At 38.0% G+C, this 71,895-nt stretch overlaps 7 protein-coding genes, 1 long non-coding RNA gene and 1 other non-coding gene across 13 annotated transcripts in view; 7 read left to right on the top strand and 2 right to left on the bottom strand.

Annotated features, from left to right (window-relative positions):
- The window catches only part of LOC111885525 (uncharacterized), a 3,554-nt gene extending 3,305 nt beyond the window's left edge, over nt 1-249 (bottom strand). For 3 of the 4 annotated variants that reach the window (XM_042898027.2, XM_042898026.2, XM_042898025.2), the window contains exon 1: nt 1-178. This exon is cut by the window's left edge and continues 103 nt beyond it. In XM_042898027.2, the coding sequence (XP_042753961.1) occupies nt 1-4 (4 nt within the window). In that variant the 5' untranslated portion in view covers nt 5-178. The other variant, XM_023881775.2, reaches the window with a different exon arrangement.
- Nucleotides 250-8,013: 7,764 nt separating this feature from the next.
- On the top strand, nt 8,014-8,805 carry LOC111885597 (uncharacterized). Its single transcript, XR_002848152.3, has 2 exons — nt 8,014-8,218; nt 8,385-8,805. It is a non-coding gene; the product is annotated as an uncharacterized LOC111885597 (long non-coding RNA).
- Nucleotides 8,806-12,871: 4,066 nt separating this feature from the next.
- LOC111885539 (UDP-glycosyltransferase 79A2) lies at nt 12,872-14,651 on the top strand. Its single transcript, XM_023881790.3, has one exon. The coding sequence runs from the start codon at nt 13,116-13,118 to the stop codon at nt 14,502-14,504; it is 1,389 nt and encodes a 462-aa protein (XP_023737558.1). The 5' UTR covers nt 12,872-13,115; the 3' UTR covers nt 14,505-14,651.
- On the bottom strand, nt 14,465-17,490 carry LOC111885537 (pentatricopeptide repeat-containing protein At3g07290, mitochondrial). The gene has a single exon (XM_023881789.3). It carries the CDS (start codon nt 17,299-17,301, stop codon nt 14,686-14,688), a length of 2,616 nt encoding a protein of 871 aa, XP_023737557.1. The 5' UTR covers nt 17,302-17,490; the 3' UTR covers nt 14,465-14,685.
- A 2,060-nt stretch (nt 17,491-19,550) lies between these two features.
- Nucleotides 19,551-20,294, top strand: LOC111885556 (uncharacterized). Its single transcript, XM_023881804.1, has one exon. The coding sequence runs from the start codon at nt 19,551-19,553 to the stop codon at nt 20,292-20,294; it is 744 nt and encodes a 247-aa protein (XP_023737572.1).
- A 1,972-nt stretch (nt 20,295-22,266) lies between these two features.
- LOC111885540 (peptidyl-prolyl cis-trans isomerase FKBP15-1) lies at nt 22,267-24,147 on the top strand. Its single transcript, XM_023881791.3, has 6 exons — nt 22,267-22,411; nt 22,546-22,595; nt 23,186-23,248; nt 23,419-23,509; nt 23,604-23,708; nt 23,811-24,147. The coding sequence occupies exons 1-6, from the start codon at nt 22,339-22,341 to the stop codon at nt 23,900-23,902; spliced, it is 474 nt and encodes a 157-aa protein (XP_023737559.1). The 5' UTR covers nt 22,267-22,338; the 3' UTR covers nt 23,903-24,147.
- Nucleotides 24,148-44,342: 20,195 nt separating this feature from the next.
- LOC111885520 (peptidyl-prolyl cis-trans isomerase FKBP62) lies at nt 44,343-47,867 on the top strand. Of its 2 annotated transcripts, none has more exons than XM_023881763.2 (13): nt 44,343-44,822; nt 44,916-45,002; nt 45,257-45,517; nt 45,614-45,688; nt 45,769-45,849; nt 45,932-46,114; nt 46,209-46,298; nt 46,394-46,569; nt 46,643-46,768; nt 46,859-47,005; nt 47,125-47,252; nt 47,346-47,457; nt 47,555-47,867. In XM_023881763.2, the coding sequence occupies exons 1-13, from the start codon at nt 44,639-44,641 to the stop codon at nt 47,609-47,611; spliced, it is 1,707 nt and encodes a 568-aa protein (XP_023737531.1). In that variant the 5' UTR covers nt 44,343-44,638; the 3' UTR covers nt 47,612-47,867. The 2 variants fall into 2 exon arrangements, with proteins under 2 accessions (XP_023737531.1, XP_023737532.1); XM_023881764.2 differs by having other exon boundaries at nt 47,558-47,867.
- Nucleotides 47,868-50,014: 2,147 nt separating this feature from the next.
- LOC111885602 (small nucleolar RNA U3) lies at nt 50,015-50,232 on the top strand. Its single transcript, XR_002848153.1, has one exon. It is a non-coding gene; the product is annotated as a small nucleolar RNA U3 (small nucleolar RNA).
- A 517-nt stretch (nt 50,233-50,749) lies between these two features.
- On the top strand, nt 50,750-71,115 carry LOC111885554 (glutamate receptor 1.4). The gene is given in 6 exon segments (XM_052767626.1): nt 50,750-51,260; nt 51,470-52,585; nt 52,587-52,732; nt 52,831-53,134; nt 70,116-70,506; nt 70,609-71,115. Coding segments are annotated over 6 exon segments (2,565 nt in total). The 5' UTR covers nt 50,750-50,965; the 3' UTR covers nt 70,922-71,115.
- The last annotated feature ends 780 nt before the right edge of the window (nt 71,116-71,895 follow it).

Below are 71,895 nucleotides of genomic sequence, written 5' to 3' on the forward strand. Positions count from 1 at the left end.
CCATTACTGCTTGGAAATTGGAACGGCGGTGGGTGAAAGTCGACGGATAAGGGTTACAATTCCTGCGCAGGCTTACGGTGGAGGAGGTGGCGTTTTTTGGAGTGTGCAACTGGTTATTAGTTATTACTACACTTTGACTTTTGCCTCTTTCTTTATGTTTGTCTGTATTGCAGAACTCTCCCCAAGGTTTTGCAATGAAACAAGTTGAGCCTCTTAATCGGTTAATCTTTTGATGATGATAGTTTTTCTCTTTTGTTAATTAATCTGGTATGTAATAACAGAAGGGTTTTCTTGGTTGATACTAGAGTTGTAAACGTATCAAACATATACTAATATCTTTGTTTGTTTAAGTTTAACTAAACTAAAAGATTAAATTATTCCTTACACCTAAACAAACACATTTTTTTGTTCGTGTTTGTTTGCTTAAAAATATTTTTTTTGTGTGTTTATTTGTTCTTGTTTATTAATGTGTTAAATGAACAAAAACAAACATAAACATAAATAACAGAAAAATTCAAAATATAAAGTCTAATCTATTGGAAATGATGTTCTAAGGTTATTAACTATTTTATAGTAATATTTTTAATGATAGTAGGGTTTGGATTGGCCTATGACACAAATAAGATTAATGATATAGATAAAATAAGTTGTTATTTATTAAAAATTTATGAGTTAATTATAAATTATTTTGGTAATTAATTAAATTGTTTTAATTAATTAAAGACTTGAATATTAATTAATTCAATATATTAATTGCAATATTATAGAAGCTCCTAGAGAGCTTGATATGGACGGTTTTGATTGCATTCTGTCATGGATAAGGTAACTTTCAAATAAGATAAGGATAAACCCTAAGAGTTTGTATCCATTAGAGATTTATCTACAGTCTATATATAGACTGGTAGGTAGAGATGAGTTATAAAACCGGAAAAATCATTAAACGGTCTGGGTATTGGGTTCCAAAATTAATCTTATCCGGGTACAGGTCCAACGGGACCAATTATTTCGGGTTTTTGAACCGGATATCTAAAAAAAACGAAACCGGGTTTAATGGACCAGAACCGGACACTAAAGGGTTATCAAAAAGAATACGCCTAATTCATCTGTTTAATCTACTCGACGACAAAGGCTTCTAAAAAAATCTTCTGTGATCAACATCGACTACAAGATTCATCAATCTCGTTTGCCCTTTTATGTGATCGACGACAAGAGACCATAAAACCAGAATGTTACAAATATTTGTCTTATAGGGGAAGGGCATTAGAGGTATTTAATGTTCTTCGAGAGTATATGTCGTTAAAGTTTATGAAAATTCTTTTGGGTTTTTCGTGAAGTTATATCCGATGTGGGTTTATAATTTGGTGCCGTTAAATTTACCATATAACACTCCAATTAGGTGCATCATGATCTGATTATGGAAATGCAATGATTTTGGTGTTGTTTTTAATTTCAGGGCACAAACATTTTGTTCGACCTCTCTAGTGATTTATATAAAATGTTTGATGTAAAAAACCATAACAATTTAATTAATGTACATAACTTGAAAAAAAAAACTGAAATATACTGTTTTGCAAAATAGGTTTTTGATTTGAAGTGGTTATCGGCACGGAGTTTTTATTAAAAAGTATTCCAGGTTACCAGTGACGAATCTAAAATAGAAAACCACATTGTTCCCTAACCGAGTTCAATCATGTTGATTCAAAAAGAAAATTAGGTTAGATTGGGTCGGTTCAACCAGAAAATAACTAGTTTAAAATATATAAAAATTGGTGTTGAAAGGACCAAGCCCAAATCGGTATTTCTTTTTAAAAAAATAACTAAAACAAACTTATACATGGAGTAAATCAGTCAAAAACATGCCTAAACAAGTTTTTGGTGTCAAAATGTGAAAGAGAAAACATATATTCATAAAGGAAACATATTCACTACTTTGTTCTTGGATTCGATGTGAGACTTTTTTATGTCATTGAATATGATATTTCTTATATCGTGTATAGTTTATATATTTTTTTTCTTCCTTTTTTACCAAACACATTTAGGTAGGTCATACAAAATATTTAAGGTAGGTCCTAAATATATTTTATATATAACTTATTGTAAAAAAATTAAATTTAGGTGGGTCAAGTGACCCACCTTGGCACACTATAGCCTCGCCACTGTGGGTTACAATAGATATTTTTTGTGTAAAAATTCCGGGTTCCGATTTCATTTACGAGTTTTCGGTTATTTCTGGGTCTAATACACGAATCTGGTTCCAATTATCATTTTCCGGTTCCAACCGGTTCTATATCCACTATACCCGATTTGATACACGGAACCGGTTACCGTATACCAGTCCAGTTCTTGGTTCTTATTATCCTTTAATTCCGGGTTTCGGGTTTTCCGGTGTAACGTCCGTGTTTCCAGGCTAGGCATTATCATTGATGTAATAGTCTAGGTTAACCCTTGTAACTCTTTTTGAAGTATTAATGATGAAATATTTGAGTATTATGTGAATTATGTGAATTATGTGTTTATTTTCTTAATTATTATAATTTAATGAATTAAGAATAAAATAAGCGTCAAAATTAAAGTGTGAGATAATCCTGATATCTTTACATAAAGTTGTAGTGTTCGAAACAAGGATTTCGAAGATATAAAGAATGCCGAAATCCGAGTTATAACGAACAAGTTATGACCTGTCGATGTTTCGCGACAGAACCGGCAACGCTGAATGACATAAAAAGTGAAATTTACGTTAGAGCGATATTTATCCCTAGTGATCTAAACGAAAGTCGTAGAGTTCGTTAAATCGAGAGCGTGCATAAAAAGAACGCCCAAATCTGATTTTGTATGAGGAAGTTATGATTTTCCGAAGTTTCGACTTAGCGGTATGCAGCCCGAATACTCGATTTGAGATCGAGCATTTTTCAGCCAAAACAATCTAAACGAGAATCGAAGATCTCGTTAATAGTAGTGAAACGATAAAAAGACAGGCGAAAACAGACGTCAGATGAAGAAGTTATGAATTTATAACGGAGTTTTCCTGTCCCGGCCTACTAAAAATAAATAATAAAAATAAATTCAAAATTAGCCGACGGAGTCTAAACAAAAGTTGTAGAGCTTAGTCTCACCTACGCATGGATATAAAGAACGTCGAAAATAGAGCTCGTATGCGAAAGTTATGAATTTTTGAAGATCGTGGCACGAATACCAAAGCTTATCCGAAGAGAGCTTGGGGATGTGTGGTACGCCCAGCGTATGAAATGGGTACGTGCAGCGTACTGCTGTTTTCCTCGGTCTAGACGAGGCCACGTTCCCCCACCTGAAGTTCGCCATGTGGAAGCCTTATCTGGAGTAAGCCCAACGTAGGGCCTCGGTACGCCCAGCGTAGTCCGAGGTCTCGCTGCTATAAAAGGGCATGCGAGGCTGCCGATTTCTTTTGCCAAAATCCTTTCTTTCTCTCCCCAATTTTCCTCGTTTTGCGTGAAACTTATACCCCGAAGCCCCGGTATCATTCCCGAGTCCCGAAGCAAGTCCCGAAACCCCGAAGATCCCTAAAAATGTAAGATTTCCGAGCTGAAGCTCTGCCCGCGAGAAGCCCGGTTTTTTTTGTGAAGATCTTCCAGATCTACCGAAGAATACTACTTCTACAAGCCGTAGTGTTGTCCGATCATCTACTCATCAAGTGAGTGTGTAGTCACTTTCTTCTAACGCATAATTATGAAGTATTTTAAACGAATTACATGTTATGTGTATATTTTGTTGTTATATGTGTGAATGTATATTCACTTTCTTCTATCTCATAGATATGATTTATTTTATATGAAATACATGTTTTGTGTATGTGTCTCATCTGTTGTTTGGAATATGTATTGAATGAGAATGCTATACAGGTTTTAAACTATGTATAAATATATATATTTTTATATACTAATATGTTGGGTAGAACATGGGTAGATAGTTGATGTGTGATAAACAGATGAGAGGCCTCGATGTTGTTTTTGATTTAGTCATCTAGCTGAGTTTAGATGACGACCACATACTTTTCTAGACAGTCATGTGGAACGCTAGCAGGCTCGCCACCTGTAGGTGTTAATGAACTTGGGTGTTCATTCGCTGTACTCCATCCCCCTCATGGTTGCCTTATTTGACATATATTACTGGGAAACCCCCGAATGCATGTGTTGTCGCCCCGATGAAATATTCCTAGACTAGGTCCCTTGTGTCAGTTGTTTTAGGGACATAAAGTGAGAATAACGGGAATGGGTAATGGGGTTATTGTTGGTTAATGAAAATAAATTTAATTACTTATTGTGGGTTGAAAACCTTATATGCTCACCAGGCTCCCAAACCTGACCCACTCAGGTAGTGGCGCCAGGGCATAAGTTGGATGACTTGTCAAGTTATTTTTGAATTATAGACTTGTTGTCGTAAATAATTTTTGTAAGGTCTGTATTGAAATGTTTATGCTTTTGGTCTGTTTATCGGAACATGACATCCCGAGTATTGTAATATAATTAAAAAAAAAATACATTTCTTTAAGAAATGCTTTAGTAAATCTTATTTTTATCATATTTTGTTTTGGGAACAAATTCCGCAACTCTTTTAATCAAAGGATTACTTTGAAATTAGTTTAAAAGCATAAATTAAACCGGTCTTTTCTGGCCGTGATTTTGGAGATGTCACATCCGGGTTCGGGTAAAAACCAATTTTCATCCCTACTGGTAGGGGTCACACCCTGAAGTTGTTATTCACTTTAGAATAGTCTCGCTCTCTCCTTCATACAAAATTCAGAACCCCTCTCCCAGGATTAGTGGATTTCGCATAAACCCTACTCTAAGGTTCTTCCAATTTGCTTTTAGTGTTTGTAGACCTGACTTTGTTAGAGAGGTTCTACGTTGGATCCTTCATCCACTACAACAATTAACATCCACGATATCTCAATAAAGGAACCAAATGGTTAGTATGTTCTTCTTTCTTGTAGTTTTAAAAGTATGTCGTTATAGCTAGTAAAACCTATATCTAAAGTATATATACACTTAGGTAAATCTCTAGATTTTTTCACTGCCTTCTTGATGTGTATTGATGCTAATAAAACCCCACAATGGTATCACAACTGTAACATCCCAAAAATACGAGCCAAAAGTTTCATTTTTAAAACATATACTTAGCAAAACATTTGAAATAAAACGTTCACCGATCATAACATTCTATAAAGATATCGCATGTCTGGAAAAACATTTCATAAAACATAATAATGTCAGAGTACAAATCCCCAGGAAGATCTCATAGTGCGGAATACAGGGCATGTGTGTGATGGGCCGCTACCGCGCCAGCTCTTTCCCCTTCGAAGAAGAGGTACCTGAAACCAAAACTGAAAACTGTAAGCACGAAGCTTAGTGAGTTCCCCCAACATACCACATACCATACAATCACATAACATACATACATTGTCAGGCATATCTGGGTGCCCGACCTACCCCTTTGGTCCTCTCAACCGGATACTGTCTAGTATATCTGGGAGTTGGCCTCCCCTTCGGTCCTCTCGACCGGATACTGACCAATATATCTGGGAGCTTGCCTCCCCTTCGGTCCTCTCGACCGGATACTGACTAGCATATTTGGGTGCTGGTCTCCCCTTCGGTCCTCTCGACTGGATACTGGGGACTATTTCACCCCCTATTACTACCACATAACACATATATCTCATAATCTATCTAGCATGGCTGGGCATGACCGCCCCTTCGGCCCTATCGACCGGTATATTGGGGACTATCTCCCCCTACTGTCACTAGCACATAGCATCATATCATACTAGCACAATAACATATCACAGGTAGTAGCAACCCTAGATGAATATCACAGAGACAAACATCTATCATACAATCCTACTGGTGGGCCGGCATTGTGGCCATAGACCCACCGCTACTGGAAGGTAACTCACCTCAAAGTAGCTGCTGATTTGCGTGAGAACTGACTGTCTTCTGCTGATGCCGCTCCGGAAATCCTCCGACTATAATTCCCACAAAACCCTTAGTCAAATACTGCTAACTGACCTCAGGGTAAAATGACCATTTACCCCTAACCAACCACGAGTCCAAGTCAAAGTCAACTGCCAGTTGGCCCGACTCGCCGAGTTGACTTGCCAACTCGCCGAGTCCCTATCCCTTTGTCCGACCATAAACCCGTCTCTACTCGTCGAGTTAAGCATTGACTCGACGAGTTCTCCTTCTAAACTAAAGGCCAAAAGTCCTTCATCCTACTCGCCGAGTTCATCTTCATCCGAAGAACACTCTATGCTGAGACTCGCCGAGCTATATGAACAACTCGCCGAGTCTATTCTTGAGGCAAGAATATTGCCTTGAACTCGCCGAGTCATGGCATTGACTCGCTGAGTTACTTCATGAGTGAGTCTGGCTTCCGACCCACTGAGTCACACCCCATGACTCACTACTCCAACCTACAACACGAAAAGAGGGAAAACTCGGGGACTCGCGACTCGACTCAACGAGTCGGCCACATGCAAATACTATACATGCGATTCTGCTTGAATCCAGCTCATGCATGCCATTCATAGATCTGGGTTTCTAGGGCCTGATTAACACGTAAAGTTTCCAACTTTACGTGTAAATAAACACCTATGAGGGTTTTAGGGCTCAAAATGCACCAAAAGAGTAGATCTAGGGCTTTCATGCAATATGGCTCCATAAAGGCAGTAGATCCAAGCTCCTGGAGCTCAATCATGCCTATATCTAGAGGCTAAATAACTTATTACCAACCCTAATACACAAACAAGCTTGGGGAAAGGCTCAAGAAGGACTTTCATGGAGCTACAAGGGACAATAAGCATGAAAACAGAGGGAAACTGAGTTATACCTCAAGGAAATCACTGAGATAACCCAAATATGCCTGGCATCTTTCTTCTCTTCTTGATCTATTCTCCTTCCCTCTCCAAATCTTCAAGAAAACACACCAAAATGCTTCAAACTCACAAGGAACAAGGCTTGAACGAAGTATAGAGCTCTGAGGGTGAAAGGGACGAGCTTGGGGGCGGATAAGAGGGTTTAAATATGGTGCAAACCCTTGAAATTTAGGGTTTCATCAGATAGCTAGGACTCGTTGAGTCCAGAATGTGGACTCGCCGAGTCGCCAACTTAAACGTGCTCCCAAACCCGTCTCTACTCGGCGAGTCGGGCCTACAACTCGCCGAGTCCAAGGCTAAAAATGAAAATACTTAGATAGATTTTACGTACCAGGAACCAGGTGCTACAACAACCTAATAGGTTTTGGTTGTATTATACAAACTTTGTAAAATTTGAAGAAAACAAAGAAACATGCTCGGCATAGGCGTGACACACCCCTTGCTGGATACGGCGCGTGTGACGATTTTCTAGGTTTTCAGATTTATCTGTTTTTCAATAAAAATTGGAGTGATGGAGATTAGTGCCCATAACCATAACAAGCTTGGTAATATTACTATAAATAACAATGTCATTTTAGGTTACACGTAAGAACAAAATGAAGCAGATCCGAAAATATATTTATTTGAGGGATTTGTTATTAATTAATTAATAGTAAATAAATGGAATATGAAATATTTCAGGATGATTTGAAAACATTAGATATTTATTATTATATTTGACAATTATCTCTAGAATTTCAAATCATCTCCCTAGATGGCTCCAAATCCCATCATCCCTAATAAATGAAAATAGTTTTGCCACATGTCACTCTCTCGTTAACTTGGACACATGTCATTTTTTGGTATTTTTAAATAAATGTTTTTTCTATGTGTCATTTTCTCATTGTTTATCTTTTTTTAATTAACACATCATATTTACGCCTCAATTAATAATTGTCTTATTTAAAACTAACCATTAAATTACAATATTACAACTCATATACTATTAAATATGTTTCCTTTTAAATTCAAATTTTAAATTTTAAATTTTAAATTTAAATAAATTTTTGTTTAAACCTTCATATTTAATTTCTTTTTGTTTTATCCAACCCTATCACATACCGGTCAAACGACTAGTTTTTAATACGTGCGAAATATACCTCTAACTTGTCAAATTTTGGAATCTAAAACCCCTAAGGGGATGTTTGGTATAGGGAAATGGAATTGTTTCCATTTCTCTTGTTTGTATAACATGATTATGACCTAAACAATTTTTCTACTAGTCGAATATTGGCAACCCATCGAAGACTGGCAACGAACAATTATGCAAATAAGGTAATATTTTTCCGTATCATCGATTTAATTGATGTTGTTTTGTTGTAATTTATTAGTTTTTGTGAATCATAGTTTGTTTTCTGCACCGTTTAACCTCTTGATCTTGACTTCTTCCACCTCTTGAATAGAGGATGTAAGTAATCCGTAGCTGGTTTGTTTTCTGCAGGGTTTAACCACTTGAGGGTGTTTGAAAGTTGTGGCCTGTTTATCTCATTCTTTTTTCTTTTATGTTGCGCATTAGTATACGGGCTTTCAGAGGAGTTGTTGACCTTCAAAACATTCAGAGATGTTGCACACACCACCTGCTCGATGAAATGTCACAGTTAGTCTTCAAACACAAATACAAAATCATAGTTAGTATATCGAGTTCTTACCTTAGACATGGTTGCAAAAGGGCTTCCTTTGGGTACCCTCCTTCTCTCCAAGTGGGAGATCAATATTGTAAGTAGTTATTACCCATGTTTATGAGTTTATCTTTTGTTATGGTGCTTTTGAAATGACGACCTGGTTTGATAGTTTGTAAAACAATGGCTACGTTATGGTATGTTTTAAGCAATACATATGTTATGGTCCATGCTAGTTTTTCATGGGGTATTGTAGTAGCATAAAGGCATAAAATTATCAATTAATTTTATTGTTATTCTTGGTCAGCTTGCTCCACTTTGGCGATTTGAGAATATAAAGTTGGAGTATATTGTAAAATCTTTGGTCATAGTAGAGCTAACTATACTTTGTATAATCAAAATTGAAAATTGAAAATTTATAAACATAAAAGATGACAAATTTACAAATTAAGATGTACATCATATGATCATAACAACATTATTGTAAAAAAAAATATTGTTTGAAAATGAATAAACTTGGTAAAAAAAATTTATTTCCATATCCTTGCTTAATGCAACCAGGAGAAATGATTCTCAAGAACAGTTTAATTCTCTTTTTCTTCTTTGTATTTCCATTCTCTATTCCAATTCCATTTCTTTGTATCAAAGGACCCTAAGTTCTAACTGTACCAAAAGTAGGCAAGACCTCGTAGCCCATATTTTGAATCAAGATTCAACATCCCTGAAACCCCACCCCGACTATTTCTATTTTCTAATCTCTAATGCAATCGAAGTGGATGGAAAAGAACAAAAGAAGCATAAAAGCTTACACATGGAAAAGCTTAAAAGCGAAGAGTTTAGTTGTGGGTTGTGTGATTGTGTGTGAAACACGTAAACAAAACAATAGCCACTTCATGTATCTACTTGAAACCACCACGACCCTACACACACAGAGTATCCTTTTCTTGTATGTTTCTACTTTTCTTTTTAATCTTGCATTTGGTGCAATGTTACTGATTCACCTTAGCCTTTACCCCACTAGACGAAACAATGTGTTTATAAACATAGCGGCTTTTTAATTGCAAATCGACGGAGCAGCCGGAGAAGATTAGTGGTAGGGATTTTAACAATTAAAAAACTAATAGTTAAACTTTTTCAATATTAGATTATTAGTAAACTTTTTCAATATAAACCTAGTAATGGAACATGAAAACCTATATATTTACATTTTTTAATAGAAATATAGCAACTTCATTTATAAGTGTCGGAAATGTAACCACAGTGATATTGTTATGACTTAAGAACAACCACGGACGCAGATTATAAGGTTAAACACTATTTTAAACAATATATATATATATATATATATATATATATATATATATATATATATATATCCATATTTGGACAAGATAATTATATTGACTTGGTTAATATAAGTTAGAACAAGGTGCATATAACATGCATATGATATGAGAGAAAAGAAGTAGATATATAATTAGAGAAATTAAATATCCCTCTACCTTTTGTTCCTACAAATCCTCCTACACATTTAAATAATGACATATGTCATATTAGTTTCCTAAAATATCTTTAAATTTCATTAAATGTTATACATGTCACCATTTCGTTTTGCACTTTGACGAATTTGGGACTTTTGCTAGAGGTTGCAATTCGACTTTCATATCACTGGTTCCTAAGGTCAAAGATCCCATCTCTCTCACAGATTACCGGCCCATCAGCCTTATGGGATGTATGTCTAAAATCATTTCGAAAATCCTTGCCACCCGAATTAAATCTGTTATCGGGGATCTTATTGGAGATGTACAGTCAACGTATGTAGAAGGCAGGAGTATCTTAGACGGCCCACTAATGATAAATAAACTAATTTCTTGGTCAAAAGTGGCTAAAAGGAAGATTTTAATGTTCAAAGTTGATTTCGACAAAGCCTTCGATTCCATCAACTGGGAATATCTTGATTCGGTACTCTCACAGATGAGTTTTGGTAGTAAATGGAGACAATGGGTCCGTGGCTGCCTCCACTCATCCCGGGCCTCAGTGTTAATCAATGGTTCACCAACTTGTGAGTTTGGAATATCTAAAGGAGTTCGACAAGGAGACCCTTTATCCCCTTTCCTCTTCGTCATTTCCATGGAAGGCCTCAATGTAGCGCTCGAAGCTGCAAAGGTAAACGGTACCTTCAAAGGCATCCAAATCCCAAATCACGGCCCCACCCTATCACACCTGTTTTACGCGGATGATGCCTTATTCGTGGGTGAGTGGTCCAGATCCAACCTAAAAAACTTAGCCAGCATTCTAAAATGTTTTAACGCATCCTCGGGCCTCAAAGTCAATTTCCATAAATCAAAGGTTTTTGGAATTGGAACCTCAATTAGAGAAACTGAGAACTGGGCTAGCATTTTTGGGTGTGAAGCGGGTTCATTCCCCTTTAACTATCTCGGAATTCCGATTGGAGCAAATATGAATTTGTGCAAAAACTGGAAACCTATCATCGATAAATTCCAATCCAAGCTATCTACATGGAAATCAAAGACACTCTCATTCGGGGGTAGATTGACACTAATCACCTCGGTCCTGGGGAATCTTCCCACTTACTTCTTCTCTATGTTCAAAGCCCCGAAGGCTGTCACGGATAAACTTGATCAAATTAGACGGAGATTCTTATGGGGCGGAGATGACAGCAAAAGGAAAATCCATTGGGTGTCTTGGGACAAAGTTGTTGCTCCCAAATCGGAAGGCGGACTAGGAGTGGGAACTATTCGTACCTTGAATACTAGCTTGCTAGTAAAATGGTGGTGGCGACTTAAAACTGAGAAAAACTCCCTTTGGGTTAAAGTTGTAAAAGGTATTCATAATCTTCACAGCAAACCTCATGATTATCTTTCAAATCTAAAAATAAGTGGCGTATTGAACAACATTGCAGCATGCAAGAATGATCTCAAAAAAGTTGGGTTGGACACTATGGATGTTTTTCAATTAAACATCATATCCAGTGATAATTCATTTTTTTGGTATGACAAATGGTTAGGTCTGGTTACACTTGAAGAAAAATACCCATCTCTGTTTGAGTTGGAATCCAGGAAGAAATGTTTGGTGTCTGACAGATTTATAGACAATCAATTTGAAGCTCATTGGAAATCCAACGTGATTGATAACATCGAAATTAGGTGCATCAATAATCTCAAAAACGAGTTATCAAGGGTACATTTGGAACCGGGAGAAGATCAATGGGCTTGTGCACTAGATAATGGCAGCCAGTTCACTGTAAGCTTGCTAAGGAAAAAATTGGAACATTTACAATACCCTGATTGTGTTTTACCAACTTTTAAATGGAGTAAGGTAACTCCGATCAAAGTCAACTGTTTTATATGGAGAGCGATGCAAAGGAAGATTCCATCCGCAGTGGCATTGAAATGCAAAGGGGTTGATATAGAAAATGATAACTGTGGCGCTTGTGTTAACAGATTGGAATGCTCTGATCATATTCTGGTATAATGTCCATTCGCATGTGAAGCCAGGAAGATTATTTTCAATTGGTGTGGTTTACAACAGGTTGAGTTCTCATCAGTTGGAGAATTAATCATTTTTGCAGAATTGGGGAAGCAACTCAAGGAAGGCGATAAGATTCCTCAACATATGTCATGGCCTAATCTGGATCCTATGGAAACTTAAGAATGAGCGGGTGTTCAATGGAGTATTTCATACTCTCATTTATGGTGCAAGGGCAATTAAGTCGATGGTGTACTTCTGGACAAAGAACAGAGACAATGAAGGAATAGGTGATTGGGATAACTGGACCGTGTCTCCATTTATACTTTAAGTTCATAATAATGTATATCATTCCATGTATGTTTCTGCTTCGACCTTGTACTTCCGTTCCCCTGCTAGTTACTTGCTAGTAGTGGTTCGTTTTTATTAATATTATTCGCCGTTTCAAAAAAAATAATAATAAATAAAAATAGGAGGATATTTAATTTCTCATATAATTATATCAATAACTTGGTTAATGCTTAATACTCTGTATAATTAATGCTTCAAAAATAAATGTTTGGTATTTATTAACAGTTTTAGTTGGCTTTTGTGGTTCTTGTATTAATTAGTTTCTTTGGGTGTTCTTCTTTTAATTCACTCTTTATTGTATTGTACATTGTCGGCTCGTAGGTTCTTGTATTATTTTGTTTCTTTGGGTGTCCTTTTAATTCGCTCTTTATTGTATCTGTACATTGTCGGTTCATAGGTGGTTGTTTTGTGTTTTTTATTAATATATATATTGCATTACCTTTCTAAGAAAAACATATGTTTTAAATTTAAAGGTTTAACAACCATGATTTTGACACCTCGACTCGAGTGACATGTGTCGGAGTTACAATCCGGTACGATAACGCATTCATGCTCTTCCCCAAGGACGTGGCTTTCTTTCTTCTTTCTACACAGTTGCGTTGATTATATGTAGTATATAGAGTCATAAAGTCATGCAGAGGTATCGAAGCTCTAAAGGAACCTTTAAAGTTTAAACAAACAGATCAAAAAACCACTTCTTGATACAAAGGAAGATGTCAACTGATGAAAACAGTACTAATGAGCTCCACTTAGTGATGTTTCCTTTTCTGGCTTATGGTCACATAAGTCCCTTTGTACAGCTCTCCAATAAGTTATCCTCTTATTCTGGTATCAGGATTTCCTTCTTGGCTGCTTCCGCCAATGTCCGGCGTATAGAAACCATGCTCAACCGCACCGCCGCCACTCAAATCATCCCTCTCACTCTCCCTCATGTCGACGGCCTCCCTGAAGGGGTGGAGAACACCGCGGACACCTCCCCAGCCACCGTTGAACTCCTCAAAGTCGCCTTAGACCTCATGCAACCCCAGATCAAGAACTTACTTACACATCTCAAACCTCATATCGTAATCTTCGACTTTGCGCAATCGTGGCTGCCACCAATAGCGACTGAGCTCGGCATCAAATCCGTCTGTTTCTCGGTTTTTTTGGGGATCGCCATCGCGTTTGTCACCGCCTGTATCGGCCGGAATATACCACCGACTATAGAAGAAGTCAAGAATCGTCCACCGGGGTTCCCGGGAACCATCGGTCTCAGAACTTTTGAGGCTTCGGATTTTCTTTACATCTTCACGAGCTTCCATGGCACACCAAGCGTATTTGACCGTTTGATAAAATGCTTTAATGGATGCGACGCTATACTCATGAAGTCATGTACAGAAATGGAAGGACCATACCTAGATTATATAACCAAACAGGTCAACAAACCACTTCTTCTAATCGGTCCGGTGGTTCCCGAGCCACATTCCGGCGAACTGGACCGGACGTGGACCAACTGGTTGACCCACTTCCCGGCCAGATCCGTAATCTACTGCTCTTTCGGCAGTGAAACTTTTCTAACAGATGATCAGATAACAGAATTAGCTTTAGGGTTAGAACTCACCGGTCTTCCATTCTTCCTGGTGTTGAATTTTCCGGCGAATCTCGACAGCTCTGTGGAACTGAGAAGAACCCTACCTCTTGGGTTCATGGAGAGGGTGAAGGGTAAAGGGGTGGTGCATTCAGGGTGGGTGCAACAACGACATATTCTTGCTCACGAAAGTGTTGGGTGCTATGTCTGTCATGCTGGTTTCAGCTCTGTTATCGAAGCTCTGGTAAACGACTGTCAGTTGGTGATGCTGCCATTGAAGGGTGACCAGTTCATGAACTCTAAGTTAATGGCGATGGATTGGAAGGTAGGAGTTGAGGTAAATAGGAGAGACGAAGATGGGTATTTTGAGAAAGAAGATGTGTTGGAAGCTGTGAAGAGTGTTATGATAGAGACTGAAAAAGAACCAGCGATATCGATAAGAGAAAATCACAAGAAATGGAAGTGTTTTTTGCAGAATGATGAGATACAAAATAAGTATATCACAGATTTGGTTAGGGATTTGAAGACGCTTTAGCAATAGCACGACTATATAGTTTATAGTCTGAATTTAACCTCGTCTATATGCATCTAAATAATGTTCTATGCTTTTAGATTATGTAAATAAATGCATAAAGGTTTCTAACATGAGAGCAATCAAATAAAATGTTCTATTCATATTATCGATTACATCAGGTGGGCCCTGTTTTTCTACCTAGTTAGATTATTGGTCTCTCTTGATGGTTAAGTTCTTCAACAACTTTTAGAAGCTCAAGACATGCATCATGTTCATCACAATTTAACAAAGATTCCATGTATGATAAAACTCCATCTTTCTCCTCAACACCAGCTTTCCACAAAAGATCAGACATCAAATCTTGCATTTCACGAATCTTTCCTTCCTTTCGAAGACCATGAAATAAAGAACAACATGATTCAAAAGATGGCATAGGCCCATGATCAAACATCATCTTCATCCACACTACACAATCATCATATTTCCCTTGGTGACACAAGTGTTCAAGAATCTGAGAACATGAAGTAATGTCAGGAAAGTAGCCATTTTTCACCATTTCTTGAGCCAATTCATAGCCTTCAACTATTCGTCCCACTTTATACAACCCCATGATCAAGAAACTATTAACATCCGATTCACCAACACCATGTTTCTTGGCCTTTTGTAAAAACTCAACACTATGAGTAGCATTCATTTCTTTAAACACAGTAAAAGAAGCATTTTTATTTTTAGTTTTACCACTGTTGGAGATAACTAATCCTTCAAGCAATGAAGAAAAAGTCTCAAAGTTTGGTGGACACTTGTCTTTTACCATATCATTCAAGATTCCAAATGCATGATCCAACTCACCCGATTTAACATAAGCTTTAATCAATATAGTATAAGTAACGACATTTGGAGATACACCCGTATCACACATAGTTTCAAGAAGCTTCAATCCTTCATCCATTCTACCATTTTGACATAATGAATCGATGAAAATCGTGAATGTGTAGACATTTGGAGGACAATTACAAAGTTTCATTGATTCAAAAACTTTTAAAGATTGATCAAAATTACCTTCCCTTAAATACCCATCAATTAGAATTGTGTAAGTCACCACAGAAGGAGTCACACCACATTTCAACATCTTCCCAAAAATTGCATTCGAATAGCCCACCTTTGTATCTTTATTAAAAGCATCAATCAGTGAGTTGAAGATATGAGGGCTGGTCAAAGTAAGATGTTTGACCATTCGATTAAAAAGCAAAACTGCATTTTCTGTTTTACCATTCTTGCAATACCCATCGATAAGAACAGTAAATGTGACTTCATCAAGAATTACACCCTTTTTCATCATTAAACCCAAGATCCCATTTGCTTGATCCACTTTTCCTTCTTTGGAAAGCTGATCTATGAGTGTTGTATATGCAAATCCATCAGATTCAAGGTGAAGTGAATCCATGGAGTTTAGAATCCTAAAAGCCATACCAAGTTGGCCTTCTTTACAAAACCCATCAACCAATATGTTATAAGTTAGTGTCTCGGGTCTTAAATCATTCTCAACTATCTTTCTCAATAATGCCATGGCTTTGTAAGGCTTACCAATTCTACATAAACCTTCCATAAGTTCATTAAAGGTGCGAATATTTGGCCTACTGTTTCTTTTTTCCATCATGGCAAGAAGCTCAAAAGCAGAAACAACTCTTTCTTGTTTACAATAACCATTGATGAGTGCATTGTAAGTAATCGTGCCTGGAATTAATCCATCTTTGATCATTTTTCTAAACATTGAATTTGCCTCTTCAATTTTACCTTCCATGCATAATCCATTGATCAATATTGTGTAAGTATGAGCATTAGAGTTACTTCCTTTCTTGAGCATCTCATCAAGTAAATACATAGCTTTATCAGTAGAACCTAAGTCACAAATTGCTTTAATGAGAACAGTATATGTACGCGTAGTTGGATGGCATCCATTCATGACCATTTTTTCCTTTAATGCAAATGCTTCTGTGAGCTTACCTGCTTCACATAGACCATGAATCAGTATCGTGAAAGTTACCTCATTTGCCCCACATCCATCTCTTTTTGACATTACATCAAACACTTGGAAGGCCTCTTTAAGATCGCCTATCCTGCAATAGCCTAATACTAAAGAAGTTGAAATATGAACATCTATATTAAACCCAAGTTTCACAATTCTTGAAACAAACATTTCCGCACCTCGTACAAACCCATTCTTGCACAAAGCGTTTATCAGTGTGTTGTAATCTATGGAACCTAAAATGAACCCATCATTCACCATTCTTTTATAAACTGAAAAGGCTGATAAGCCCATTTGTAGCTTACTTAAACACATCAAAAGAGTACTATAACAAGGGTAACTAATCCTGAAACCAAATTTCCTCATATCATCAAGAACTCTAATTAATCTAAAAGCCTCATTTACAGTATTACTACAATCTTTGATCAAGACAACGATCACCTTGTGTAAAACCCCAAAATAATTACCACGCATAATTAAATTCGAAAGATGGATTCTACTATCCATACTGTAACAATAAGTTGACTGTTTACACACCCATTTGAAAAATCGGACGCAGAGTGCGACGTTCTCGTTGTGAAAGGAGATGACCTTACACGCTGATTCAGGACTCATGTGGGAAGCAAGTGATTTAAGATATATGTTATGTTCCCAATTCGGTTGTTTCAGAAGATTTGCTATGTGATCAAGGTTGTCATTGTTTGCGGGTTTCTGGGTGAACTGAAAAACATGGCAAAGCGTTCGATTGTGTTTGACGGAGAGGCTTCGAAGTTTGCTTGTAGAAATCAACATGCATTTGACTAAAGAATTTCAGGCAGCGAGGTCTGAACTCTGTAGATTCGAAAAGAGTCGGCGCGAGACCGATTAGTAGGAGAGGGTGGAGGCCTATGCAAACAGAGAAATGGTGGCGAACTGAAATTTAGAGCACGCCATGATATAGTCAAAATTTAGAAAGGACTAAAATAAAAAAAATAAAAAAAATAAAAAGGTTTATAAAACGGCATTGTGTTGCAGGGGCGAGAGAAAGGAGAGAGGAAAGATTTTTTTTTATTTTTTTTATTTTTAAGGAGTGAGAGTCCGGGGTTTAAGTTATTTTTTTTTATAGATTGGTTAAACAAAATTGCAAAATTTTTGTGGTATGTATTTTTTTTTTAGTCCAAATCATGACTTTTTTGGATTGATGGTCCTTTTGAAATAGTTTATTTGTGATTTTGGTCTTTCAATAAATTGAAAAGACTAAATTACCCTTACCATATTTCCTTTTTTCTTATAAGTATTTATATATATAAAATAAAAATAGGGGTCCACATCTCTGTGTGTATGTGTGTGAAAAAACAAAGCAGTGTCCTCCATTCCAGTCCTACTTCTTCCTTCTTTCTCGACAATACACAAACCTAAATACCCCTTGGAGAGCATCATTTCCAGCTGCACCCACTATATGTCGAAAACGACTCGTCGACACCCCTAATTGCTGAGTGAATCTCGTGAAAAACCCACCGGAAGTTTCCCCCATTTCGCGACTATTTTCAACCTCCAACAAGATCCCTCATTGACCCATTTACTTCAATTAGTGATCCACAAGTTATCTTTCCCGTTTTTTTGTCGAAATCGAGCCAAAACGACCAAGAACAACTGCCACACGCCACCGTGGTCGGCGGTACGTGGAGCAAAGGCACAACTGCTCCGGTGGAATTTTTCAATTGAAATCAGATTTCCTAAGTTCTTAACATGTTGGTTTTCCATTATGTATGTGTAGATTGTCTCCAAATCATCCCGTTTAAAAAGTTGAGTTTGTAATCGGTTTCCGATTTCTCGATCATTCTGAGTTTTCATCTACTAGTTTTTCACAGAGGTTTTTTCTTTTATGTGATGTAGGTCTTGTATCTGATTTCTTGTTCATCCAATCACAATACTGTACATATTTAATATCAATGGAATTGTTATCAGGTTCCACCATGTAGATTGGAAAAGAGCACATGAAGCTACTTCAGAAACATCTTCTGTTCTTGTAGATGGATGAGCCACGTCAAAGGAGAAATACGTAGGAGGATGGTGCTCCGTTATTATTCCTGTTACAGAGCTGATGAGTTCCCCACCGACATCAGGAGGGTGCGACGATGGAGGTTGTGGAGAGATGTTAGGGGTGGTGAGGTTTTGAAGACCGAATACAAAAAGAAGGGGAAGCTGGTGAAGAAAGAGCATTTTGGTTCCAATGATCGACGGCGTAGCAGTGGAGAAGGCAAAGCATGAATTCGACGGTATTTTAGGGGTTGTGTGTGTTTAGAGAGAGAGAGAGAGAGAAAGAGAGAGAGAGGTGGGTCTCATATTTTTTATTAATAAAACTTTAAATTAAATAGAAATAAACATATAAAATATATCAGAAGGGTATTTTAGTCTTTTTAGTTTAGCGAAATACCAAAATCACAAGCAAACTACCTCAAAAGGACCATCAGTTCAACAAAGTCATGATTTGGACTAAAACCCCAAAAAAATGCATACCACAGGGACCATTTTTGCAATTTTGTCGATTGGTTATAATGATTTATGTTTTATAAATTTGTATAATATAATATTTTAATGCATAAATTATTTTGTATAGAGAAAATTTGTTGTGTACGAATAACTCTTTTTCTTTTATTTATTTTATTTTTACATTTTACCAAATTGACTAACCTATTAGTGTATATGTATTATTATATGTAGCCCATTTGTAATAGTTTAGCCCATGTTGTTGTTGTAGCCCAATACTTGTATTTGTATTTATTCTTTTGAGTAATGAAAATCACGTAAGGGAAAAGACCAATCTGTCATGGTATCAGAGACTAGTTCCCAGAAAACCTACTTTCCTTCTTCTCCATCTTCCTCTCGATCTTACTGTTTTCGGGCCTAAACCTAGCCGCCGACCAACCCACCCTCCATCTTCTTCTCAATCTTAACAATGGTTGGTGAAACCTCCAATCCCAAAAATCAGAAAACCTATGGTGCTCTCAATATCAAGACTTATGTTCCTATAATTCTTGATCTCAATGAACTCAATTATAATGCATGGCGGGAATTATTTGAAACCCATTGTCGTGGCTTTGGTGTTCGTGATTTTCTCACAGGTGATTCCAAACCCACTTCTGACAAAAGATGAAGAATGGTTCACTCTTGATTCTGTGGTTAAAACGTGGCTCTATGGCACCCTCACACAATCCCTTCTCAACATGATTCTCACAAAGAACTCCACATCCCATACGGTTTGGCTAAGTCTTGAAAATCTCTTCCGAGATAACAAGGACGCCAGAGCAATTGAACTTGACAGTGAACTAAGAAGCATGACACTAGGCGATCTTTCCATTGCTCAATATTGCCAACGAATGAAGTCCATATCAGATCTCTTGGTGAATATTGACAACCCTATACCCGAGAAAACACTCGTTGCTCATCTTCTCAATGGTCTCTCTCCTCAATATGAACACATTGCCACCCTCCTACGCCACCGAGATCCTCTACCCACTTTTCTTCAAGCTCGCTCAAAACTTTTGGTTGAAGAACAAATGTTCAAGAATTCTCGCCCTCCTCAAGCATCCCACTCGGACTACCCATCATCCTCATATGTTCTACTTGCTGGTAACAACAACCGCAACAGCTCCACCTCATCCAGTGGAAATCGCCGCCCCAACCAGCAGCGACGCCATGGCAGCCACAACACCGAGCAGCAGCAACGCCGCCAGCCTCCTGTTGCGTCTTCTGCAAGTCATCAGTCACAACAGCTGCCTTGGCATATTTATTCTTTTGAGTAATGAAAATCACGTAAGGGAAAAAGACCAATCTATCATAACCTTCTCCCTTCAAATGGCATGTCATGCATCTCTTGTATAAAAATGACGTGTCACTGATGTGGTTGCCAAAAAACTAATTTGGCATTTGTGACATGCTATGCACCACTTCATTCGCCCTGAAGGGAAATGAAATGTCTCTGTAGGTTTTTTTTTTAAAAAAAATAAAGGAATCAGAGAAAAGAAAATATGAAATTAGTGTTGTTTTTTAATTATGAGTAAGGAAATGAGAAGGAAATAAATAATATATATGTGTGTGTGTGTTTTGGAAACTATCCGTCTAAATATAGTCTAAATGAGATGGATTCTTACTTTTCCATTCCATTCTTTTTCCTTTTTTTTTTTCCATTTCTTCTGTTCCATTGCTTTTTCTTCACTTGTTTTTTAAATTGAAAACAAAAAGTAAACGTTCTCATACAAAAAAAACATCTTTTTGTATTTTGCAAATTAATTATTGAAATTCTTTCATATAATTGTCTAACCTTTTAAATTATGTAATATGATGATTGTCAAAGATACATAAACATCAAGGCGTACAAAGGTGCATCCCAATAGAGTCGGCAAGGTAAAGGGTTGACCCTTATTGGGTAGAGAGTTATCTCATGAACAAAAAATAGGATCACAGGCTTCACCTAGATACATTTTTAGGTCTGAAATCTCTATATGTGTAGATAACATGTGTTTGTGAGTCCTAGCGACATGTTCTTGAATAACTCTCATTTCTTTCAAATGAAGGGGAAAAAAATATAAAAATGTTGATTTATTTCCCTCTCTTTTCAACTTAAGAACACAATATTATTTCTATTTCCCTTTAACTCAAGAACACAACAAAAATACATGTATTTTTTTCCCGTCCATTACTCTTCTTTCCATTCATTTTTAACTCAAAATAAAGCATGACAATATTATCAATAAGCTATTCCTAATTTGGTCGTGCACATAACATAATTATAATTAATGATCATGTGAACAACATAAATTTTTATGTTTTTTTTTCTCATACTCTAAATGTATGCATGTTGTGTAGTTTGTTTTTTGTTTTTGTTAATCACTACCTTATCATAATGAAATGATAGCTTAGCTTCTAGTTTAGAATACACTTTATATTTCTAAGAAGATAACAAATAGATTTTTTCTAGAAAGTGTCCTTTCAAATAATTGTCCATTAAGTTTTTTGATTTTGCAATATTTAGGAAGCCATCATGTGTTTATAGAACTCTTTAATTAATTTGTATGGTAATTTGAGTTCTTATAAGCACCCGTCGTACAACTTCTATTTAAAGCAATAAAACTATTCTATTGAGGTCCATTTTAGCCTCTTTAATTTGATTGTGAGTTTGGTTCGAGTTTAGCTTACTTTTTTTTTCATTGATCAACATGATAAACAAGGGTTTTAAAATACATAATGCTAACAACAATGAGACAACTATTGAATAATTGATAGTATTTTGAAGAATAATATTTTGTTATGGGTCATACAATTTGTCACTTTTTTTGTGGTTTGGGTACCCAAAGAAATTAAAAACGTAAGAATGATCGATTATGTCAACATCAGAATTTATATTTTTTAGGTTTCAAAAAAACTATATATGAGATAAGCTCTTTATTCATCATCTTGCATAACCATACATGTAAATCTCTTTTAGTATCTATATGCTTAACGAAATTGAAGCAATATTTTTAGTTTTAAAACTTAGAGGGTATAAATGCTTAAGTCTAAAAGTTGTTCATGCTTAACGAAATCCAAAACTACCATTTTGAAATGATGTCCACGGATGTTTAAGACGAAATATGGAAGCTTAAGGACTCAAACTGTTAAATACGTGAAATATAGGGACGTCCAAGATCGGTATCTTTTTCTTTGCTGAAGCTTGAAGGTGAAATTCTGTCAGTAATCTAAACCTTAGGATCTCACGTATGACGTGGCAATACATGATTGGATGACCCGCGTCATCAGGCCTCCCACTGAAGCAACAAAACGTAAGGGCGGTTCGGTCGAAACGCAAAAATGGCGAATTTGAGTCTGACCTCTGCAATGAAGGGATGCTCTGTGTTGCTTCTGCTAATTGCCGCCACACTTGGTGAGTTTCAGTGAAGACTAATGAAAGCTGTTTCGAAATGGTTTAGTTCATTATTTATCATATTTTAAATCACTTGTTATGGTTCGATTGTGGAAATCGAATGACGAGTTGATCTTCTTCGTAATATCTCACAGTTTCGGCAAAGAAGTCCGGTGATGTCACGGAGTTACAGATCGGCGTCAAGGTAAAATTCCGGTAGCTCAGTCTTATTATTATCACCTATAATCCCTTGATCCGGCTTAAGTGTGTGAGATAACAATTGTGCATTATTTAATTTATTTACAAGGAGTTATGATTGCACTGCGAATTATCCACTTCTGTTTCCCGATCGTAGTTTAGTCTGCTTATTATGTAAAAATTGGTAGGATCTGTGTTTTAGTTCATTCTATTGCTTTCTCTTCTCTTTGTGGTAGAAAAAGAAAAAGAAATGCTTAAGATATCTTCACGGAATTGTAGTGAGGTTTTGAGTTGATCTGCTGTTAGTATAGTAGCTAAAGATGTCTTAGCTTTCCCAATTAGGAGGTGTCTTATGTGCAATGCATTTGATCTGATAATTGGTTACACAGTGAAAGCATGTATATAGAGAGAGTAATGTAGTTAGCTTATTGAATTTGATTTTCACTTTCATGTTGATACTTTCCATTTCTTATTCTTTCTTGATGTTTAATGATTTTAAAGAGCTAAAATCAGCTGTGCTGACCATCATTTACATGAACAGTATCGACCACCCACCCTGAACCTCCATTTTTGTTGTTGTTGTTGTTGTTGTTGCAGTTCAAACCAGCATCTTGTGAAATCCAAGCACACAAAGGTGATAGGGTGAAAGTTCATTATCGGGTGAGTTAGTTGATACATCTACATAGCTATTTCCTTTCTTTCTCCATCCCATCCCATCCCATCCCATCCCCCCTCTTCTCTGAGTTATTATCTCAGTTTTCTGTATCACTTAATGAATGATTGTATTTGTATGTATATCTTTGAACATTCTTTAAGCTCTGGTTTTGCAGGGGAAACTTACTGATGGAACTGTTTTCGATTCCAGCTTTGAAAGGGGTGACCCAATTGAATTCGAACTTGGTACTGGTCAGGTGATAAAAGGTATAAAACCATATGATATGACCCAATTTGATTGTTGTGAAATTCAATTCTTATAGTATATATTATGGAAGTTAACAAAAATAGTGTATTCCAGGATGGGATCAGGGACTATTGGGAATGTGTGTTGGGGAGAAGCGTAAGTTGAAGATACCTTCAAAGCTGGGTTATGGAGACCAGGGTTCACCACCTACTATCCCAGGTACGTAATGAGCATATTTATATTTATTTTATAGGGAAAATGTGTTTTAATTTAATGGGGAAAGATATTAATAAATTGAAGAAATTAATTTTTGATACACAGGTGGGGCTACACTTATATTTGATACGGAGCTTATTGCTGTCAATGATAAAGGATCAGATGGAGGAGACACCAATAACAACAGTGAGCTATGAGTATGATCACAAGAATCCAGATCATGACCTTTTAGTAGGAGGAGAGAATTCTAGATTTGATACTTTAATTTTGTTCCCTAGTATCTTCAAAAACAAAACATACATGTCTTGTACAAGTATTTGGGAGTTGGGACACCATTTTAACTCCTTGTTTCACTTAGGTTGAAGTGACGAGGTTAGAGAACTTAATATTGATATTTTAAAGCAATTCAGAAAACTAAACAAAAAGATGAAAACTATCACCATTTTGATCTTCTTCTCAAACCAAATAAGTATTAATGCATTCCAAAAACCAAAATGCTAGTTTACAACTTTTTATCAATGTATTGTATCGTGAATACCTACCACATCATGTAATTGTCTTTTTTTTTTTAGTTGCATATGAATTTTTGATAAGCATCATATTCAAGTGGGTCCATACCCCACTTGGGCTACGTAGGGCGTGTTTGGCAAAAGTAGTTCTTAGCTGGAAGCGGGTAGCGGTTAGTTGGTAGTGTGTAGCTGGTAGCTGGTAACGGGAAACTGTAGCTTTTATTTGTTATATGAATGTTTGGTAAAAGTAGCTGGAAGCTTTTGAAATATATAAAATTACATAAAAGGACAATTGACTAAAAATAAAAAAATATATAAATATATTTTTACGGGTAATTATGGAAATTGATTTCAAAAGCTCCGGAGCGTTTTGTTAAAAGCTACATGAAGTAGCTTTTAGAATCAGAATCGGAGCGTTTTGTTAAAACTAAGAGCTAAATGCTCGTACTGCCAAACGAAGCTTTTTGTTTAAACTAGAGCGTTTTGTCAAAAGCTAAAAGCTAGAAGCTCCCAAACGCTTCCAAAAGCTTCGTGCCAAACACGCCCATAGTGTCGTTAAATTCTGAACATACTTTGTGATATGCTATTTTTTTTTAATGATTGATAGATCAATTTGGTACTATATCTAAATAAACCAAATTGCTAGTTTAGTTCTCTTTGTAATTTTCTTGTTTTAGATTGTATTATTCTATTTTAATTTTTGCAGCAAGATACATACTATCAAATATGTTAGGGGAAGATTTGTTAGAACTAACCAAGGGCATTTTAGTAATTTAGTTTGATTTTTGTTAGTTAGGTCGTTAGCAACAGTTAATTTGTTAAGCTTCTTTCCTTCTTGTATATATGATGAGTCATTATGTCAATTGATCAATTAATGAATACAGATCATTTTGCAACTCATTCTATTCTTTCAATTCAATCTTGATAACATGGTATTAGAGCTACATGATCCGATTCTTCATCTTTTGATTCAATTTTTCATATACTCTATTTTTTTTGTTTGTTTCTTCAATGGCTGGATCACAATCTAATTCTTCTAGTTCATCTAATTTGTCCATTGATCATTCAAGCCCTTACTTCATAGGATCATCTGATAACCCCAATTTCTTACTTGTTACTACTCCATTCGATGGAAATGGATTCAACTCATGGAAACGATCCATAATCATTTCTTTATCCGCAAAGAACAAATTGGGGTTCGTTGATGGAACTATTTCAAAACCTCTCACTTCTTCACCTAATTATCCTAATTGGTACAGAGCTAATTCCATGGTAATTATTTGGCTTCTCAACTCGTTGTCCAAAAATATTGCTGAAAGCGTTCTATTCTTACAAACTGCATATGAGATCTGGAATGAACTCAATCAACGTTACGAACAATCAAATGGAGCTCTTCTTTATCAAATTCAGCAACAAATTTTTTCGTTGTCTCAAGGATCTGAAAATTTTTCATCATACTTTACCAAATTGACAAAGGTTTGGGATGAGCTTCGCATCGTTCAAAAATTTCCTCCATGCTCCTGTGAATCTGCTGCTGCTATTCCCAAATTCCTTGAAGAACAGCGTCTAATACAACTATTGATGGGTTTGAATGATAGTTACAAGATACTTCGTGGCCAAATACTGATGATGAAACCTCTTCCTAGCGTCTCAACTGCGTACTCTTTGATCATTCAAGAAGAACAACAAAGAGGTATAACTAATAATTCTCAGATTAACCTTGATTCTATAGCCATGCATGCTTTATCTGATGTTCAAATCAACAAGAAGCAATTGATTTGTAATCATTGCAAGAAGTCTGGCCATACAAAGTCTCAATGTTACAGGATAATCGGTTTTCCTTCCAATTTTAAGTTCACAAAAGGCAAGAAAGAAGAACCTAAATCTATGGCTCAGAATGTTGCTACTAAATAAGATATTGGTATTACTGAAGAGCAATACAACCATCTTCTTCAACTATTCAATGCTAGCAACATTGCATCTTCCTCTATGAGTCAAGCAAATACCTCTATGAAACTTGATGCTATGGAAAAGGAAGGTAAATCGTTTTCTTTTAAACATTTTGCAGCAAATGTTTACAAGTCATCAAATCTTTTACAACCTTATTTATCATGGATTGTTGATACCGGAGCCACTGATCACATGTGTTCTAATAAAGAACTTTTCTCTACTTTTCATAAGTTACATCAACCTCACATGATTGGATTGCCTGATGGACATGATGCATCTCTTGAATTTTATGGTGATGTTACAATACATGATTCCATTTTCCTTCACAAAGTATTATATGTTCCAAGATTCAAATACAATCTTGTATCTGTTTCTCAACTTGCATCTTAACTTCAAACCTTCTTCATGTTCACTGATAGATATTGTTTGATGCAGGACCCTTTGATGAAGAGTAAAATTGCACTTGGAATCTCAGGGAATCGCATCAATGATCTATATGTTTTTCATCATCATTCTCTTAAGTCTAGTTTGTCTTTCAGTTTCTCTATATTCAAACAATCTTTTTGTTCAAATAAGTGTAATTCCAATTATGATGTAATACTTTGGCACAATCGTTTTGGTCATACTTCAATTGAAACTTTAAAGAATCTTTCTCTCGTTCATTCTGATTATCATAATGATTCCCCTTGTTTAATCTGTTCCAAGGCCAAATAATCTCGTTTGCCTTTTCCTTTAAGCCATTCCAAATCCAAGGGCATTTTTGACTTAGTTCATGTTGATCTATGGGGTCCTTATAAACATCCTTCTCATGATGGACATAAATTGTTCTTAACAATTTTGGATGATTACAGTAGAAATAATTGGATACATCTTCTTAACAATAAGAGTTATGCCTTAACTCTTATCAAGGATTTTGTCAAGTTTGTCCAAACTCAATTTTCAAAGAAAATAAAAGTGATCAGGTATGATAATGCCTATGAGTTGGGAAGTAGTAATGAAGGCATAGAATTCTATTCTTCTCAAGGAATCATTCATCAAAAATCAACTTCTTATACTCCACAACATAATGGAATTGTGGAAAGAAAGCATAAACACATTCTTGAGATTGCACAAGCATTATATTTTCAAGCAGGCTTAAGCACAAAGTATTGGGGGGAATGTGTGAAAACAGTTGTTTATCTTATAAACAGAATGCCAACTAAAGTTCTTGATTTGAAGTATCCTTTTGAAATATTACATGGAATGAAACCAGATCTTAATCATTTAAGATCCTTTGGTTGTTTATGTTTTGTTGCCACTTCTGAAGTAGGAAGGGACAAGTTCATGCCCCGATCTCAAGCTTGTATTTTTATTGGATACCCTTCTTCTCAAAAGGCTTACAAAGTGATGAATATTGAAAGTAAACAAAATTTTGTTACTAGGGATATTAAGTTCTTTGAGCATATATTCCCTTTACATTCACTCCATTCCCCGCAACCATCAACTTCATCACCTACATATATGCCTAATGCTTGTGTTGAAGACCCAACTGTCTTAACAGAAACAATTACCACTCCTGTCATTATTGAGTCTTCTTTTGAAGTTGATGAAGTTTTACATGCCCCAAACCATAATGCACAAGCACAAAATCCAGCTCATAATAACAGACCTGTCAGAACAACGCATCCTCTATCTTATCTCAAGGATTTCATTTGTAATCTTGCTTCATCTGATACTAGTGATTGTTCTCATACTATCACTAATCTTTGTATCCTTCAGAATACATCAAATTATTCTATTCCATCAAATGACTGTTTTACCCTTGCATTCAATGCAACTTCTTATGAGACTGAGCCTGTGTTTTACAATCAAGCAAAAGGAAATCCTAATTGGGAGGATGCTATGCAAAAGGAATTAACAGCATTACCTCATAATAATACTTGGACTATTGTTAAACTTCCTAAGGGTAAATGTCCTATATCCTGCAAATGGGTTTACAAGCTTAAGTACAAGGCTGATGGCACTATAGAACGATACAAGGCACGATTAGTTGCTAAAGGTTTTACACAAAAGGAAGGGATAGATTATCATGAGACATTTTCTCCTGTTGTGAAGTTTACCACTATCAGGTGTCTTATTTCTGTTGTTGTCAAAAGAGGGTGGCCAATACAACAATTTGATGTGAACAATGTTTTCCTTCACGGAGAGCTTCATGAAGAGGTTTACATGAAGATTCCTCCTGGTTTAGACGTTGGCTATTCTACATTAGTTTGCAAGTGAAACAAGTCTCTTTATGGCTTGAAACAAGCTTTGCGTCAGTGGTATGCCAAACTCTCTTCTGCCTTATATACTAAAGGGTATAAACACTCTCAAAATGATCATTCACTTTTCCTCAAGCATACTAATGATCTCATTATAATTGTTGCTGTCTACGTTGATGATATTATAATCACTGGCAATGATTCAGAAGAAATTGCAGCCCTTAAGAAGTTTTTAGATGATACTTTTAAGATAAAAGATCTTGGCAACATTGGTTATTTTCTTGGCTTAGAATTTAATCACATTTCTTCTGGTATAGTTGTTCACCAACAAAAGTTTATTAAAGAACTTCTTGCTTTATATTCCATGAGTGATTGTGTTCCTGCTGCCACACCATTGCCTTCAAAGTTTAATGGACATTCTCATAAAGAATAATTACTAGAAGATGTTGCACAATATAGACAACTTGTGGGAAAGCTTAATTACCTTTTACATACAAGGCCAGATTTATTTTTCACAGTTCAGTATCTCAGTCAGTTTAATCAAAAACCTGCCCAAAGTCACTTTCAAGTTGTTTTACATGTTCTATAATATCTCAAAGGAACTATTCATCAAGGATTATATTTCAATAACAAGCCAACATTCAATATTGAGGCATATTGTGACTCTGATTGGGCTTCCTGTCCAACAACTCGTAGATCAGTTAGTGGTTTCTTTGTTCTTTTTGGAGGTACTCCTATTTCTTGGAAGTCAAAGAAGCAGGTTACCATTTCTTTGTCATCAGCTGAAGCAGAGTACAGATCAATGAGGCGCGTATGTGCTGAATTAGCATGGTTAACAAGACTTTTTCATGATCTACAAGTTCCTAATCTTCAACCAGTTCCTTTGAAGTGTGACAGCTTGGCTGTTATATAAAATCACTTAATATTTGGTGTCGTATTTTATGGCTATCTTGAATTAGAAAAAGTTGAACTTCAAATGCCATGTTTGATTTCTTCATTGGCATGCTCAATATTACCAATGTAATGAAATCTTAAAAGAGATTGACGACGTAAAGCCATATTAAAAATGGATGAATATGATGCTATTCATGAAAGTCGGTCTAGAGGTGTCATCAAAGGTACAGTTGTATATAGAGACTCCTATCTGATTGAAAAAATGTAATATGAAAACATGTAATCAATTGCGATTTATAAGGCCTTATATATAACATAGCTAAAGTAAAATTGCATTCAATATAACAGAACAAATATGGGTAATCAATTTCAACTACTATTTTTTCTCTAGAGCAACAGTAACAGAAGTAAGTTAACACTAATGGTCAAATTTAAGAAGTAAAAGATTATGTTTGGTTGTTTGAGATAACTAGAGATATCGTAGGGTTTGGAAAGACTGTGACAACAACAAAGCCAAGATTGCATCGTGTATTGATTAGTTCGACACTTAATAATGAATTGCATAGTGTATATGAGAACCGTTTGGGAAAGTAGGATCCATAAAGGTATAATAACATCCGCATAACATCTAAAGTTTATCTGACATGCTTTTCATAGATCTCTCAAGACATGATAGAGATGGGGGGTAATGAAGCTTCAATGAATTGACAATGGAAACATGAAGCGGGTAGAAGGAGTTTGTGCATTGGAATAAGTTGACCCGCTCGAATGACCCGAAAGGGGGTTGCATTCTCATGGGGACCCGAGCAGCAGACCTCCTTTGAGACACTTCGCCAAAGGTTGTGCGAAGCTCCGGTATTAGCTCTCCCGGAAGGGATGAAGGATTTTGTAGTATATTGCGATGCATCGATTTCGGGGCTGGGTGCAGTGTTGATGCAGAGGGGTCATGTGATAGCTTATGCGTCGAGGCAGCTGAAGCCTCATGAGGCGAGATATCCCACGCATGATTTAGAGTTGGGGGCAGTAGTGTTCGCTCTCAAGATCTGGCGTCACTACTTGTATGGGGTTCGATGTACGATATACACGGACCATAAGAGCTTGAAGTATTTGATGGATCAACCCAACCTAAATATGAGTCAGAGGAGGTGGTTGGATGTGGTCAAGGATTATGATTGTGAGATCCTGTACCACCCAGGCAAGGCTAATGTGGTAGCCGATGCATTGAGCCGCAGGGCGGAGAGCACCCACTGCGAGATGTATGTTTGAGATTGACTGTAATAGCTCCAGTATTGGATGCTATTCGTGGGGCACAGGCCGAGGCTGTGCAACCAGAGATGCAGAAGAGAGAGCGGGTTGTCGGTTTGGTTTCAGAGTTCGTTACGGATGGACAAGGGCTTATGACGTTTCAGGGTCGGATTTGGGTACCGTTCGTGGGTGGTACGCGTATTACTTTGATGGAAGAGGCTCATCGATCGAAATTCTCGATCCATCCCGGGGCTACGAAGATGTATTTGGATTTGAGGAAAGAGTATTGGTGGCCCTGTATGAAGAGGGACGTCGCATGGTTCGTGGAGAGGTGCTTGACCTGCTGTAAGGTTAAGGCCAAGCACCAGAGACCGCATGGCAAGTTGCAGCCATTGGAGGTTCCCGAGTGGAAGTGGGAACAGATCACTATGGATTTCATCACCAAATTGCCGAGAACTGTCAGAGGAGTCGATGCAATTTGGGTGATTGTGGATAGGTTGACGAAGAGCGCTCACTTCCTTGCTATCAGTGAGAGTTCTTCAGCGGAGAAGTTGGTGGAGATATATGTGAGAGAAGTGGTATCTCGGCATGGGGTGCCGATCTCGATTGTTTCAGAACATGATGTGCGCTTCACTTCCAAATTCTGGAAGAAATTCCATGAGGAGCTGGGTACTAAATTGCATTTTAGTACCGCATACCATCCCCAGACAGACGGTCAGAGCGAGCGAACGATTCAGACGCTGGAGGACATGCTTCGAGCGTGTGTGTTAGATTTCGGGGGTAGCTGGGATGCGTATTTACCCTTGGCAGAGTTTTCCTACAACAACAGTCATCATTCGAGCATTGGTATGCCACCCTTTGAGCTGTTTATGGTAGGAGGTGTCGGACTCCCATTTGCTGGGGAGAGGTGGGGCAGAGAGTGATGGGCAGTACAGAGATCGTGCTTCAGACGACAGAGTAGATTCAGCAGGTTAGACAGAGGTTATTGACCGCCCAGAGCCGACAGAAGAGTTATGCAGACAAACGCCGATCCGAGCTTGAGTTTCAAGTCGGTGACTTCGTTCTCCTGAAGGTCTCTCCTTGGAAAAGAGTGATTCGATTCAGGAAGAGGGGCAAGTTGGGACCCCGGTATATTGGGCCATTTCGTGTGATTGCAAGGATAGGCCGGGTAGCCTATCGTTTGGAGTTGCCAGCAGAGTTGGGGTAGATCCATGACACTTTTCATGTGTCGCAATTGAGGAAGTGTATAGCCGATGATTCGGCAGTGGTTCCATTAGAGGATATTCAGGTGGATGCGAGCCTGAATTATGCCGAGAGACCAGTGGCCATCAGGGATCGGAAGATCAAGGTTCTGAGGAACAAGGAGATACCTTTGGTGTTGGTTCAGTGGCAACACCGGAAGGGATCGGAAATGACTTGGGAGCCGGAGCGTGAGATGCGGGAGCAACATCCGGAGCTATTTTCAGAGTGAGACTTCGAGGGCGAAGTCTAGTCCTAGTGGGGGAGAGTTGTAACAGCCCGGAATTTCAGGTATCGTTATATTTATGATTTTGGGTGTTTTAAGAGGGGACTCGGCGAGTTGGAGCCTAGACTCGCCGAGTAGGATCGCGGATCTGGTCGCGGGTTCACGACTGGACTCGACGAGTCCGGATATGGACTCGGCGAGTCTGCGCTGTTTAGCGAAAACCCTAACCATTCAGGTTTGGGACGTATATGAGGGACCTTATGGCCGTCATTGTTCACCCTAGTCCTCTGAGAGAAACCCTAATTCGATTGTGAGCATCTGGAGCAAGGTAGAAGACCATTGTTGATTTTGGAAGTGTTGTTTTGCAAGGAAGAGGAGGCTTGGTTAAGGGAACAACAAGGGAAGCCACGTTCTGAGGATTGGGGACACAGAGAGCACGTTATTCAGGTAATATTTCGAGCTGCATCCTTCTATGTTGATGTGTATATGGATTTAGGGTTTATTGAACCCTTTTGTGGCTAGATTGAGTGTTACCTTAGTCCCCCAAACGATTGGAACCCTGTATTGGGATCTTTGGAAGTCCAGAATGTCCCATGCCTGAGCATTTCGGGAATCAATGGAGGTTTTGGATTGGAATCCTTATGCCTTAGGTCAAAATGTAAATTATGAGTCATGGGGTGTATTATGAGCACCGAAATGAGGACCTTACGTGATGACTCAGTCTAGGAAGGCCAGACCTATGAATGATCGGAGTAGTTCTGACCTTAGAAAGCAGTTTGAGCGGTTGCATGGCATGGACTCGCCGAGTCCGATGAATAGACTCGGCGAGTAGCTTGAAGATTAACTGGGACTCGTCGAGTTGTTCTTCAGACTCGGCGAGTTGAGTCGGGGTGGCCCCGCGATTCTTCCAGGAGAAACTCGTCGAGTCAAGGAGGATACTCGACGAGTAGAAAGGGAATCTTAGAGAATTAGTGAGGACGTCTAGACTCGCCGAGTCGCCCTAGCACTTGCCGAGTCAGGTCAAGTTGACCGTTGACCAGATTTGACCTATGTTTGACCTCTTAGGGATAGTCAAACTTAGAAGATAAAAGTGTTAATAAGAGATGTATGATGTTATAGGGAGATTGTAGCTCGGTGGATCGAGTACGAGTGACTTCGGGATTTGCTAGCTTTCGACATTCACGAGGTTAGTCTTCTCACTATACTGTACCCGGAAGGGTTTGACTGTGTGACCGGAAGGTCGGATATGATATGAGATATATGTGCTATATGTGATAAGTTAATTGTTATACGTGCTATGTATGTTATGTGGGCCGGAAGGCATTATGTTATGGGCCGGAAGGCGATTATGTTATGGGCCGGAAGGCGTTGTGTTGTGGACCGGAAGGTCGGCGTGGGTAGGACCGGAAGGTTTACCCAGCAGGGACGGAAGTCCCCTGAGACACATGGACCGGAAGGTCAGGGCCTGGAAAGGCGTATGTGCGTAAGTTGTATATTGGGGAACTCACTAAGCATTTATGCTTACAGTTGTTATGTATGTGTTTCAGGTACTAGCGAGGACCGTGGGAAGGCGCCGGCGTGATCTGTACACACTGATAGATGTTTTGTGATCTTGGGATTCAGATGATTTGTATTTTGACATGACACTTGAAATGTTTATGCCTTGTTTTGAATGAAAATAACTTATTTTGAAATGAAAAATTTGTTTGAAAATTTACGGTGTTACAGTTTAGTAGCACATGAAAAACAATCAAATTTCATAAATGTACATCGCTAATGTCACAGTTTTTCCACAATGGAGTTTGGTCAAAGACTATTTAAATGTGCGTAGGAAACAAGCACATTTGATAACACCTCACTAATCCCATACATTGCTTGCGATAGTATGTGGTTGAAACTAGCTTTATACAACATTTATTAAAGATCAATACATTCATTTATGTAAACATATGTACATGTTTATACCATTTTGCTTACATGGCTATACAATCAAGTTTAAATAGATGAGGGTTTGTTATGTATAACTTACTTAATTGTTCGATATCCTCATCATTTGTCGTAAGATACAAAATCATGAGGTTGATACAAAAATAGTGAAATCTAAAGGTGTTACTGTAACAATCATAAAATTTACGCCAATTTAAAACATTTTAATCCATTCAAAGACCATTAAGTTATTACAACTTGTTTTCAAAATAGTTTAAACATCCGAGTATCCTTATAACCAAATCACAAAATCATGAAATATGAGAAGCGGTACGATCACGCCTTTGCCTTGCCACGATCTCTTGATGTACCTGAAACTGTAAGCCCGAAAGCTTAGTGAGTTCCCCCAAAATACCCATACACACATAAGCATACACATACAACAATGAACAACATATTATGGGTCCAATCAACCGTCGGGTTGGAATACCCCAAGCCTCAACCATCGGGTTGGAATGCCAACGTACTACGAGTCCAATCATCCGCGGGATGGAATACTCTCGACCCACAACCATCGGGTTGGAATGCCTACACACCTATACATATAATAACTACTATGGGTCCAATCATCCCTCGGGATGGAATACCCTAGGCCCTCAACCATCGGGTTGGAATGCCCACCTACTATGAGTCCAATCATCCTACCGGGATGGAATACTCCTGGCCCATAACCATCAGGTTGGAATGCCCACCTACTATGAGTCCTATCATCGTACCGAGATGGAATACTCTCGGCCCACAACCATCGGGTTGGAATGCCCACATACTAGCAAACATGTGCACTTATTAAATAATCACATAACATTCTACAAAAACGACATAACAAGGCCCTATCATCCTACCGGGATGGAATACTCTCTACTACTGCTCAAACATGTGCACATATTGTTGGATTAGTGTCTAAGTCCATAACTATTTTGGTATGTACTTGACCCGATTATGAGCATGGTCCTTTTGGGTTGCCTTCACCATAGCAATATGTAGGATGATTTAAGGAGAGAAAGGTTTAAATATGATTTATTAATATATTATGAGAATAATATATTAAAGGAGAAATCATATTGTTTAATTAATATTAGTCAATAATTAATTGTTAATTAATTTTGTGGCTAAAAGAGATTAATTAAACTTAGGGGACTGAAGTTGTAATTATAAGATAATTATAATTGGGCTAAGGATCACCTAATAATATATAGGTTGGACGAATTCTATGGGAAGCCCATTAGAAATCGTCCAAGGGATATGTTTAAGGAGTCCATGGGCTGCTTAGGGCCTAAGCAGTCAAATTAGGGTTTCCTAGTTGTAAACCCTAATAGCCTACATGTATACAAAGGGCCCCTATGCCCCAAAAACGTGGACAAGTCTTTCATTAGGGTTTCCAGCCGTTTTTGGGCAGCCTCTATTCTTCTCCTCTTCATCCAAGTTGTATATGGTGTTTGTGACTCCATTAGAGGTGCAGCACTTGAGGCACTAAGCTTTCTAAGGCCAATCCAAGTAAGGAATTGATTGTTATTGCTATATAACAATCAAAGGTAATTCTATAAACCCTAATTTAGTTTGTAATTTGTTAGATCTAAGTTTGTTAGTCTTGGATTCAAAGCATGTGCAATAGAGAAACCTAGATCCAAGCATTAGGGTTTGTATGAGCACATAGGATTGTTCTTATGCCTAAAATCCATCAGTGGTATCAGAGCCTTGATTGGTTTCAGTTGTATGTGATGCTTGACTGTTTTATTTACTGAAAAATCGATTTTTGGCCTCTGCCCGACCTGACTCGGCGAGTCAGTGGATGAACTCGGCGAGTCTGTCCCTGACTCGGCGAGTCCAGGGGTCAGACAGAGGGAATTTCGGGTTTTTGCTGCTGTTTTGTCTTGGATTTGATGCCTAATTCGTTTTTTGAAGTTAAAATCCGATTTTTATCTTAAATTAGTGATTATCCTTGCCAAAACAATAGATAACTTCAAATCTTTTAAATATTGGTTATTTATATGATAAATATGGATTATTTCAAATTATTTGGTAATTATCTAGTGACTAAGATAAGATTAGGTCAAATATAGATAATTGTAAAATTAATTGTTTAATTTAAATTATTTGTTGTTTGATCCCTAATGTTTTGAAATGTTTCAAAACTTGCCCTCAAGTTTTGGAATTTAAAATTTGATTAAAAGTTTAATTTTTGAAATGTTAAATTCTAAAACCCTAGTATTTTGAAAAGGTTCAAATCACACCCTTATGGTTTTATTAATTAATTAAAGTGTATAATTAAAAGTGATTTAATAAACCCATAAAGTTTTTGGTTTACATTTAATTAAATTAAAAGTGTAATTTACTAAGTTAAACCATCTAGTATTTTAAAAGTGTAAAATACACCCTATACTATATATAACATTAAAAGTCTAATATTATATATGTGTATGAGTAAACAGTCAGTCTTACCGTTAGTAGGCCTCATTCACGAAGCTGGTCTATAAGGGGTGTTTAAGGAAATTGCCTATAAAATGACGATTGAATGGGTATCCACTCTTACCAACCGCACTCTTTACTAGTGGAGGGTCGTTAGCCGAACGGGTAGGATAGGACAGAAACCTTCCATTATAAGTATAATGAAGTACAAAGTAACTAAATGCTTTTACAAATTCCCAAATCATAGTTACTTTAGGAAAAATGTGAAATTGTATGCTAACCCATGGAATTACACTTCGTACCCTTGTCAAACGTTAGTGGAGCGTGTGTGGTTAACCGACACACTAATTTGGGGATGACATTGGTGGCGAAGGGTGGCTCGATGCTTATCATAGATCAATGGAGCGTGTGTGGCTAACCGGCACATTGATTAGGTGATTGTAGCATTGGGTGCACCACGTGATTCGTATGGTTATTCACACCTTGTTTGTGATCCTCGGCATCCCAGTCACAAATAGTAGGGCATAATCGAGATTAAACATGCCATTGAAAAGTTCAATGAATCTCAAAAGATCTAGGAGTTTCAATTCATTTAAAACTTAATCTTCCTTTTCGTTTTTCATGGTGGAAATTGGTAAATCGTCATTTACCTACCTTCAAATATTCTGCAACTAGATTACGACATCCCTCTTCTAGGTTGTAGAGTATTGTGTTGGATCCTAGCTTGATGTTTCATTTGGGTGTTACATCAAGAATTCTAATCAACTTAACTTGAATTTTCTCCCGTTTTGTAGATGTCTACATCTTACAATGGTCTTCCCAAATCCTTTGGAACAAGCTTTCCAAATGAAGATGACGTTCCGAGATACGATCAAGGAAATGAGAGTCGTGCTTCACTTCCTCCACCTCCTCCAATTATTCTCCCTGACCCACAAGTTCAAAGGCTTGAAAAGTTCAAGCTCACTCAAGCCCTTTTGGCAAGTAAACACGAAGATGGGAAACCTGTGTGTGCACACGTCTTAGAGATGAAGTCACACATAGATAGGTTAATCATGTTGGGTGTCGAGATTTCAAGCGAGTTGGCTGTTGACTGGGTTCTTCAGTCGCTTCCTAAATCATATAGTGAGTTCGTTAGAGAGTACTATATGATGGACCACGACGTGACCCTAATTGATCTCACCTATTTGCTTATAGCTACTGAATCAGCAATGATTTGGCATGCTGGTCAAGCAAATTTGTCTAGTGAATCAAACTCCCAAACTTCAATGGACACTGACAACATTGGAAGTCCAGAAAGAACTAAGTCTGTGATTGTCCGATGTGTTGTGCCAAAGGAGTCCATTTGCTTTTATTGCCAAGAGAAGAGGCATTGGAGACGAAGCTGCCCTAACTATTTGAAAGATCTAAGAGATGGGAGAGTCAAGATGTATGGCTCTACTCCAGGTAAAATCCATTACCTAACTCTTTTAAGTTCCTATTCTAGATTCTTAATACATGATGTGATAAGATTACATTTTGATGTTTTGTAGGATCGAAGAAAAGAGAGGAAGCTTGAGAAAAGAAGTGAGCTGAATCTAATCATGAAGAAATGGATTTCGATCGCATTACTTGAAGAATGGATTCTTGAGCTACTACTTGGAGTTAGAATAGATTGTTAAGAAATATGCAATAACATAGTTTTTCAATTAAATTGCATTGTAAGGACAAAAATATTCCGCAATAAAATGAAATTTGATTTTATCTTATTTATTTATCCTTGCAATGGCATGTATGAAAAATTGATGTTTGAATGTTTCTATTATTAGCAATAATGGATTTGATTCTTAATTATGTTATTTGTGGAAATGTCAAAAGTTTACCAAATAGGGAGAGTTTTTCATCGCCCAAGTTTCAATTGGACAGAAACTTGGAATCATGCAATATGTATTGTATGATGAATGAAAAACTTTCACATTTGGGAAACTTAAACTAATTCTTTGGCAAAGTGTCTATTGAAGGACAAGGAGATCAAGTACACAAGGTTGTGCGTTGATCAAGTCCACCACAAGAGTGACAAAGATATTCGTCATGATTTACTAAAAGTTTAGTAAATATGATTATATTTATAAGATTAAGTGTAATTCTGAGTTGATTGAAAAAGTTTCAATCAATAGCAGAACGAATAAGAAGAATCAAGAAGGCAGAAGAATAAAAGTTTCTCCATTCTAAGAAGAAGGGAGAGTACCTTTTGTGTTTTATGATGAAGTCTTAATGATTAAGAACCATATCTCAATTGATCCTCTAAGTGAGTCTTAGTGCATTTGCATGTCTAAGAAGAGGAATCAAGTATTGTAGAAATGGTTAAATCAGTAAGTCAATCATACTTCGTTCCAATATCAAGTCTTAGAGTCAAGATTGTGACATTGAGTGGAAAGTCTTAAGTAGGTTTATAACACTCATCAAATGTGGAATTTGGAAAAGTTTTCTTATTCTTGCACATTTGAAATTGGAAAGTTGTGCTGTCTTGGCTAAGACAAAGACCAACAAGGACCAATTATGTGAAGTGTTTTGTCTTGATAAATGCTTCACTAACTCTTGAACATTTGTTTGTCAAGAAATGTTTCTTGACAAGAGAATCTTATATGTCAAGGAGTCAGTGGGAGTCTTAATGGTCTTGAAAGGTTTCAAGAACAAATCAAGAATAAACCTTATCGATCATCACTAGCACACGACTTGAGGTTTACAACCTATCGTGCTGACATAATTTTGTTTCTGTGCCATTCCAATTGAGTTAATTGCGTATGTGAGTTCTATGAGTTCTCATTTGAATGCATACTAGAGCCTTAGTCGATGGAAAGTACATTGATATGTAAGGACAAGTTACTAAACTACTTGGAAGACATGGTGGGCACTCGTGTTACCATAAGGCAAGAAATCAAGATCAAGAAAGTTCAGTCCATATGAGTTTGGATTTGTCGCAAACCTTGGTTTTGGCAAATTCACATGGATAGGAACTCATACACCATAAAATCTAAGTGTCATAAGATTCCCTCCTTCATGAAAATGATTGTGAGGAAATGCTTTCACTAAAAGAGATTTTAAGAAGATAGCGATTGTGAAAATTGTATTCTCAAAATTCGATTATGGTTACGGCATCCCTTTCCATAGTTCGATTTATGAGATTTGGCAATTAGTTTCAACATTTGGAACTTAGTAACATAAGTTCTGAATTGTTTTAAACACACATATGAGCTATCTAAGACAAATGTGTATAAGGCTAAGAAGCCTAGATAAAGGCTTATCGAAGCATCTGGTATTAAAAATATGAATTTCAGAAATTCAATAGGCATTGTTTTTCTGGAAGCTTATTTGTTTTCTGAATACATGTCAAAGCTAGTGGGAGCATAAGTGTTATGCTTATAATAATCATCATGATAGTGGGAGCATAAGTGTTATGATTGTATGATTATTATGGCGAGTATTGCAAGTTAGCAATATTAATTATAGAAAAGCAAAGATTCCATTTGCAAAGTTGCATGGGTTGAAAAGTTGTTTTGCTATAATTAAGGGAGAGAATATTATATTTCGTTTCAAAATCTAAAGCTTAGATTAAGAAATTTTAACATTTTCAGTCAAAGGATACATTGTGTGTTCTCAAAATTTCGATTATGATTACGGCATCCCTCTTCATAGTTCGAATTGTGAGAACATGACACATAAAATATTATGGCAAAAGATTGGTAAAGTATCATATCTTTATGTAGGACATTATGCATCGTGTCCCATACACTTCGGGTATAGGATCGATTGCAAATGCTATAATAATTTACCATACTAAAATTTTTCAAATGTCTAGCGCATTAAGAGGGAAAAAGGACTAGAATGGATTTTGACTAAAATTATTAAACAACTATCAAAGGACGATCCAAAGTTCGCTGAGGATTGGTCGTTTGTGAGTAGTTGGAAGTATGGTATTGGATGGACCATATCGACATTATTATGAATAGATAAGATTCTATCAAGAATGAGTTGTCATATGGCAAATGTGGAAATGTTTCCATATTGGGAGTTGGATATTAAGAATCTATGTCTAGATTAGAAACTTTTATGCAAGAAGGATGTTCAAAGGAATGTACTTTGAATGTGAGACTTCACGTCTATGGAATTGTCTTGTAACAATTTCTGATAGAGTACCTTGTAATTTCATTAGCCAAGTCTTGGTGACTTTTGTGCTGTGACTTTACGAAAGGATCGTTGCGTAAAATGTTAGAATCTAGCATATTCTAATAGTAGCAAAGAACCTTGTGTTCTTACACTAACCATGGGGATTGAGGAATTGTGAAATAAGAATCATTGGAAAAGTTTACAATTGTTCTATTTCACAAAGCATGGACCATAGGAAACAAAGTGTGCATGCTTAGAGCATGGGACAATTGTTGTTGTAATTCAAGTAATGAGTTGATTATCCGAAACATTAAATAATAAATAATGAGTAATCAATATGGTGGATAAATAGAAGTGTTTTATTTACTCTCACAAGTTTGGGGCCATATAGGATTAAGTTTTATTGTTATGTTTAAATTTGCATGTTTTGACTTCCAGAATAACTAGGTTATTCAAACATCCACAGTCGGTCATACGTTGGGAGTAAGTATGAAGGAAGATTGTCATGAATCTGTCTGTAGATTGTCCGAAGTGTTTAGACATAGCACAAGTTTGCTGCAGAGTTCATGAGTGCTTTGATAAGATTAAAGTATTGGATTAAACCCACGCTCACTTGGATCACTTCATGGTTTTTATCACAAGTGATTAGTGAGACGATAATATTGTATATTCTTGAAACAGAGACATGTGAGTTGTTATTTGTTGGTTGGTTGCACATTGATAATAAGTAAACACACCAGTAACTTGGTGTTATAAAACTTATTGTTGTGTGTGATTTGATCAATAAATGCAAGCGAGCATTTGAGTCGAAGTTTATCCATTCCTTTTACCCAAAGTGGGATAAAAGCGATATCATTAGGCCTCTCGATGATTTAATGATGACACCTAAGCGCTTGGCCAAGCCGGGACTAAGTTGATGTGTTCAATTGTAGTTTGTTATCAGTCGTCATAAATCAGAAGTCGGGAAACAGTATAGAGAGAATGATTAAAATTCATGTCTTATGTCTATACGATATCTTGAGAATGGAGGAATATATAATCCCTTATCTAGAGGACACGCTATCTGATAAGATCAGAGTTGACAACGGCTTTTGAAAGCTACGATTGCTGATTAGGTTCTGAAGTCATACGGAAAATAGTTATTAGACTTATCCAAGTGGGAGACTGTTGGATTTGTGTCTAAGTCCATAACTATTTTGGTATGTACTTGACCCGATTATGAGCATGGTCCTTTTGGGTTGCCTTCACCATAGCAATATGTAGGATGATTTAAGGAGAGAAAGGTTTAAATATGATTTATTAATATATTATGAGAATAATATATTAAAGGAGAAATCATATTGTTTAATTAATATTAGTCAAGAATTAATTGTTAATTAATTTTGTGGCTAAAAGAGATTAATTAAACTTAGGGGACTGAAGTTGTAATTATAAGATAATTATAATTGGGCTAAGGATCACCTAATAATATATAGGTTGGACGAATTCTATGGGAAGCCCATTAGAAATCGTCCAAGGGATATGTTTAAGGAGTCCATGGGCTGCTTAGGGCCTAAGCAGTCAAATTAGGGTTTCCTAGTTGTAAACCCTAATAGCCTACATGTATATAAAGGGCCCCTATGCCCCAAAAACGTGGACAAGTCTTTCATTAGGGTTTCCATCCATTTTTGGGCAGCCTCTCTTCTTCTCCTCTTCATCCAAGTTGTATATGGTGTTTGTGACTCCATTAGAGGTGCAGCACTTGAGGCACTAAGCTTTCTAAGGCCAATCCAAGTAAGGAATTGATTGTTATTGCTATATAACAATCAAAGGTAATTCTATAAACCCTAATTTAGTTTGTAATTTGTTAGATCTAAGTTTGTTAGTCTTGGATTCAAAGCATGTGCAATAGAGAAACCTAGATCCAAGCATTAGGGTTTGTATGAGCACATAGGATTGTTCTTATGCCTAAAATCCATCACATATAACATGTAATCTCCTACCAGCATACAGACAGACAAACCAACTACATGTCACTAAGCATAGCCACATCCAATCTACCAGGATACCGATGTAACCAACAATACTAACACATAGTCATCCTTTCTACCAGAATGGCAACTAACATATCACAACAGTAACTATCTCAAATAGCAAATCAAAGGGCTGACTTTGGTGCCTTAGAACCTTGGGTATATCGAGGATAACTCACCTTGCAATTGCTGAACTGAAGAGATGAGATCAAAACTCCCGATCATTGCCACGAACACCACCGCCTAAAACTTCATTGAAATCATAACCATCAGAGCCCAAATTACCAAAATACCCCTTTGAAGTCAAATCCTAACCCCCATTATTGCATTTTGGAACCTTAGTGACCAGTTTAACAAGTTAATCTTACCAAATGGCTTATAGCCCAATGATATCAGATGTTGTCTTTCCTCCTTGAAGTTGAGGATTCAAGTCTCGTTGGAGATATAAGTGGATTTATGAGTAATAGGAATAGAATAGATTTGTCACTAAAAAAAAATCAACTTCAATCCATACTTAATCCATATATAGCAACGAAGTTGGATATTTTATGTTGTCTTCATAAGGTTGCACCTAACACCTTTAAATAAATAATCATTAACCACTTTCTAGAAGAGTGTATAAATCAAGGCTCATTTCAGTCTCCAAGATATAAGGTCTCTCCTTCTAATAGGAAATTAACGATATCAAACAAGACCAATCATTCAACCATCTCCAAATAGAAAATAACATAGCTACAACTAAGGTTCTAAAGCAGTTATTGCGGTCCAAATTTCAATAGCGGTCACATGCCGCTATTTGAAATTGCAGTTATCGCGGTGGTATAGCAGTGGTATAGCGGTTTTTTAATATTATGTATAATTTATATTATATATCTATACAAAATTTATATATTAGATTATTAGTACTATATGGAATTAATATCATAAAAAATCATATAAAAACATAACATAATCTATATATAATATTCTAATATAGTTATATGGAAACTAAATGTGTCAAAATGTCATTACAACTCAAGTCGTTCGTGGTTTCTAAGTACTGAAACAGATGAGAAAGAGAAGTTGTCATTTGTTGATTTGTAGTTTGTAATTAATCATGATTATTATTTGGACTTATTAAGACAAAAAGTGTAGTGGACTAATTAAAAAAAATAAAGATTTAATATTGAAATAACACACAATTGTTTTATTCTTTGTCAAAATAACCCAATATGTATAAAATTGTAAAAGCGGGTGTAGCGTCGCTATAGCGCTGATGAGTTTCACGGTAAACAGCGGTCGATAGCGCCGCTAATAACGCCACCGCTATTTGTAAACGCTATTTCAAAATAACGGTTCAGTAACACCGCAAAACGCTATAGCTCCGCTATAGCACGCTATTGATAGCACAAGTTCTGAATAATGAACAATTATAGTGTGACAACCTCACAATGTTAAATCTCAAGCTTTCTTAAGACGTGACATTAGTGTTGAAGATATGAGGACCATCATGACAAACTTGTTAGAACTATAACTACAACTTTAAAAAAATAATCTACTCCTCACACTACTAGATAAAAGAAATGAAGAACAAATAAATGGCTTCGAAATACATTACAACAAACCTCATCTTTTATTTTCTTTTTGTCTTTATGTATTTTGTTTTGCTTTTTTTTTTTTTTTGAGAAAAAAGAAATCCAAATGAGATGATATATTCTCGGAATTTCTAAAAGATTCTTTAAGAAAAATCGGACCGGGGTTATTCAAGCGCAGACCGTCGGATTACGAAAATAGAAGTGAAACAGCAATACAGCATTGGCCATTGGTCACGCGCACCACACAGGATCACGTGCTCTCACAAGATCTCGAGACTATCGTCAACGTGATCTCTCTCGAACCATCCTGACCCTTCGTCGCTTCTTCATTCACAAACCCTTTCGAACTCTCTGGAATCCCTAACTTTCTCCATACTTTCACTTACCCGCTTCTTCATATAAAATCCATTCGAACTTAATTCTACTTGTTGATCTGAACCCAACTATTTATCTCTTCAATTTGCTTGTTTTAGAAGGAAAAATTTGTGCTTGATCTTTTTTGAGTGAAAATGGATGAGGACTTTGATATTCCGGTAGCTGATGAGATGAATGATGAATTTATGGATGATATTGAAGCTCCGGTGACGTTGAAAGTCGGAGAGGAGAAGGAAATCGGTAATCAAGGTTTGAAGAAGAAGCTGCTCAAGGAAGGTGAAGGTTGGGACACACCTGAAAGTGGGGATGAAGTTGAAGGTATTGTCGTTGATTTACGTTTTCTAATTGTACTGTTTTGTGTCTAAATCGTATGATTGTATTGATCGCGACGTGGATTTGAGTTTGTGACAGTTCATTATACTGGAACGTTGCTCGACGGGACTCAGTTTGATTCAAGTCGTGATAGGGGAACGCCATTCAAGTTCACTCTTGGTCAAGGTGAGATTTTTTTTCTCAATGATGAAACTGATTACATTCATTCTTTACATTCGTGCATTCATATTGATGTCAAACATGCATAGTGTGTATTTACAACGTTCTTTCTGCATCCAAAGTAACATAGTGATTTGTTCATTGGTGCTTCTACTCCTGCTTGCTATGAGTGTATTAACACTCATTCTACAGTATCATAACGTTACATTAGGTTATGGATCGCATAATTAACATTATTTTCTTGTGTTATGTGACAACAGGGCAAGTGATCAAGGGATGGGATCTGGGTATCAAGACCATGAAGAAGGGTGAAAATGCACTTTTCACAATACCTGCTGATCTGGCTTATGGTGAAGCTGGTTCTCCTCCAACAATCCCTCCCAGTGCTACTCTACAGTTTGATGTACAACTGCTCTCATGGGTTAGTGTAAAGGATATTTGCAAGGATGGTGGGATTTTCAAAAAGATTGTAAAGGAAGGAGAGAAGTGGGAGAACCCCAAGGACCTCGATGAAGTTTTAGGTACTTTATTTATATCAACTTTTCATGTTTAAGATTCAATTTCTGCAACTCTTTGTTCACTTCTAAACACGTCCTTTTTTTTGTGTGTAAATGCAGTCAATTACGAAGTCCAACTCGAGGATGGGACTGTAGTTGCAAAATCAGATGGAGTGGAGTTCAAAGTAGAAGATGGTAACTTTAGCACATATCTGTTTTCTCGATTAGCTTTACAATCTTTTTTGATTGTTGCTTACATATATGGTTTTGATCAGGCCATTTCTGCCCTGCTCTGGCTAAGGCTGTAAAAACAATGAAGAAAGGGGAAAAAGTCATACTTACAGTCAAACCAGAATGTAAGTTTACTGTCATCTTTGTAAAAACTCTTCGCCTCAACAGCTACAAAGGTCGATTCACTTATAAATTTTCTTGTTGCAGATGGATTTGGAGAAAAAGGGAAACCTGAAGGCTCCATTCCTGCAAATGCTACACTACAAATCACACTAGAACTTCTGTCATGGAAGGTGGTCACAAATGTTACAGATGACAAGAAAGTCATCAAGAAAATCTTGAAAGAAGGAGAGGGGTATGAACGCCCGAATGAAGGAGCTGTTGTTCAGGGTCAGTTGGCTTATTCGATTTGATTCTTTTCTTGATTCTTTAAAGTTTTTATAACATTATGTCTGAAATCGCTTCTTGTTTTGATAACGAACAGTGAAGCTGATTGGTAAGCTACAAGATGGTACATTGTTCATCAAGAAAGGTCATGATGATTCTGAGCCTTTTGAGTTCAAGGCAGATGAAGGTATATAAACCATTGGAAATTCTTTATATCTTTTATTGTTTTATGTTATGTAATCTTATTTTCATTAATCCTCACTTTGGTATTTGCATAAACAGAGCAAGTGATTGATGGACTTGATAAAGCTGTGATGACAATGAAGAAAGGAGAAGTAGCTCTTCTGACAATTGCTCCAGAATATGCTTTTGGGTCTACTGATTCAAAGCAAGAATTAGCAGTGGTTCCCCCTAATTCCACTGTCACATATGAAATTGAGCTTGTTTCTTTTGTTAAGGTAAGCTGTGCATAAAGTTTAGTTTTTTATGATCATATATTTAATGTCAACGTTTATTTATTTTCATTTTCAGGACAAAGAATCATGGGACATGACCACGACTCAAGAGAAGATTGAGGCTGCTGGGAAAAAGAAGGAAGAAGGAAATGCGTTCTTTAAAGCTGGTAAATATTTGAAAGCAGTAAAACGATATGAAAAGGTAAAGATTCAGTTTAAATAAAGCAGTGGTTTGTGTAATTGTTTATGACTAAATCTGTGTTTTTTGTTTTTTTTTTTTTAACATTTCCAGGCTGCTAAGTTTATCGAGTATGATACTAATTTTGAAGAAGATGAGAAGAAACAAGCAAAAGCATTGAAGATTACTTGCAATCTTAATAATGCAGCATGCCAGTTGAAACTCAAGGATTACAAACAGGCTGAAAAGCTTTGCACTAAGGTTATAGATACAAATAGATAATCCTATTCACACTTATTGCTTTTTCTTTTTTCTTTTTTTATTAATTTTATGATGTTTTAAAAGGTTCTAACAATGGTCTGGAAACATGATCTGTACAGGTTTTGGAACTTGAAAGTACAAATGTAAAGGCTTTGTACAGAAGGGCTCAAGCTTACATCAATGTAGCTGATCTGGATCTTGCAGAGATTGATGTAAAAAAAGCCCTTGAAATCGACCCTAATAACAAGTAGGAATCCTTTTTTTTTTTTTTTTGACAGTTGGTGATTTATTTGAAGCTTATAGCAAGTGATGAATATGGTTTTAATGATGATATGATTAGGGATGTGAAACATGAATATAAATTGCTCAAGGAGAAGATAAAGGAATACAATAAGAAGGATGCTAAATTTTATGGAAATATGTTTGCCAAGATGACAAAACCCTCTTCCAATGTGAGAGCTTTTTGAAAATATGTGTATCTGTTTATAAAATAAAAATCATAAAAAAAAGGGGTGTAATGAATGGTGATTTGATTATGATTGTGTGCAGAAGGCAGCAGGGACAAAGGAGGCAGAAGAACCAATGAGCGTAGACAGCAAGGCTTAATCATTTAAAAGATAAAAGATAAAAGATGTGTTTAATGTAATGTTGTGCCATAATAGAGGGGTTTTCTGGTATTTTTTTTCTTAATTTTCTAGTGCTCTTATTTGGTTTTAATTCTTCAGATAGTGTGTGTTTGTCTGGAAAAAAAAAGGTAAAAGTTAGTGTGACGACAGTTGAGTTTTATTTACTTTCTTTTTATCTTCACATTTATGTAGACAAACTGTATTGGCATAACATAATCTATTAAAACTTTTAACTTTGTTTTTCTCTTTAAGTTATTATATAAAACAAAACCATATGCTCATTTTACAACCTGAGACATACTCCCAGCAAGGAACGAATCTATATGCCGGTAACAATTAAGTTAAAATGACAAAGAAAGTAAGAAACAAATAAGAATGCATTGTGTACTCTGGACGAACAACATATGAAAAGCAAAAAAGCCTCTTTCCTTCACCTTGCTCCCTTTATTGGTATGGTTATTGGAATGTAGAAAACAAAAAAAAACTCCAAAAAAATGGACCACAAATTTGGATGCAAAGCCTAAATTCAGAGTATGTGACCATCGTCGTTATTATTTTGAATTTTTTTTTAGAGAAAATTGCAAATTTAGCCAAATATACTAATTACTTTGTGGAAAATAGCAAAAAAAAACATAAATTACAAAATTAGTCCTTAAAATCGCAGATGGATTAAGTCCATTTGCGATTTTGTATTTCCATTTGCGATTTTGTGTATTTTATACATTTTTTAAAAGAGGTTTTAAACAAATTTTCCAACGAAATAACAACAAAAATGATAATTTTTTGAAAAAAATTATATATAATAAGTTTGTTTCGTAGTCAAACTCTATTAATTTCGTAGTTAAGAAAAACATAAAATTGCAGGTGAAAACGAGAGGAAATCATAATTGGACTATCTCCATCTACGATTTTATGCTGGAAAAGGAGTATACAGCGAAAAAAAAATTAAAAAATAAAAAACCACCTGTGAACGTACAAGTGGATAAAGCACAGACGTGCTTTAGCCACTTATACATTCGCAGATGGGAAGGCGGAATCATAGATGACTTATACCCATCTGCGATTTTAATAGCTAAAAATGCAATTTTGAATTTTTTTTTGGTTATTTTCCACAAAGTAATTAGTGTATTTGGTTAAATTTACAATTTTTTCTTCTTTTTATCTTATCCTTCTTAAATTTAGATGTTTTCCCTATGAATCTTAATCATTCAAATTATTTTTTCAAACCTTAGTTTTTATGGAGATTTTCATAAAAGTTTCTTTGATTCTGAATTGAATGCCTAATATATCTAATTGTGAAACATCATAAAATATATATTTTTTTACTACGAATCTTAATTATCCAAATTGTGAAACATCATAGAGTTTGAAGATTTTAAAACGCCAAGTAGATATGCTGAAAAAAGTGCATTACGGAACGTGGTGTCATGTTAGTGGAGATTGTGGAACAAATCATATAAAAATTTCCACGTAAGCAAAAGTTTGTAAAAGGTATGATTGTCTAGCAAAAACTCAAGCAAGTCAATGGGCATACAAGACAACATCTAAAAGAAAATTGAAGACAAGTATAAAAGAAAATCGAGTGAAATGAGTTTGAAAGATGTCGAGAGCAAAGTAAATTGTTAAACGAATGAACGTAAATAAGAAAATTTGTTAGTCACGAATTTAAATGAACCAATACCAATATCAAACAATTTAAATGACTCAATGCCAATTAAAAAACAGTTATAACTATTTCAGTCTTATGAAAAAAATCTTCAAAAACAATAAACGAATAGTATAATTAAATTTTTACTTTTCATATTTTTTTTATCACATGTTTGAAAACGTTTGTACTTTTAATAAAAGTTTATAATTTGATAAGTTTTATTTAAGCATGTGTTTGACAAAATAATTGAAAAATTAGTTTTTGTATTATTGAGATAGCTAAATAAATAATAATGTTTGATAAAAATTCCTATTTAAAGGAGATATAAAATGACAGTTAAATATATAACTAAACCTGATGATAATTTAGAACAACTAAAATCGAAAAACCAAGAAAATTGAAATAACGAATCACTTAAAAAAAATAAGAAAATTTTAACAAAGGAATGAAAACCAAAAACCAAGTTGTTTAAAAAAAAGAAACAAAACAATGTGACTAAAAATCAAAGCGTTTCAAGAAAACAAAAAAAAGATCAAAATTAGAGTAAATGAAAATTATTGGTAATGCTAGTAGTCATAAATAATAATAATAATTTTAGTTACGATGAAGAAAGTTTCCCTCAATGTTCTTTGACTTCTTTCCCATTGGTCCCTCGGAATCGAAAAGACGCATCCCACATCGGCTGCTACTGCAAACGAAACAGCATATATAAAAGAAGCGGAGAGAAGAAGAAGCACGACCTTACTTGAACAGGATCTGTTCTATAGGCTCGTACCTCTGTATTCTTGATTCCTAAGAAGACAGAAACCCATGTCTGGTTGATGAACCACGACCATGTAACCAGACCGTGATTAACAGAGTTTCTTATGGTCCCGACCACGGCTCAGTAGATGATCGTTGCCTGCTCATCTGATGATGGGTCTTGGCATGGCTACATGGTTGTCTGACAGACAATGCACTTTCTTTTTTGATTACCATTTTTGAGACGCAAAGCAACCGTTTGATGAAATGTCTGAAAGGCGCTCCTACTAATTATTGCTAGACAACTAAACTTTCTTATGGGTTCTATAAGTTGTGATTTTACATGGGAAATGTCAAAACTCAGAGATGCAAATCAAGTGTTCGATGAATTGCCTGAAGGAGATTATGTTTCTTCTTTCTTGGGTCAGCTTATGACTCATCTTAATTTGTTCTCCTAGCTCAACTGGACTGAGTGGCTTCTTATTCGGTTCAGTCGAAAGATTGCTTCTCAGATTTCAGAAATAAACCACTACAAAATCTTGTTCAACAAGCGAACCTTAAGCTGATGTTAGCTAATATGTAGATGCATATATTGAAGGATGCATGCCTGGTTGACATTTTGATGTATTTATATATATGATCACGTTGATTGCTTATACTTAAATGGACCAAAGAAATTTCCAGGTATTTGTGACATTTGAAAACCTTCTTCTTCATCCACTAGAATATTGCACACCTTTCCCTGTTGTAATTATTTAAATTTAGGAGATATAATTTTTAAACATCAAATCTTTTGTTTAAACACTTGAATGATGTAAGCCAGTATGTATTGGTCAACTGATTGGCTGAATCTCTTTTTATGAGTTTAATCAATAAAAGGAGAAACGAGCAAAGCTTAATTTTCATATTTGCAGCAGCAACATGAGCATTTTTTACCATTCAATAATGAAGATAAGTAGCAGGGAGAGAACACACCTTTCATCTTTAATGTTGATGTTGCTCTGCTTGCAGATATATACAAAAGCTCAAGAAGATTTAGCCTACAAGGAGATCCCAGTGGGAGTGATTCTAGATATGGGATCATCATATTCATATTCATATTCTGGGGTTGGAAAGGCTGTTCATAGCTGCATCACCATGGCAGTGTCTGAGTTTTACATGGTCAATCCTCACTTCCAAACAAGGATAATTCTTCACCACAGGGATACCCATGGAGACCCACTGCATGCTCTCTCTGCTGGTAAGTCTTACCATTTAGATAACTATTTCAGATTTCATTTGGAACACATCATGTAACAAGATCAAAAGTAAATACCAAAAAGCATGTGAAGAGAAAGGTCTGTACTTGTCATACAAATTTGTCAATTCATGTCTTTCACAACATGCACATTAGATGTTTGCTTTGGATATTTTTAATTCATTTGTTTATGTTTTTTGTTTGGCCATCAGCTCTTGATCTTTTGGAGAAGCCAAAAGTGGAAGCAATCATAGGTTCAGAGTCAACAGCCGAAGCAAAGTTGCTGGCAGTATTGGGAGACAAAGCTAGAGTGCCCATTCTTTCACTTTCACCATGTCTATCTTGCAACAAGCATCCGTATTTCCTTCAAGTTGCACACGATGAAACCACTCAATTTAAAGGGATTGCTGCAATGGCTGAATCCTTTAGATGGAAGGAAGTTACTGTTATCTGTGAAGATAGTGAGAATGGGAGAGACATGACTACATTCATGACCAATACATTCCAAAAGAAGGGTATAATTGCAACACATTGGAGCCTAATTTCAACCTCTTCTAGCAATGAACTACTCCAGGAAGAAGTTCACAAGCTTTTGAGTATGCAAACAAAAATATTCATCATGCATGCATCCCCTTCTCTTGCATCCCGCATTTTGGTGAATGCAAAGTATCTTGGAATGATGGATGAAGGATATAAATGGGTTATCACCAGTAAGACTATGGACTTTCTGAATTTAATGGATGATGAAGTCATTGAGTCTATGCAAGGGGCAGTGGGCTTTAAATCATACGTTCCACAATTAAGGGATATCCACAAATTCACTTCTAGATGGAGAAAAGAATATGATCATGCTAAGAACCATGTGATGGTGAAGCTCAAGGAGATTAATACTTATGATATTTGGGCGTATGATGCAGTTTCAGCTCTAGCAATGGCTGTTGAGAGGATACAAGCTGATGAACTGAAGATTAAAGAAGATTTGGAGACGAGTGGCTTGACTGAAAAGGGTAGGACACTTCTGAATCAGATGTTAAGCAATAGGAAGATGAATGGTGCACAAGTCATGGAAATTATAAATGTGATAGATAAAGGAGAAAAGAGGGTTGGGTTTTGGAGAAGGGATGCTGGTTTCACCAAAAAGATTGGTGAGCTCAAGTCATTTGCTGATGAGGGGCTGGAGGCCATCATCTGGCCAAGAGGTGTCAGTGTCACAACTAATTCAATGCATAATAGGAGGAGGATGCTACTACTACAAGTGAATAAGGAAATCCTGAGAATCGGCGTTCCACCAAAATTCAAACCAAATGGAGTTTTTCAAGTGAAGCATGATCCTGAAACTAATTCAACAGTCGTTTCAGGGTTTTGTGTTCCAAACTGCCTTCACTGCATTAGATCTCAATGTATCCCTTCAATTTATTCCATTCATGGATGCATATCGAAACTACAACAATCTTCTACATCGAGTCTATACTGGGGTATGCATCTTTTTAAACCCAATATATGTTCTTTGTTTGATGCTCAGGAAAAGCATGATAATTAATCTGTTTTATTGCATTATGTTTGTTTGCATCAGGAATTTGATGCTGCAGTTGGAGATATAACAATCACAGCTAACAGGTCTCGATACGTTGACTTTACATTACCATTCACGGATCTTGGCATTGGACTGCTGTCTCGAAACACCGATCCAAGCATGTGGATCTTTATGAAACCGCTGAGTTCAGATCTGTGGCTTGTGTCTGCTTGTTTCTTTATATTACTCGGTTTTGTCATTTGGATTCTTGAACATCGGTCGAATGAAGAGTTTCAAGGTTCACCATCAGAACAGATTGGAACAACCTTATGGTTTGCTTTTTCAACCCTTGTTTATGCTCATAGTAAGCTCCCACGTCTCATTTTAGTTTAATTTTTTACACAACCAAGTTCCACTTTCTAACAAGTCCCATAATATCATCCTATATAGGGATGGAAACGTGTCAGGGATGGGACAGGGTTGGCCGTCCCTGTCCCCATCTCTGGCGGATGCGGGGATTCAAATCTCCTCCCCAACCAAGTTTCACTTTCTAATGATTCACATACTATAATCCTGTTATTATTCTCTTTTGAAACGTCCAATATGGTACTTGGATGTAACAAGTTTAGATTGATAGTATAAGTTTTCATGGCGAATCTTGGTCACTTTGGTTTTATATCTTACAAGTTTTTTACAATATGGTCACTGGTGATATGTTGGAGTGGGGGGAAGATCTTCAAGTATCGTATCATTTGAAATGAAGGAAGGTTAGTGGTATCTCAGGTTTGATCCCAATGATACATTACGATGGTCAAGTTACCCAACAACAACAATAACTACACCTGAGGGTAGAGAGACGACTTCCATACGAGACCTTCTTTAGAGAATAACTCTGCGTCATGCTCCGTTGAAAGAAAAGGGGGAGGGTGTAAAATATTAAATACTAATACCAAAAAATCAGAAATAGAACTGATAAAGGAGAAAATACGTTCCTAAATACTAAAATGCACATTAAATTAAAATAAGCAACTAATGTATAGAGAGTGATTCCCAGTAAAAATGTAATCATATTGCTCGAGAGTGTCGGAATAGTTCATTGTTTCATCATTGTCATCAAAATAATTGATTGATAATGATATGTTCACGAGAGGTCCAATTTACGTAAAATTGACACTAAGGTCCGATTAACATAAAAGATATCATATAAGGCCCAATTATGATAGAAGGACCATACAAGGCCTATTTTGAATTAAGTATTCAAAAATGACACTTTAGGCCCAATAAAACCATGAATGACATTAAAAGCCCATTTTTATAAAAATGACACTTTAGGCCCAATAATACCGTGAATGTCATTAAAAGCCCATTTTTATGAAAAATGACACTTTTGGCCCCTTTAAAATCGAGAATATCAACTAAAACTCATTTTTTTTTATCTTTATTGTCAAGTGTGGCCCCTTTGAATACTTTCTTTGGTTTTCTAGTAACTTTTAACATTTTTAATCTTTCAAAGCATCATAGTGAGTTACATAAAGTAACTTGTTTCCTAATATCTTCAAAACTTGGAAGATATTTCGAGTTTACGAGTGTTTAACATAGTTTCATAACATATCACACAACATATCATGAAAAATATACACATGCATGCATAAATACTAAGATTCTACACAAAACTAGCTTGTATTTGTAACATCCTAAAATTCAAACCCGAAAATTTCATTTTTGAATTAATATGTTTAATAAACATTTTACCAAAACATTGTCGATAAAACAACACCTTACAAAATCAAAATGTTGTGTCTCAAACCATGACATCAAAAGTAATGAAAATCAGAGTACAATCCCAGAAACTCAATACGGAAACCATGTGTGTGTGTGATGCGCTGCTACACCGCCGGCTGCTTCCCCTTCGACGAAGAGGTACCTGAAACCAAAACCAAAACTGTAAGCACAAAGCTTAGTGAGTTCCCCCATCATACCACATACCATACAATATTGTCGGTATCTTTCAACCTGTAACCTTCATCGGTATCCTTCAACCGGTAACCATCATCGGTATCTTTTGTAACGCCCGTAGATCCGGGCTAGTCAATTAAAAGACGTTAAGCGTCAAAAATAACTTTTTTTATAGAAGATTATTTAGAATGAATAATCTTAACTAAATTATAGTATATGTTACAAGGATTCCGTACATATAAAGAACGCCGAAATCCGAGTTATAACGAAGAAGTTATGACCTGTCGAAGTTTCGCGACAGAACCGGCACGACACAGCGCGGCGTAAATAGTGAATTTACGTTAGAGCGATATTTAGCCTTGGCGATCCAAACGAGAATCGAAGATCTTGTTGATAGTAGTGCAACGGTAAAAAGACAGATGAAAACGGACGTCGGATGAAGAAGTTATGAATTTATAACTGAGTTTTCTTTTCCCGACCTACTAAAAATAAATAATAAAAATAAAGTCAAAATTAGCCGACGAAGTCTAAACGAAAGTTGTAGAACATAGTCTCACCTACGCGTGTATATAAAAAACGTCGAAAACGGAGTTCGTATGAGGAATATATGAAATTTTGAAGTTTATTAAATACTTAAAATATATATTTAATCTTTAATTCGGATATATATCCGAAGGAGTCACTGATCTTATCCGAAGTACGCCCAGCGTACTGGCATTCGCCCAGCGTACCCCGGTGCATGAACCCCTCGGACTCGAGGGCCTCGCATACGTAAGCGATGACGTTTTTGGTCGCGTACGCCCCGCGTAGCTGAGCATTATGCCCAACGTAATGCGAGGCTTCTGCCCCTATATAAAGGATGCGAGGGCAGCCGGCCTTTTGCTCACTTTCTCTCCTCTCTCTCCCGTTTTACCTCGTTTTTCGTGCAAGAAATATCCCGAAGCCCCGGTATCATTCCCGAGCCCCGAAGCAAGTCCCGAAGCCCTGGAGATCCCGAGGAGTAAAATTCCCGAGCTGAAGCTCTGCCCGCAAGGAGCCCGATTTTTGTAAAGATCTCCCAGATCTACCGAAGAATACTACTTCTACAAGTTGTAGTGCTGTCCGATCATCTTCTGATCAAGTGAGTGTGTGGTTACTTTCTTTTAACACATAAATATGAAGTATTTGCTTTGAAATACGTGTTATGTGTATATATATCGTTGTTTATTTGGAGTGAGTGTATAGTCCCTTTCATAAACAAAATTTTAATACAAATATTGTCTGAATGTATTAAGTATATGTTTTGGGTGAGAGTGTAGTCACTCTCTTTTAACACATAAACAAGAAGTATTTGCTATGAAATACATGCTATGTTTATATACCGTTGTTTATTTGTGATACGTGTGGAATGAATGTTTTATATGGTTTTTAAATGAGTTAAACTGTATATATATTTTATATCCACTAATATGTTGGGTAGCACATGGGTAGATGAGATAGTTGGTATGTGATAAAATGATGAGGTATGTAAGATGGTTAAGAATAATATTGGTAGATGCACCAAATAGAGAATGTCATAATACTAGCAGATGCGCTTGTAGGATTGTAATGCTCTAAAAATTCAACCAATTTTAAACTTTTCAAAAACAACCCGGTTTCATAAAGTTATTACAAAAAGGTTTTCAATACAATTATTATCAGAGTCTTCCCAGAACCACATCATAAAACATAATCATGAGGAGCGATACGATCACGCCTTTGCCTTGCCACGGTCTCCTGAAGAACCTGAAAAACATTAAACCACAACTGTAAGCCCGAAAGCTTAGTGAAATACCCCTAAAATACCAACCACATATACCATACACGTACAACACGCCATATCATAACAGAACACAGAACAGTCATGCACTTCGGGTCTACTGTGTGACTGGTCCGCCGCACCGACCTTCAGTCCACCTGGTCCACCCTCCGAGTCTAACCACATACATCGAGTCTACAGTGTGATTAGTCCGCCCGCACCGGGCCTTCAATCCACCTAGTCCACTCTCTGAGTCTACAGTATGACTGGTCCGCCCGAACTGGGCCTTCAGTCGGCCTGGTCCACTCTCCGAGCCTCGGCACGTCTGGTCCGCCCTCTTGGGGCCTACAACCTATCCGGACCGCTCGCTGGGCCTTCGGGATAACCGGTCCGTCCTAGGTATGTTGGCCTACAACACAAAGCAGGACTCGCCTCAACCCAACCCCAGTCCAACAACCATGTGCACATAAACATTCAATCATATAACTACTCACATTCAATCAAACCGATCTAACAGATCACATAGCATAACATCATCCTAACCAAGATACCGACCTAACCAGTCACTAGCATATCATCATCCTATATACCAGGATACCGACCTTAACCAGGTCTCTAACATATACCATTCTAACTACCAAGATGCAACATAGCAAAGCAATAACATAACAACGATACCCGGATCACAATCCGATAAAGGGCCGGCCTTGGTGTCGTAGACCCTGTCGATATAATGAGGATAACTCACCTCGTAACTGCCGACTGAAAAGATAAGACCAAGATGCTCCGACCACTGACACGATCTCCACCACTAGCCAACACCAACACTGAACTCAAAACAAATGCCAACAATCACCAAAATGCCCCTGGAAGTCAACTTGTCAACCCTTGGTCAAAGTCAAAGTTAAAGTCAACCTCCTGACTGACTCTACTCGCCGAGTCAACCCGATGACTCGTCGAGTCCCCATGCTCAGAACTTCCCCAATCCGCAACTCAACTCGCCGAGTCACCCCGAGACTCGCTGAGTCCAACAACTCTGAGGCCCCTCGCACTCAACTCACCGAGTCCTCCCTTGACTCAACGATTCACGGTTCAACCAGAAGAAGGTTAGGACATCACGACCAGACTCGCCGAGTCCAAGAACAGACTCGCCGAGTCCAAGGCTATCTTCAACCAACTCGCCAAGTTGTTCTTCCAACTCGTCGAGTTCCTGCCCACCTTCATGCAACTCGCCGAGTACACCCTTGTGACTCGCCGAGTACCCCTAGATCTGAAACCATACTGAGGCTTTCCAAGCCATGCAGATGATCCAAACCATAGATCTACCCTTCTTTAACTCATCCATCACGTAAAGTGGCAAACTTTACGTGAATCCAAAGAGATCTAGGCATTTTACACTCTAGGGTTTGGGTTTGGGACAAAAGGGCTTCATCAACCATTCAAGAACAGGGACTTTAATGCTCTCTAGACCTCCTCCATTCCAGATCTGAGGTAGCAACCTCAGATCTAACCTCCAACTCACAAAACCACAAGCTAATCTTTCCAAATGCTCCAAAAATGATGAATCTAGAAGAATAACAGCCCAAGAAACGAAGTAATACCTCAAAAGAAAGCTCCAACAGAAGAGAAATCTGAATCCTTGCAAAGCCCCTTGCTCCAAGCCTCTTAACTCTCGAAGATCTCTTCCAAAATCTCTTCTCCAAAGTTCAAAAGCTCTTAATCCACTCACAAACGCGTCTTAGGGATTTCTGGACTTCAAGATAGGGTAAAGAGGCTGGGGAGAGGGTATAATGTCCTTTAAATAGGGCTCATCCTCCGAATTTAGGGTTTTCTCCACTCAGCACCAACTCGCCGAGTCCAGCCGTCGACTCGCCGAGTTGGCCACTTAACACGCGACCAGATTCACGACCCTACTCGCCGAGTCCACTCATGGACTCGCCGAGTTGCCCTTTCACATTTACACTTTGAACCCTGAACTTGCACTCCTGAGCTCGGGATGTTACAATTCTCCCCCATTTAAATTAGGCTTCGTCCTCGAAGCCTGCGGCAACACAACTCCAGAACTACTCTCGCAATGCACCACCTGATATTAACCATGCCAGGTTCCTCACAACACAACCACCGAAACCCAAAACCCAACTTCCCCTCTTGCGGTGTTCTGACCACCGCTTCAAGCCGGCCACCGGCCTCATCCTCTGATTACCACACTTATCAACCAAGTACCACTCCATGATACATCACTCGCTCCAAATCACAACAATCACATGACTCATATGAGCTAGAAATAACCCAACTTCCCCTCTTGCGGGGTCCTGCACTTCCTCCCGTATAACATCTCAAAGGGAGGACGATCGATACTCTCTTGGTAGCTGTTGTTGTAGGAGAACTCAGCCAACGGAAGGTAAGTATCCCAACTACTTCCAAAATCTAACACACACACCCGCAACATATCCTCCAGAGTCTGGATGCTCCGCTTGCTCTGGCCATCCGTCTGCAGGTGAAAGGCGGTGCTGAAATGTAGACGAGTGCCCAACTCGTCGTGGAATTTCTTCCAAAACCTAGAAGTGAACCGAACATCTCTGTCCGAAATCATCAACACGGGCACCCCGTTCCGTGCCACCACACTCCTGACATAGATGTCGGCCAACTTTTCGGCCGAAATAGTCTCCTGAATCGGAATAAAGTGGGCGCTCTTGGTCAACCGATCGACGATGACCCAAATCGAATCCACTCCCCGCGCGGTCCTGGGAAGTTTTGTGATAAAATCCATCGTAATGTCTTTCCATTTCCACAACGGGATATCCAACGGCTGCATATTTCCGTGAGGTATATGATGCTCGGCCTTGACCTTCCTGCAGGTCAAGCACCGCTCCACGTACCATGTCACATCCCGCTTCATACAGGTCCACCAATAGTCCAGACGAAGATCCCTATACATCTTCGTCGCCCCGGGATGAATGGAGAATCGAGATTTGTGCGCCTCCTCCATCAGAACCTGACGCACACCCCCGTGGTACGACACCCACACCCTACGGTGTAGTGTAAGTAGTCCTCGGCTGTCATAGTCGAAGGAGGAAACCTGCCCCACTATCCGCTCGCTCTTCTGATGTTCCTCCTTCATGGCCTCCTGCTGGGCCTCTCGAATCCGCTCCAAAAGCGGAGTCACCACTGTCATCCTCAGACAGATATCCCTGATTGGCGGTGCCTTACGACTGAGCGCGTCAGCCACCACATTGGCCTTCCCCGGATGGTAAAAGATCTTGCAATCGTAATCCTTCACCACGTCCAACCACTGACGTTGCCTCATGTTTAGATTCGGCTGGTCCATGAGGTACCTCAAACTCTTGTGAGCCGTGAAGATGGTACACTGGACCCCATAGAGGTAATGCCGCCAAATCTTGAGGGAGAATACAACATGCCCCAACTCCAAATCATGCGTCGGGTAATTCGCCTCGTGAGGCTTCAACCGCCTCAAAGCGTAAGCAATGACGTGCCCTCTCTGCATCAATACTGCGTCCAAACCCGAGATGGAAGCATCGTAGTATACAACGAAATCCTCCATGCCCTCTGGCAGGGCTAAGATCGGCGCTTCGCACAATCTCTGCCTTAATGTCTCAAATGCAACCTGCTGCTCAGGCCCCCAACGGAAGACCACGGCCTTCCTTGTCAGCCTGGTCAGGGGCACGACTATCTTGGAGAAATCCTGAATGAATCTCCGATAGTAACCTGCCAGTCCAAGGAAGCTCCAAATCTCGGATGGAGTCCTCGGGACCTCCCACCTCATCACGGCCTCTACCTTGACCGGATCTACCGAAATCCTGTTCTGGTTGACAAGGTGCCCAAGAAACTGCACCTCACGCAACCAGAACTCACACTTGGAGAGCTTAGCATATAAGCTCTCCCTCTTCAAAGTACTTAAAACCTCCCGTAAGTGCTCCTCATGCTGCTCTCGCGTCTTGGAATAGCCCTAGATGTCATCGATGAAAACTATCACAGATCGATCCGACATCTGTCTGCACACATGGTTCATGAGATCCATGAACGCGGCAGGAGCATTGGTGAGCCCGAAAGGCATCACCACAAACTCATAGTGACCATAACTTGTCCGAAAGGCAGTCTTCTGCACATCATCCTCTCTGACCCTCATCTGGTGGTATCCAGAACGTAGATCAATTTTGGAGAACCAAGATGCTCCCTGTAGCTAGTCAAAGAGATCATCGATCCGCGGGAGTGGGTAACGGTTCTTCACCGTCACCTTATTCAGCTCCCGATAATCTATACACATCTGATGCGACCCATCCTTCTTCTTCACAAACAGAATCGGGGCACCCCAGGGTGAACTGTTCGGTCTAATGAACCCTTTGTCTAACAGCTCCTACGGCTGTGTAGACAGCTCCTGCATCTCAGGAGGAGCCAACCGATACGGTGCCTTGGCTATCAGAGCCGCACCAGGGACTAGGTCGATCCTGAACTCCACCTGTCTCTCCGGAGGTATCCCAGGAAATCCCTCGGGGAATACGTCCGTAAACACTCGCACCACGGGCACATTGCCCACCATCGCCTTTCCCTCCTCCCAGATATCCATAACATAGGCGACATAACTTGCGTAACCCTGCTGGAGGTAGCGCCTAGCCCTCGCTGCCGAACATAAGGCTAGTCCTCGCTGTGGCCTTTTTCCCTGAACCACCAGCTCTCCCCCACTAGGGGGCCTGATCCGCACTGACTGTTGCGTGCAATCGATTACTGCCCCATTGGGGCTCAGCCAATCCATACCAATAATAACCTTGTTCCCCCGGAAAGGTATGGGAACCAAGTCCACCAGGTAACGTTCCCCGAACAGCCGCAAAACACAATCCCGGTAGACCTATGACGCTCGCACAGACCCGTCGTCCGCAATCTCGACCTCTAGAGGGCAATCCAACATGCCCGAAGACTCAGGAAACTTCTTGCTAAGCGCAAGAGAGACAAATAATCGGGTGGCACCCGAATCAAACAACACCTGAACTGGGATATCGTTCACATGGAATGATCCTAAACAAGGCACATAATATATCAGAATCACAACGACATAACATAAAAGTATAAATAAGAAACCATACCCGTCACCACATCGGGTGCAGTGCATGCCTCCTCGGCTGTCAGTTGAAATGCTCGGCTTCGAACCACTGGAGCCTCCGAATTGACCTTCCGGCCATCCACAACCCGTGCTGTCGTTGGAGTCGGCGTCACTGCAGGCGCCGCTGCTGTTGTCAATATAGGGCAATTGGCCTTTTTATGGCCCTCTAATTGCAATGAAAGCAAATCAGGTCTGATGTCTGAATCGCAGGAGTAGGGGCAGTACAATCTCTGCCAAAATGCCCAACCTTGCCACACTTATAGCAGCCTGATCCCGGCCCAGTGCGACAAGCCCCCTCATATGACCGGCCACATTTCCCATGGCGGTCCCGTCATGACTGGCCATTCGGCCTACCATCGGATCCCTTGGGCTTCTTCCCTGAAGCCCCCATCGTCTTCCCATCTTCTGCCTTCCTCTTCCGGATGTGCTCCGGATCAATCTCTCTTTCCCTAGCCCTGGCAATCCTGGAATCCAGGGTAGGGCAAGCTGAAAAACTGACATGCTCCCGGATGTCAGCTCGTAGCATGTCATGGTTGCGGGTCCTCTTCATGTCCTCATCACCCGCATACTGGGGCACCAACAAATCCCTCTCCCGGAACTTGGCGGCGATCTCCGCCACAGTCTCCATAGTCTGTCTCATATCCAAGAACTCCCTGGCCAACTGTTAAAGCTCCACAGCTGGTGCGAACTCGGCCCTGAATCGTGCCACAAAATCTGACCACATCATAGCCTTAATGGCTGGGTCTCCCAACGTGTCACCAGTCAACTCCCTCCAATCTCTGGCTCAGTCCCTCAAACATCCTGCAACGAAACGGACCTTCGACCCTTCCGGGCAGAAGCTAGTCAGTTGCGCATACTTGGTGTCTGCGATCCATCTCCTAGCGGCAATGGGGTACTTCACCCCATGGAAATCCGGCGCACCACTCCCTCTGAAGTCCTTAAAAGACAGTGTGCGCGTGCTCGTCTGGCCAGACGCCAGATCACTCCTGAACGATCGGAAGCGATCCTCCATCAGCTCAATGATCCCCTCCTTGATCGACCCGAAGATAACCGGTGTCGCATCAAGGATACCTCTCGTGATCTCGGACGCGATGAACTCGCGTAATCCATCATCCACATGCTTGGATCCTGCACCCGAGCCCGATCCTGACCCAGATCCTGAACCTCCCGCTCTATGTCGCGTGACCACCATTCTGAAAATAAACATACTATTGTCAAGGTCACATACACTTTCCATGTTTCCTGGTTCCATCTAGGCCCTCTTTTACTTGAGTACAGATCCTCTGCTTTCACCTTCCACATCTATCCATACTTTCCTCAATGATTGCTTCGACTTCGTCAAGTCCCTTTTTCTGATAGCCTTTCCACTGACCTCATCCTAGGCTTCCCTAGGACACTCTCCGACCTACTCTCTGCCATCAGCTGCACTAGGAGTCCCCACCACCTCCCCTTAACTAGCTTGAGGATACTGTTACATATTCGTTCCTTAGTTAGTTGAAGTTGGCCAGAACCCCCATAGCATAAAGCAAACAACATTCGTGCATTGAGTAACCAAACCAGGCATAACCTACACAGACCATCCTACTGCTGACTAATCAGTCCTAACATACAACTCATACAACAGGCATATAAGGCATCCTCCTAGATCCTTAGCCCTAACTAGCATGCAATTTTCAGAATCATATATTAGGCACACAAGGCATCCTCCTAGATCCTTAGTCCTATTCTAGCATGCAGTTCTCTGAATCAAAACCATATAACATAACATAGCAAGTATGAGTATCTTGGGGAAAACTTACTTGAGCCCGGCCGGTCGCACACATCATACACTTCTTCTTTCTTAAAATTTCTCAATTTAGATTTTAGAAAACCATTTTCCTTGTAAAAATCTTTTAGTCCCTCGGTTTGAGTCCATACACCCCTGAGGGTGTGTCCGAATCCCTCAAACCAGGGCTCTGATACCAACTTGTAACATCCCAAAATTCAAGCCCAAAAATTTCATTTTTGAATTAATATGTTTAATAAGCATTTTACCAAAACATTGTCGATAAAACAACACCTTACAAAATCATAATGTTGTGTCTCAAACCATGACATCAAAAGTAATGAAAATCAGAGTACAATCCCAGAAACTCAATACAGAAACCCTGTGTGTGTGTGATGCGCTGCTACACCGCCGACTCCTTCCCCTTCGACGAAGAGGCACCTGAAACCAAAAACAAAACTGTAAGCACAAAGCTTAGTGAGTTCCCCCATCATACCACATACCATATAATATCGTCGGTATCTTTTAACCGGTAACCTTCATCGGTATCTTTCAACCGGTAACCATCATCGGTATCTTTCAATCGGTAACTGCCATCGGTATCTTTCAATCGGTAACTGGGGACTATTTCACCCCTACCACTAGCATGCAACAACAGATATAAGCATACAATCATGCATATCCGGGTACTGACCTATACCTAGGTCCTAAGGACCACTGTCAGGGAAGCTAATCCCTACTACATACATAACAACATGTCATACAGTTAAATCTCATGACCAGAACACATAACCAGACCAAGATAATTATCACAAAAATCTCATCTTCTAAATACCCCTTTTTGGTGGGCCAACATTGTGGCCTTAGACCCACCCCTACTGGAAGGTAACTCACCGCAATGTCGTGCAGTGTTTGAATTATCCTCGGCGCACAAGTCGACTCCCTTCGACTCCTCGATTCCTACACGACAGCCTTCAAGTCAACGCACAACACGTTCAACCCTAAACAGGGTTAGTCAAAGTCAACTTCAAGTTGACCCGACTCGCTGAGTTGGGCCGTCAACTCGTCGAGTCCCTAACCCTTTACTCATCCTTATCCACGTCTCGACTCGTTGAGTCTGGCATTGACTCGACGAGTTCCTTTCTTGTATGAACATCGCATGAAACTCATTCGACTCGCCGAGTTGTATGAACACTCGTCGAGTCCACCTTCATCTGATGAACAAGTCCTATCCTCGACTCGCCGAGTTGCATGAACAACTCGTCGAGTTCATCTTCAATCTTAAGAAGATTGCCTTGGACTCGCCAAGCCTGTTCTACTATTCGTCGAGTCCCATGAACTCCATGTCTAAAATTACGTCCAATGCGTTGGGTCACTCTTTCTGTCCGATTACAACCCTTCTAACACTCAACTGAGTTCTTTTGACCTTCAACAAATACGAGACTCAAAACCTTGGACTCGTCGAGTCCCAGGAACGGACTCGCCGAGTCGGTCACATCCACACTCTAAATCCTTGATTTCTGATGTACAACCTTTGATCAAAAGATAAATCCAAGCTTCTACAATCGATCTAGCACGTAAAGTTACAAACTTTACGTGCTTGCATGGGACTTTGAGCTCAAAAAGACATAAAACAAGCTCTTATGATGCATGGGACCTTTCATGGGTGCAAAAGCATTCCCCAACTGCCTTGTGACTCCCTTAATGACGTGACTTAGAAGCTCTAACCCCCAACCATGTTTTCAATCATGGTTGGCCATAAAAAATGACTTATAAAAGCCCTAAATCTCCCCAAAAAGGGATCTAACAAATGAAAGAGCAAGGTTACAACTTTTTACCTTCAATGAACTGTAGAAGGTGCACAAAATCGGGTTCCCTTGGTCTTTACTTGCTTCCTCAAGGTTTTCTCCTTCCTTCTTTAGACCACAAGCACCAAAATCCACCAACAAGGCTTAGATTGCTTCAATAACGGCTAGGGTTTCAATGAGAGGTGTTCTGGGAGCATAAGGGACGTTGTGGCTGACATAACATTGTTTAAATAGGGTGCAAACCCTCGGATTAGGGTTTTTGTCTATACAGGGTCTACTCGTCGAGTCCATCACTTAAATCCCGCGTCCTGTCCCGCTTCTACTCGGCGAGTTGGTCCTTCAACTCGCCGAGTCCAAGACCAAAAATGAAAAATACTTAGAAAGAAATACATACCAAGACCCAGGTGCTACAGTATTCTCCCCCAAAAGATAGTAAATCACGAAAAACAAGGGGTATGAAGCTCACCTTGGGAACTTTTTCGGTTTGAGGAAGGAAATAGAGTGAGTTTTCGGTCTTAGCTAGCTTCCTTGAAGATATTTGTGGAGTTTTGGTGTTCTAGGATCATAAACATGAAGATATAGTGGTTTAGAGGAAAGATCTCTAGCATAAGATTGAACAAAAACAACTTGAGTGTGAAGTAACTTACCAAGTTATGATATTTGTTGAAGAACTCTTGAAAGCACACACACAAACTCATGGTTTTTAGGAGGAAAGAGTGAGGATTTTAAGAGAGTTGAGGAAGAATGAGAAATGTGATTGAAGTTTGAATTAAAATGGTGGTGGGGAGGATGGCTTCGGTCGATCTTAAGAGGAGAGGGAAAGAGATTAAGATGGTATTTACATGGTGGTTATTGTTTGTTGCATGGATACATGTACATTTTTCATGTTTATATGCAAGTTAATGGTGAGGTGTCACAAGCACAATTCCTCATTTTTTTTAAAAGAATCCGATCGGGCCTTATGAGGAGGGAAAAAGAAATAGTTTCGGGCTTAAAAACACCGAGAACATACAAGGCCCAATGGTGTTTTCGGTTTACACATTTTTTTGGCTTGGATCGGTCCCAAAATGATTTCGGCCCAATAATGGGTCCAAAAGAAATGAATTTGGCCCAATAAAAGCTGCAATAGTGATTTGCAGCCCATAGGGATCTAAGAAAACGTTTACGGCCCAATAAGACCCGCTAAGTGTCTTATCGCCCAAATCAGGGTTGAATAATAAATTTCGACCCAATTAGGCCCAAATATGGGTTCTTGGCCCAAAAGAACAAAGTTGTGAGGTTATTGGCCCATTAGGGTCCAATAAGAGAGTTTTGAGTTAAGGCCCAAAGTTGAATGCACATAACTTATTGGATTAGATTTTTGGGCTTATACGGGAAGGTTTCGACTTGAAACAAAATTATGGATGTATACATTCGTATTGTATTGAAAGTAACTTATACTGCACATAATGTTACTTAGTTACACAAAGGATGCTAGTTGTATATGGATAGGAATTTCTAGCCCTAAAATGCTAGTTGTGACATCGAACCCTTAATTTCTGAAATCGAACCTTACTTTCTGAAATCAAACCCTCAATTTCTGAAATATGAACTTCAATTTTGAAATCAACCCTCAATTGACCCTTAATATGCAATCGACCCTTAATGTATGTTTGTGTTGATTCACCCTATTACTACTCACTTTCTGTATCTACCCTGACGTTATGTTGATATTCACTTGAACCAACTTAACTAAGAAAATGACCAAACTACCCCCATTAGAAGGTGTATCATTTTCAGATTGTTTTTTCACTATCTTTCTATCTCCATGAATTCTATATTTGCAACTCCTATAAGTATGTAAGTACTGTATGATTTGTAATTTTTATGTATGTATGGATATTGTGTATAGACTACATATATGTATGTAATATATTTATAAATGTTTCCATATTTTGTTTATTATTTTGAATTTCTTGCGCTTTGGATGCTCTAAGCGAGCGTTTACGCGGAAGAGAGTGGTAGCATTCCTAGCACATTGCCACATAAGATTTTTTTTAAGCAACATGATTTTTTGATGCCACATAAACTAAACGAAGTGGTAGCATCCAAGTTGTAAAAATATAGGGAGTGGTGGTGTGTTATTTTAATAGAGTTTATTTTGGAAAAAAAACTGCAAATAATCTCTCTCTCTCTCTCTCTCTCTCTCTCTCTCCTTAGCATAAGGTTCCGGGGTGGTGTAGTGAATTGCTAGCGAGGGTAGTGGCGAGGCTTAGCGACTCTCACTCCCTTAAGCCTTAGCGCTTTGGCTCCCGGAGCCTATAGCATTTTGGGGCGCTTTACACTTTTTTTAAAACTAAGGACATGCCCAAACCCTTCGATTCCATTTCAATGGGACCTTATTACTCAATACTCTAGTAGCTGCCTTTCGAATTCACCGTCCATCCCTTATATGGTGGGCAACACCATCATTTACATCCTATTTCCTTGTATATCACAACTTACAACTACTTAAAACTCTTCCTTGGGTGTAATACTTTCTCCCCATGCAAACTGCAACTACTTCCTCATTATGATTAGTGCTTAAATTCCAACATTTTCCTTCAAATTTCCAATCTAGCATTTAAATAATTAAGCCTTTTTCTTTTCCACCTATACTATGTCTTCGACAAATTGCATACACCATGGCAACCCTCCTAAAACTATGGTGGTCAAGTTAGTGTAGAACACATGAGGAATTTGAGGGCAAGAGAGAGATATTAAAGTTATAATGATCTTACATCATATATAGGTTTCATACATGTAAAGGTGACATGTCAAGATGCTAAAGTTACACACATCAACCCTCCCATCAATCCCACGACATTGTAAAACCAGTCCAAATGTTGAATCTACACACATCGAGCCTCTCTCCTATCCTGGAAACTCATACTCATGCCTTTTAAGACCCTAACAGGAAATCTACTATGCATGATGAATTTAGTGCGCTCATTAAAATTGACATGTGTTTACTCGTATCCCAACCACCGGGTGTTAATGTAGTCTGTTCGATGTGACTTTTTTAAACATAAATTTAATGATGACGGTTCTCTTAGCATTTACAAAGAAAGACTTGTGGCAAACGGAAAAATTCAACAACCGAGCATTGATTGTGACAAAACATTTAGCCCGATTGTCAAGCTTGCTACAATATGAACTATTCTAAGCTTAGCCATGTCTCACAAATGGCCTATTCATCAGTTGGATGTTACAATGATTACAATAGCCTTTGAACCATGTATTTGTAGACTTACCTCGTTCTCATGATTTCCTGGGATCTTGGGATCTTCCTATACTTTTGATTATGTCTGCATCTACCTCTGCCTCTAGTTTTGCCTCCACCTCTTTCTTTGTATGTTCAGTTATGGACGTACCATTCGTAACTTGTGTTTTACAAGGCGCCTCATCAATAATGTTTTGTTGCCTTGTTGTCTTTGCCTGATACATATTCCCAAGCTTCTCCCAAAGTTTGTACACTCCTGTCTCTTGAGAGACATGATGAAAAACGATGTGGTCAATCCATTGTCGAATTTGCGCCACCGTTTTCTTGTTTATTCTTGTTCAAGCTTCATTTGTCTGTTTGTCAAGTTTGATGCCTTTCTTTCTTTCATCCTTGGCTTCCATATGTTGTAATTTGTCGGTGTAAGTTGAACCATCGTAATCTTACTTATAGATTCTATTGAAAATACTTGCAAATTGCGTTTACAAAATTTTCAAGGAACAATTAGGTAAACCAAGCTCTCGGTTGGATTCAGAAGTGTCAAAAATGGCAGGGTATTATTTTTTCGGGGTCAAAATATACTTTTTGGTAACGTTATGGACTATTTTGTTACTTTTCAAAAGTACATGATCTAGATTGTAATTTACAAAATTACAGGACCAATCTGAAATTTTATGCCACACAAGAACCTTCCTAAAACTTTTCAGAAGTTTAGGTACCAAAGTTGTAACTTTCAGATCAACAGAACCAAACTGCAATTTTGGGGTGTTTGGCTAAGCTTATTTAAGGACATTATTAACTTATTAGCGGTTCCATACCGCTATAAGCTAAAAATGTGTTTTGATAAAAATTAGCTTATTGCAGTGAGAAACCGCTAATAAGTCATTTTTTCATAAGTTCCTCCACTCTAACTTATTAGCTTATAAGCCAATAGGCTATAAGCTTTTTTGCCAAACACCCTCTTTCTGAAACTTTGGCTAAGCTGCTGACGTCATTTCTTCGGCAGTCCGACGACCGGAGATTTGGAGTTCTTCTGGTGGTTGAAAAAATCCGTCTGAATCCTTGAAACGAGGCCTTTCCAATGGTGTGCCCAGAAAATGTTTTGGGGACAAATTTCGACCCAAAAACAGAGAAATTCGTAAAAAAAATTCTCTGGACACAGAACTTGGCTCTAATACCAGTTGTTGGGATTGGAAAACTCTTCTATTCAACACAAGAACAAAATTACAATAGGAGGAACAACTCTCACACTCAACCATTACAAAAAACCTATCCTCTTTCTAACACTCTCACTCTAAGTGTTATGCTTAATATCTCTGAGTTTGGGATGCTTTATAACCGAAGATGAAGCCTCTATTGATAGTCATGGCAGCCACTATTTCTCCAACATTTATTTAATGTGTTCATCATAGGGTAGGAAGAAAATGACATGCTAGCTTCTCTTTTTTCAAAGTCTCCGGAGGTCAACAATAAAACCTTGGGTGACCAAAATGAAGGTTTTGCCTTATGTGATTAGGGAGGGAGTTGACGTTTTACCAATATATATAACTGCTAAAAGAGATCAATATTTTGTTCAAGAAATGATGTTGTGAGTTAAGACTTCAAATTTCTGGTCTGTTGTATTCGATGTTTATTTTTCCTTAATCTTCTTAAACTATATTTGAGTTGGTGGTTGAAAATTGCAGGGCAGAAGCTGAAGAGTAATTTGTCAAGATTTGTAGTGACTGTGTGGTTGTTTGTAGTGCTGGTACTTGCTTCCAGCTACACTGCAACATTGAGTTCGCTGTTAACCATTGAACAAATTCGGTTAGCATCAAACAGAGACATAATTGTAAGCAACTTAATTGGAAACAAAGATCGTTTCCTTCTGCCATTTTCTACTTCAGAGGATTATGCTGATGCTTTGTCACATGGAAGCAAGAATGGTGGTGTCGATGCAATTTTAGATGAAATTCCATACCTAAAGGAATTCCTTGTGCAGTATCCATCTGGCTACTCCATGGCCGTGTATGAAATGATCACCAATGGTTTTGGTTTTGTGAGTGTCTTCCCTACACTCACTCTACCATTTATTTAGTCTGTCATTTGAATTTATAATTTGTAGATGAACTAGTAGTCTACCTGTTGTTGTTGTTGTTCCTAGTTTAATGCAAGCTGTAATTGATCATTCCCACGCAGTTCGCCCTTGGTCCCTGAGTTATCAAGAGAGATATCCAGACTACGAGAAGACGGGACTTTAAAAATGTTGGATAATAAGTGGTTTAAATCAAATTCACAGTCAATGGATTCTGAGCCTGTATTGAAGATCCTAAACCTAAAAGAGTGTCGTGGTCTTTTTCTTATAAGCGGGGTTTCAATGACTCTCGCCCTTTTCATATTCTTGCTTTATTTTATTCACGACAAACTGTATTTCACATACACAATGCTCTTTGGAGGAAAGCTTGCATTCATCATGAGGATTCTCAACCCTAAAACTGGTGGTCGAAATTAACAACTACAACTACAACTATATACGGCATTTGTCTTTTCTCTATTTATTCATTCGACTGCTACTACTCTTTATTTCTTTTGCTCTTCCTAGCGTCTTGTTAATGTTGGGTTTAATCCAGATTCTCTTGTACTTGTTATTTTTAGGGGTAGGCATGAAGATTCATCAGTAAAATTGATCATCTCTTGTGGCCAATTTCTTCTCAAAATCTTTATATGTGTAGTTTTTCAGTTTTCATCAATGGTACGTATCATAGCTGTAAACAGCTTAAACCCACTTATCATGGGTTCAAAAATTCTCAATGTGCAACCGACAAATATCACACTGATGGAAAGTCATACCCAAAGCAATTAGTGATACATATGACAAAAAAAATGTCAAATGTTCTTACAAGTCATAACATGTTCATTATGCAAACAAATACGTAAAACAAAACAATGAAAAAAATGCCTACAATGTGTAAGATACCAATGAGTAATAATAATGAAGATACAGATCACCTGGTTGAAAGGTTTCCATAATCTTTTGTAAATTGTTCAAGTTTTTTAATGTAGTCCAAAGCTTATTAATATCTAATTTGAAATTAAAAATTAAAAATTATTCAACATTTTTAATATTCAATCCAAGTAATAGAAAAATAAAATAAAAAGATAGAAATAAAAGTATAAAACTTCTCCAAAAAAAGCCAGATATAAGCATGTTCCTTCGGCTAAAAAATTGAATTAGTAAGCCCAATGGACTGGAATGCCGGATTCATCTGTGCACATCTACAATCATAGTTTTTGTAACAAGGTAACAAAGGCAATAATGCTACTACGAACATCTACTTGTTATCCAACGGTTGTATTTTACTTATGATTTGAGCAAAACCATCTTTGTATCTACTGATTTGTGAAAAAATTCATGGCAAAATACATATAAGACCTAAATAAAATGGATAATTTTCTTTTTTTCATTCGATAAAAAGGTATAAGGTC

This window comes from Lactuca sativa, chromosome 9, assembly GCF_002870075.4.
Source record: "Lactuca sativa cultivar Salinas chromosome 9, Lsat_Salinas_v11, whole genome shotgun sequence".
Classification (NCBI taxonomy): Eukaryota; Viridiplantae; Streptophyta; class Magnoliopsida; order Asterales; family Asteraceae; genus Lactuca; species Lactuca sativa.

What these genes read in the sequence shown, in the direction of transcription:
- LOC111885539 (XM_023881790.3), top strand. Translation starts at nt 13,116, where the DNA reads ATGTCAACTGATGAAAACAGTACTAATGAGCTCCACTTAGTGATGTTT.
- LOC111885537 (XM_023881789.3), bottom strand. Translation starts at nt 17,301, where the DNA reads ATGTTGATTTCTACAAGCAAACTTCGAAGCCTCTCCGTCAAACACAAT.
- LOC111885556 (XM_023881804.1), top strand. Translation starts at nt 19,551, where the DNA reads ATGCATGGCGGGAATTATTTGAAACCCATTGTCGTGGCTTTGGTGTTC.
- LOC111885540 (XM_023881791.3), top strand. Translation starts at nt 22,339, where the DNA reads ATGGCGAATTTGAGTCTGACCTCTGCAATGAAGGGATGCTCTGTGTTG. An exon ending in GCTAATTGCCGCCACACTTG is followed by an intron (nt 22,412 to 22,545) that starts GTGAGTTTCAGT and finishes AATATCTCACAG; the next exon opens with TTTCGGCAAAGAAGTCCGGT. An exon ending in GGGTGAAAGTTCATTATCGG is followed by an intron (nt 23,249 to 23,418) that starts GTGAGTTAGTTG and finishes CTGGTTTTGCAG; the next exon opens with GGGAAACTTACTGATGGAAC.
- LOC111885520 (XM_023881763.2), top strand. Translation starts at nt 44,639, where the DNA reads ATGGATGAGGACTTTGATATTCCGGTAGCTGATGAGATGAATGATGAA. An exon ending in TGAAGGAGCTGTTGTTCAGG is followed by an intron (nt 46,115 to 46,208) that starts GTCAGTTGGCTT and finishes GATAACGAACAG; the next exon opens with TGAAGCTGATTGGTAAGCTA. An exon ending in CTGAAAAGCTTTGCACTAAG is followed by an intron (nt 47,006 to 47,124) that starts GTTATAGATACA and finishes TGATCTGTACAG; the next exon opens with GTTTTGGAACTTGAAAGTAC.